Here is a 63,894-nt window from a genome sequence, read left to right as displayed (position 1 = left end):
ACATGTACATCCAAAGGAATCTCAAATGCAATTGAAAATGCCTTCCATAGTCTTAACGGATGGTTGCTGTAAGCCATTTGAAATCCTGACTGTTTAAAAAAAAAAAAATCAGTAAGATTGCCATATGGAGAGAAACAAATCAGAGCACAAAGTGTTCAAGTCCTCATCTTGTTTGGAAGAATGTTTCTATTTAGTGAATCTTAGGGGTCCTTTTACTAAGGCGCTGCGATTTGCATGCACTCTAACCAATTTCTTGCGTGGCTGAAAAATGGCCACGGTTAGTATATATATTTTTAATGGCCACCCACTAGTTTCCCCATTAATGCATGGCCATTACCAGTGGAAGCCCTTACTGTCACCTGTTTAGGAGGCAGCAAGGGCTTCTGAACTACTCCTGCGCTAATTGGGTAGCACATGGTAATGTGCTTGTGCTACCCGATTAGCACAGGCACTCCTACTCTCCGGCCCCAGGCATGCCTTCCATGGCAAAAAAATCTTTTTTAGCGCAGGAGTAGCGCGCACTGTTGTCCGAGCTACTGTGGGACGCCTCTGCGCGTCCTGTGGGTAGTGTCTTTTTACCATGCAGTAGGCCTACCGCACCTTAATGAAAGGGCCCCTTAATAGGGAATCGGGGATTGCTGATTTTTCTTCAGCAGCAAGCTCTCTTTGCCTAAAAGTTCTTATTGTCTCATTCTTCAGCTCAGCTTTGTGACGAGAAAAAGTGGAATTTACTTAGAAGGGAGGAGAGAGAACATATGGTTCAAACAGGGAGGGGGTGGGAGCGCCTTATGAGCAGTTGTGTGAAATTGTTCTGAAATGCAGTATGCTAACTATAGTAGATCTTGGCAGAGCACCATTTGTCTATTGCTCTGCTTGGTTGACCCTACCTATGCTAATAAGTGTTTGTTGCCTTGTTTGGTATCTGTCTTTATATGAATTTTGAGTAGTTACTGTCCCTGCTGTTGAATTTGTTTCTATTGCTTATGTAATTTGCAAGTTAACCGTACAAGCTTGACTACCTGTAGGAAATCACTAAGAAATTGATGCTAAGCCAGCCTATATCCAATGCTGGGAAACTTCCTCAGATTTTATCTATTAAACTACCTATGAATGTGTCACAGCCTGGCTGCTGTCTCATGTTTTTGTACTTTTCTCTGTAAATTGGCTTTGCTGTCTCTTCCCTTTTAAAATGTTACTTTTTATATGTGACAATCCATGGTATCCTTGAAAATGATTTTTCTTGGACTTCTACATTTGTCAGGATTAGGCCTATAGTAAAGATAAGGTTTGTTTGTGTTTTAAAATGTTAATAAGCAAAAGCAATTGTATATTTAAATTGGTGGTATTTACTACTAATCCTTAAGGGTAACAAACTGGTATAGTTCAGATTGTCCACAATGAGTAGTCAAATATTTTTATTATTATTAATTTATAACAATTATTCACAAGTCCAACACTTGCTTAAGAAACATGGCAGAATTAATAAACTTGAAATTAATATTAATGACTACAAATAATCAAACTCTTTCTTAGACCACTATACAAAGGGGGAGTGGATGCAGCACATCAAGAGAATACCCAAGCACAATAATTTCCATTTAATGAAAATGATTAAAGTCTCAAAAGATGATACCGTTCTGTAGTTTAGAAGGAAAACGGCCTCACAGATCCCCTAGATTATAACTATCGGAGCTTAAACGGGTCTAAAAAGATCCTCTGTTCATCGTTGGCCAAAAAACCTTCTATATATTGTGTGATGTTTAATTATATCTATCACACATTAATATATATGTAATGCTAAATTTCACACATGGTTAAGCGTTACTGCTGCGTTAATCTACAGGGTAATGCAAAATATGGTATTGAAAGAACACTTACCTTTCAAATCGCTAGCTGCCAGCACTAGGAGGTTCTTCAATTTGTTTCTCTGTATCGCACCAAGCCAACTATGGCCAGCGTTTCGTCAAGCTGCTTCAGGGTCTTGGTAGCGGGATTGTTTCTGTAAGCACAAAAAGAAGAACTGTATTCATGCAGTCTAAATATCCATAGTGCTTTACTAATATGAGTCTCAAAATCACTGTACTGGAAACGGTCTCTAGTCCTATCGTATCTTGCCGGTGCTCAGCGCTGGAATGCTACAAAACGGCTCTCATTTTATGTAATGGGTGACGTCAGACGCCAGTGTTCAATACAACTAATCAGTAGAAAGAATGACCGGTCTGTTTAAAAGGAATCAAATCTGCTACGTAGACATGTGAATATCAAAAGAAGTGGCACCATTCTATGCGTGAATTAAGGCCATTCGGTTCTAAAGAATGTAATCAAAAAATCCATTTCTGTTCAAACTGTAACAGAGTCCAACGTGCATCCTCTCCTCTAAGAGAACATCGCACCGCTTGCAAAATGACACATCTCAAGTCTTCAAAATTATGTTGCTTCAATTTGCAGTGTGCTACTAACGGTAGTCCAATTTTGTCCAGATGTATGGCACTCTTGTGCTCAGTTAAACGGATTGTTAATTTTCGAGACGTCTGACCTACATCAGTAGAATACATGAGCCAATTAAAATAATAAGTAAAGGCCTTAAACTGAACTAACAGCCCCTAAATAGGTATAAACCATCACTCTGTAGAGTTCTGCTGGAGATCTTAACATCTAGGAATGCCCTCCAGTTGTTCCCAAAGATAGCAAACTAGACATTTACATGGGTATGCCAGCAGGAAGGCACCCAATGTTAGTGTCTCTCCTCGTCACCAGAAAAAGTTTCCTTCTATCTAGTGTGGATTTAGCTACGTCAGGGTAGAACTAAACTTTTCGCCCACAGAAAAAAAACCAATGAGTTACAAACCCCCCCCACACACACATTCTAAGTACAACATTTAGGTCCTGTTCAAAGACAAAAGATACCAAAAGTGTCCCTCAGTCAGTCACTTCAGGTAAAGAAGTTTTCAGAATAGCTGATAAATTGTTTAGATCTTCTCCATCTTGCTGAACCTGACCAGCATCAGCAGGAACTTCCCCTGATAATCTTGAGGCAACAGGTATATAATAAACCTTATTCAAAGGTGGAATAGATGAAGAGGGGTATCAGTATTTCCATAAGACACTAAGAATTCCACAGGGGATAAACCAGTGAACCTGGGAAAATTCAGAACTCAGAAGATTCAATCCTTGTTAATTTTCCACTTAAGCTTCCGATATATAAGGGTGTTATCTTTAACAATTAAACCAACTGATCCATTTAACTCCTTAATAACTGTTTATATGGGACATGCAGGTTATAAACCATAAAATAACTTTGCAGCAGTAACTGAGAATTACGAGCACAGCTATGCCTCTGTGAACAGGCTATGAACAGATTAAGAATCACTGAGAAGCTAAATCATAAGAAATTATACAGAATGTGAGTCTCATGTCAGCTTGCTCCTTCTGTTAGAGGCACAGGCAGATATGGAGTCATAACAAAGATATGTGTGGCAAGAAAATACTGTAATGTAAGAGGGAAATTTTGCTGTTGACCATGGAAGCAGATAATGAAGGAGACATAACTTTAGTTGCTGGGAAGATGGTTTTTGCAAAATAGGATAACCTTACTGACCTTACTTATTATAAACAAATATGTTATGAAGAACTTTGCTTCTGTAAAGATAGAATTTGCTAGAATGGGCTGGAATATGAGAGAAATGCTGACTTTGTACTTCCAATACTAGCCTATGAGAGAAAAGAGTATAAAAGGAGAGTTATGGAGAGAGGCAACCAGAGAGCTAATGTCAGAGGTCACGTTTGTGTCCCGGTTGCTGTCTCATATGAGAATTATATTATGTATTCTAATTGTATGCCTGATTGGTAAGTGTAATAAACAAATTACTGATTATTCTCATATTACAATAGCCTTCTATGTCTTTCTGTCTTTCCACCTGGTGGTGTTAGGACCATATTCCTTGAAGTTACAGGTAACTAGTACCTTTATACCTAGGAGAGGGCAGAAAGATAAACATTTCCCCTTCAGTCTGTTGAATAGATCTTAAATACTCCTGCTTGTTTGACCCTAAAGTAGTAGAAAGCACATCCACCTTGCATACCAACAGTGCTGTATGTTGAGCAGATTTAGCCATGGTGATAGACAGCATCTGTAGAGTCTTCCATATATTATCCAGAGTCACCACCGATTCATCCACAAGAGCCGAATCTTGAAGTGCTCTCAAATCCTGCAGATTGATATTTGCCTCTTTGGGCCTAACACTGCCTTCGGGGTTCTCTTCCTTTTTTGCTGAGAATCTGTTTCGTTTGCATATTGATTATCTTTGAAAAGCAGTCCTGGTTATGGCACTCAAAAGCACTGTAGTGAATACCCTTATCCTAAATGGTTCATAAATAACAAAAAAACAATGGGTAACGTCAGACCTAGAGGATTCTCAAAGTGTAGTCCCAATATTCTTTGGGATTCTTTATGGGATAGTTGATGATTACTCCCTTGAGATGATGACAACTTATTTATTTATATATTTGTTGCATTTTTATCCCACATTTTCCCACCTATTTGCAGGCTCAATGTGGCTTACATAGTACCGTGATGGATGCGTAGGTTGATTTATAATTTAGTCCTTTGCAGCTTGGGTAGTGAAGATTTAGGTATGTGCATGTTGTCCTTTTTGTGTTTCTGGTTGGTAAGTCTATGAGGTCTGCCATGTATACCGGGGTCTCCCCATTAATAATTTTATGGACTAGGGTGCATATTTTGAACGCTATTCATTCTTTGATTGGGAGCCAGTGCAATTTTTCTCGTAGGGTTTGGCGCTTTCGAATCTCATTTTACCAAATATGAGTCTGGCTGCAGTGTCTTGGGCAGTTTGGAATTTCTTTATGATTTGCTCTTTGCAGTCGGCATAGATTGCATTACAGTAGTCAGGTGACTTAGTACCATTGATTGCACCAAGCTGCGGAATATTTGAGTTTCCACATTGATTGGAACATTTTCTTTGTTGTAGTTTTCGCTTGACTTTCTAGCGTGAGGTTTCGGTCGATTGTGACTCCGAGAATTTTCAGGCTTTCTGAAACAGGGTGTAGTCTGGGGTGTTTATATTGGTGGGTTTCTTTGTATTGTATTGGGATGATAGGATGCGGCAGTGTGTTTTTTCGGCGTTGAGTTTTAGTTGAAATGCATCTGCCCATGAGTTCATGATTTGCAAGCTGAGTTTGATTTCATTTATTTCTGTTAGATCATGTTTGAATGGGATGTATATCGTGACATCATCTGCGTAGATGTATGGGTTAAGGCTCTGATTGGATTGGGATTTGGCAGTAGGGTCATCATTAGGTAGGTCATCACAGGGTCGGTGATAACGGTGATCCTTGGGGTGCTCCACATTCTGGTTTCCATGGTGATATGTTCGAATTTGATATCACTTGGTATGTTCTTGTAGTTAGGAATCCGTTGATCCAACTAAGTACACTTCCACCGATCCCGAAGTATTCAAGGATGTTTAGTAGTATTTTATGGTTTACCATGTCGAACACACTAGGCATGTCGAATTGTAGGAGACGTATGCTTTTGCCAGTTGCAATTTCTTGTTTGAATTTAGTTAGGAGGGTAATGAGTACTGTTTTGGTTTTGTGGTTGGAGCTAAATCCTGATTGTGATTCATGTAATATTGAGTATTTGTTTAAGTAGTTGGTAAGTTGTTTGGTTACCATGCTTTCCATCAGTTTGACTACCAGAGGGATAGATGCTACTGGGCGGTAATTGGTGATTTCATTTGCTTTTTTCTTTGTATCTTTGGGTATTGGGGTGAGTAGTATGTTGCCTTTGTCCTTAGGAAAGAGTTCATGTTGTAACATGTAGTTTAGGTGTAGTGTGAGGTCTGCTATAAAGCGTTGAGGGGCAGATTTTATTAGGTAGTTGGGGCATGTGTCCAGTTTACAGTGGGTCTTGGCGAACCTGTTAATTGCTTGAGTGACGATTTCATCGGTAAGTAGAGCGAAGTTTGCCCACATTCGGTCTGCTGGGTATTCACCGAGGGTTGGATCGAGACAGTCAATGAATTTTTCGATGTCAGTGGAGTTCTGTGGTAATGTGTTGCTTAGGTTTATTATTTTCTCGTTGAAGTATTTATCAAGTTTGTCTGCAGATGGGGTGTCTGTGTTGTTTGTGGTAACCAATGTGGTATCTAGTAATTTGTTCACGAGTTGATATAGTTTGTTCGTGTCTTTGTAGTCTGGCCCTATTTTGGTTTTGTAGTAGGACCTTTTGGTTTGTCTTATTGCATATTTGTATTTTCTTTGCATTTGTTTCCATGCATTGAGTGTATGTACATCTTCTATTTTTTTTTTCCATGCTCATTCAAGCCTCCTAGCTTGTGTTTTTAATTCTAACCTGAATGCTGCTGACAGGAATTGGCTGTCATGATTGGAGAAACAGCAGCCCAGTAGAGATTATTTATCATAGAAGCAACCCATATTTCATGACTAGCTCTAGGACAAATTGCACCCTGGGCAAAATTTGTTCTGGCTTGGGTTCTATTGTATTAGCTGCTACTTCTGTCCAACCACCCACCTAGGCCTAGCTGACTTGCTCACTGCTGACCCTATGGCCCTATTGAATATAGACCTTTTGGGTTTTCTATATTGTATTACCCATATTTAAACTCTTGAGGCAGGCATCTTGCCGAAACATAGTACCATGTCGAGTCTTACATGGAATAAAAGTTTTCATTGATTGAACATACTTCGCCCCTCTGTGGTTCTTGGACGTGTCTTGTTGGTCACACTGCTCCCTCCTCCTCCCTGCTAAATTGTGGTCATTATGTCTCCTGCCATACTGTTCCTCCTAGCTCAGCCTGCTTTGCTGGGTGCTATTTCTCCTGCCCTGGTGCTCTTGTTCTTTACCAACAATGAGCAATGTTAGCTCAGAGCTTGCTATGTTAGATGCCACTTGTTCCTTCTCCAGTGTTCCCACTCCTTGGTCACTGAGGAATGTTCTATTCTCTAAGGACACCCTGCTTGAAGGGTTGTGGCACTTAAGACAGCAGCAATTCTAAGATTCTGGGCCAGAAACACCTGCAACGTTAACATAGAAGATGATTGTAAGGATTTGTTTGTTATATGTGTAAGTGAGCTCCCATGCCTTATCCACTGTACATACTTTTTCAACAATAGTGGTTCTGTGTACCCATCCAAAGTTCCTTCCCAGCTACTCAGTGGCTGCCAATCAAGGCTAGACTAATCTTCAAAGCTAGCATTATCATCTACAAAATTCTAATTGGCATGACGCTAGAATTTATGCTAGATATGATCGAACTATCCCCAAGAAACACAGGCCCAGAAACTAGAGGCTACCTACTTCACCTACTCAACTGCAAAAACATAATATACAAATCTATATGTATAGCTGAATTTAGTTAACTTGGTTCTAAATGGTGGAACTCAATACCAAGGATCACAAGTAGCATCACCAAGTATCTCCAGGTCAGAAAAGAACTGAAAACTCACCTCTTCAAAAAATTCTACAACTAAAGAACCAACCATCAAAGAACTTTCCGCTTCCTATCTATAAACCCCCACTTCTAGTTGTCTTTTAATTGTTAATCACTTTCTAACTGTAAAAGTGGAGGAGTGGCCTAGTGGTTAGGGTGGTGGACTTTGGTTCTGGGGAACTGAGGAACTGAGTTCGATTCCCACTTCAGACACAGGCAGCTCCTTGTGACTCTGGGCAAGTCACTTAACCCTCCATTGCCCCATGTAAGCCGCATTGAGCCTGTCATGAGTGGGAAAGCGCAGGGTACAAATGTAACAAAAAAAAAAAACAGTATTTAGTTTTCTACCAGAAGACAATTGTAAACACTTATTGTAATCTAAGATCAGAATGTAAATTGTAAACCACTTTGAACTGAAACTTGTTTTTGGATAATAGTGGGATACAATGATGCATGCCTAAATAAATAAATCTTCACCCAATGCAACTTACATAAAAGTGGAGAAGCTTCCTGAAATTTATCCAACTTAAAAATCAGCCTAGCTGATGTATTCTATAAAAAGGACATTATTTTTTCACATTAATGGTACTATACAAAGAATTGCAGTAATCAAGATGTGGGGTTAAAATCTGCCTGAGCAACAGCCTGAATATTCTCAGGACTCAAAGATGATCTTATAACTCTCAATTTACATAAAGTTAAAAAAGAATTTTCATACAAGCTCATTATGTAACTCAAAAGACAGTCTGGAGTCTAAAATTACCCCCAAATCTTTAGGTCTGTCCTCAAACTCAAGAATCTCTCCAGAGGACAGAGTAATAATAACTGATGCAACCTTCTGTATGCCACCAAGCTAATTTAGTTTTCTGCTTATTTAATTTTTAATTTGCATGAAGTCTTTATTGTCAAATTAAAGAATCAGTACAGAGTGAAATAGGAAAGCATTATACACAAGTACATAATCTAAAGCGCTAAAAGAGAGGCCAGAAAATATTATTCCAAACTGCAAAGAACAGCATAATAGAACTTCATTGTTTTATAAGCTTTTCAGATTTCCCCCAGAATCCCCAACTCCCTCCTCCCATCTTCCCCCCAGCCTATTCAGACCACCCAACCTCCAAGGTTCCAGTCATTGTCCTCAGTTGTACTAAACATGATTTAGGAAAGGCTCCTAGATCGCATGCCACCTGCAAGTTTAGTTACGCCGCTCCGCTAGGAGCCGCTTCATCTCACAAACATACCTTAATTTAGAAAGCCATCTCGCTATTGGAGGAGTCTTAGACACTTTCCAACAGGTGGCAATTACAATCCTAGCTGCATTTGTTGCATACCTCGTCAATATCTGCTGATCATGTGAAAGGCTTGCCTCCTTAACCGAGAACAAGAAAAAGGCAGGGCTCCAAGGGATAGGGCATCCCAGCCATTTCTGTAACCGACTCTGGATGGATTTCCAGAATGCCCGTATCTTTGCATACGCCCACCATATATGCCCCATAGTGCCCTTAACCCCACAGCCCCTCCTGCTTATTTAATTTAAGGAAATTAGACTTTGTCCGATTTTCCACCATATCTATACAATTCCTCACTTTGAGAAGAGTCTCTTGTAAAGTGTTATGTTCGGGGCGTAGAACAACTATATTATCTGAATAAGTGAAAAAAAATATCTATCTCTGCCAGATATTTATTTATTTGTTACATTTGTATCCCACATTTCCCCACCTATTTGCAGACTCATAAAAACATTAAAAAGTTGTGGGGACAGGGGGAGAACCCTGTGGCACCCCACAGGAAGATAACCAACTCTTTGATTCTTTTCCACTTTTAATTGCACTATATGTATGATTTTTTTCAAAAAAGCAGCAAACCAGTCAAAAACCCTGCCCGTAATACCCATTTCATTCAACTGATAAAGCAGCACAGAGTGGTCCATGGCATCAATTGTAATAAAGTGATGCTCCTTGTTGCTAATGATTTCCTTACCTCTTGTCACTAAAGGTTTCTCTATTACAAAACAGACGGAAACCATGTTGAGTTGTATGTAGGCCAAAAGATCAGCCCGCAAATTTCTCAATCTACACTTCCCCGGCTGTAAAGGACTAAAATACAAGCAGACACACGCCACCACCTTCTCCTACATGAGCATGCAGCTGCGGAATGCACTACCTACAGCCCTGAAATCCATTGACGAAATAACTACCTTTCGCAAATCTCTGAAGACACACCTCTTCAACAAGGCCTACAAAAAGAACCCATAACTCTACAAAACTACCTCATCAATCCACCCAGTTATTAAAGGCCACCTTCTACACTATCCTGCTTATCACCTTCCTTCTCTTTTCCCTTACTTTATCTCTTTACATTACTAATTGTAATTGTACAGATACTTCTAATATATGATATCCTGGAATGAGCATGTCATAACAAAACTCTGTAAGCCACATTGAGTCTGCAAATAGGTGGGAAAATGTGGGATACAAATGCAATAAATAAATAAATGTACCTTATATGGAAAATTATTTTATTCATAGTGACAGTTACTTCAGGTCACAGAGTAAGTGAGCTCCCAGGCCTTATCCACTGTACATACTTTTTCCAACAATAGTGGTACTGTGTACCCATCAAAAGTTCCTTCCCAGCTACTCAGTGGTCATGCCACTATTTTTTTTTTTCAGATCTCATACTAACAAAGGTGAAAGTGTGTTGCCTTTTATCTGGAGTGGACCAAAGTCCATAGAAATCCCTGATTTATGGACACATACTATAGTTTGGCCCATTCTGAAGAAGCCCACCCTTGATCCGACAAAATTAGTTTTCTGGTTTTTTGTCAACTTAGGTCTATCCAACATCTCTTTGATACTTCAAACTTTCATGCACTACATAAGTACATAAGTATTGCCATACTGGGAAAGACCAAAGGTCCATCGAGCCCAGCATCCTGTTTCCAACAGTGGCCAATCCAGGTCACAAATACCTGGCAAGATCCCCAAAATGTAACTTTATATTGTTTATCCCAGAAATAGTGGATTTTCCCCAGTCCATTTAATAACGGTCTATGGACTTTTTCACATTGTGCCTTCATTATTGCAGCATTATTTATACTGGTCTTCCAAACCCCACACTGCAGAAATTGCGAACATTACAAAACACAGCTATTAGGTTATTATGTAAGGCTCACCGGTTAGACCATACTTCCCCATTGTTTAAAAAATATCAAAGGCTTCCTGTTGAACAATGGATTACTTATAAAGTTGCATTACTTACTTTCAAGGCTTTTCGTACTGGTGTTTCTATCTTTCCTGCCTTACCATTCCTTACTGTCCCACTAGGTCCCTCCATTCAATAAATGACCATAGGTTGGTATTATCTTTCCAAGATTAGCTTACCTAGAATTTACACTGTGCAAGGCATTTTTTATTTCTTTCTCCACACACTTGGAACAGTTTACCCTTCTCTTTGCCCAGCAACAGTTCTTTTCAGAGCTTTAAAGTGGAATTAAAACTTGGCTTTTCCCACAAGCTTTCGGTGAGAGTAGCTAACTTGAGAATCACCGGCGACACTATCTTTTCTTCCCTACTTTTGCCTGGCCTATGCCCATTTCTACTCCTCCTTTTGTAATGGCCTCTTTTTTTTTTTTTTAAAGGATATTATTATCTCCTCTGTGTTCTATTTGAGTTCTTTCTCTTCATCCGCTGATGTGTCTGTATTGCTTTCCTATATTTTAATGGCATTCTTTTCCGTTCTCTGTTTTTAGCCTGTACACTGTGGGTGGCTAGGCATTTTGTGACATGGCTAAAAAAAAAAGTTTGTCTTCGCTCTTCAGTTTGTCTTGTTACATCTGGGTAAATGTATATCTTTTTCCCAAAAATAAAACTTGGGCATTACGAAAGAATAACTTCATCACAGCATTTAAATCTTAACTCGAAAACAAACAAGACTAACAATGTAGCCTGTTCAGAAGTTTTCTCAAAAGATTATGCCAGGATTTCAGATATACTTAGCCTAGAATGGGTGGCAGAGCTGGTGGTTGGGAGGCGGGGCTAGTGCTGGGCAGACATATATGGTCTGTGCTGGGGCTGGTGGTTGGGAGGTGGGAATAGTGCTGGGCAGACTTACATGGTCTGTGCCGGGGCTGGTGGTTGGGCGGCGGGGATAGGGCTGGGAAAACTTATACGGTCTGTGCTGGGGCTGGTGGTTGGGAGGCGGGAATAGTGCTGGGCAGACTTATACGGTCTGTGCCGGGGCTGGTGGTTGGGCGGCGGGGATAGTGCTGGGAAGACTTATAGGGTCTGTGCCAGAGCTGATGGTTGGGAGGCGGGGATAGGGCTAGCTAGACTTAAACAGTCTGTGCACTGAAGAGGACAGTACAAATAAAAAAGTAGCACATATGAATTTATCTTCTTGGGCAGACTGGATGGACCGTGCAGGTCTTTTTCTGCCATCATCTACTATGTTACTATGTTACTTAATGGATGATTTTTGGCTCTCAAAGCCCTGTACCTAGAATTTCTTCTAACAATTGTTTTAACAGGAATACAATAAGTCTGATTCAAAGGAGGAATTGTCTCAGGGGTTAATTTTAATATTTCAACAAGGTCTTTTTAAAAAGCATCCAAAGGGGATATGCCAAGGGCCTTAGGAAAATTCAGCAGATGAAAGTTAAGAGTGGAGGAGTGGCCTAGTGGTTAAGGTGGTGGACTTTGGTCCTGGGGAACTGAGGAACTGAGTTTGATTCCCACTTCAGGCACAGGCAGCTCCTTGTGACTCTGGGCAAGTCACTTAACCCTCCATTGCCCCATGTAAGCCACATTGAGCCTGCCATGAGTGGGAAAAACGTGGGGTACAAATGTAAAAAAAAAAAAAAAAGCCTGCAATTACAGTTTTCTATTTGCTCTAGCTTTCTATGTAACATTTTGCCTTTAACAATGGTAGTTGTCAAGTTCTGTAATGATTTCACCTCTTCCTTAACTCCAGAGATTTACGTAGTAAATTCCACCTTCATCCATTTGCAGACTTACAAGCATAGATATTTCTTGAGTTGATTTAGCAACTGTTATGTCCAACTTCTGAAGAGCATTCCAAATACCCTCAAGAGAGTCACCACCACAGGCTTGCCACTCTGAACTACAGGAGAATCTCCACTCCTATTACTTGCTGGACCCTGAGAAATGGTAACTTCGCCCCCCCGAGCAAGGCCTCGCTTCCAGTAATTCCTTACCATTGGGGTAGTGATTCTGACCACCGCCTTCCTCTTGGTATGGGGCATTACGGTAGCAGGAAACAGAGACCTCAGCAGGCAAGAGCACAAAAGAAATGCCACTTCAGTTTTTGTCTTCACGTTTCTATTTCTAATTTGTGATCCCTTGTTCTGTATCTATGAACCTAAGAGTTGTCCTAGGTTCCAAGGGTCCATCTAGCCAGATTTCTATTGATAACCCTTCAGTATCTAAAATTGTCTTCAGACATGTGAGCCCCTTTCTTGCCCATTGCCTAAAAACCGGGTTTTCCATCCCGGGCGTGAACATCGGATTCCCTCTTATGGTCAACAGTTCTGACGTACTCGGCGTGCCCCCCCCCCCCCCAATTTCTTCCCCAAAATTCTCATCATAAGTTTTTTAAAGAGACCACGGAAGATCTCAACTATGAACTTTATGTATCCAGTTGGTTGGAAGATCTGGTGGTGCAAGTATCCGGGGCACAGCTAAAGACATGCTTATTGGATACCCAGTCATGGGCACAAGATGTGCAACTATGGGAACTGCAGTTTAAATTTTTATTGCGGTTATACAGGGCACCGACATGGGCATTTAAGGCAAAATGTAGGGCCTCAGATGAATGTGCCAAATGTGGCAGACCCAGGGCGACGCTGGGCCACATGTGCTGGCATTGCCCTATAATCGCTGATTTCTGGCTTCGGGTGTTTGCCCGAGTGTCGTCCATGTGGGCACGCAAGATCATCCCAGCACCATTATTGTTGTTGGATAGTTTTCAAATAACAAAGCCCCTAGCACCAGGCCTAACTGGATTTTTGAAACAAACTGTCCTGATGGGAAAGAAAACAATCCTCCTCAGCTGGTTAGATTCGGCAGTGATTCCCCCATCGCTCTGGAGAGTACAGATGATAACATTCTTGGCAATGGAACAAATGAGAATAAAAAACATAACTTCAGAAAAAGGAATTCGCTTCCAGAGGGTTTGGGAACGGTTTTGGGCCACACTGACTCCGATGGCACGGAGCCGTATCCTGAACCAGTAAACCCAGGTCCTCCAGCTCATTGCTGTTTGTATATGGGAAGGAGGGGAGGGAGGAAGGTAGAAGGTAGGGAGGGTTAGGGGGAGTTAGATAGGATGTTGGGGAGGGGATGGCTGAAAATGTATGATGATGATAAACATTACCATTTGTTTGTATTGCATTTTGAATTTGGTTGTCATCAATAAAAAAGATTTCAACATAAAATTAATATCGCTAAACACTTAGAATACATTGTTCCCTCAAATCCTCTTCCTTCTGCAATGGTCTGGCACAACATATTTGCCTTAGGCTCCCAGAAGTGGCTTCACAGATGCTCTATTGATCATGGTAGCAAGTTAAGTCTCTGCTGCCACCTCTCTGATAGAAGCAAAGAAAAAAAAAAAACAACCCAAAATGTCACTGTCCTGAAAATATCAAATACACATTTCTGAATAATTTTGAATATACAAAGACATTTTGTTTTACTTGGCTGCTAGATGATGCAGGATTTAGAAAGTGTCTTACAAAGATACTGCAAAAGCTGTGGTCAAACTATCTTAATTCAGGATATTGATGGGGGGGGGGGGGGGGAGGGTCCCAGAAGCACCACAACCTGATGTGGTGGTGTTGGGACTTCCAAAGAAAAGAGAAAACAACCCCCTAGTCGAAAAATCAAAATCAAAATACAACCAAAAAGAAGTGGGTAGACCAGTGGTTCCAACAAAGGATATTTATTAAAAGATACAGTAAAATAAGAAAGACAACGCAGTCTGCATTTCAGCACCACAGGGATCCTGCATCAGGAGTCAAAACAATTTCTGTAAAATAACAAAAACATCAAAACATCTTGGTAATAATAAATAATACTTAAACAATAAATAAGTGAGTAAATGAATGAATAAGTAAATAAGATCATTGCAAGAACATAAAACAAATGAGTGTACACACAAACATTAACATGAGAAATAAATGTATAAATTTGTACAAATAAGATATGTAAATATGAACTAATAAAAATAGATGTCGCCCGTGTCGGGTCTTTTTGTCAGCCCGTGTCGAGTCTTTTTGTCAATTCTATGTAGACCCCTGACGCAGGTGCTAGTCACCGAAACACGGCCCGTGTCGGGTCTTTTTATCAAGGCTCATTCATTAAAGAACTGTGTTCCATTTTTAAAGGCCCGTGGTGCTGTTTTTTTTGTTTGGACTTTAGTTTGTACTTTGTTCCCTCTCTTTTGTTATATCCAAGTCACATACGCACTTGCACACACTCTCATTCTCACACACACACTCTCTCTCACAGACACACTTGCACCCACACTCTCTCTCTCTCACACACACACTTGCACATTCACTCTCTCTCTCACACACACAGTCACTCTCACATACACTCTCTCAAACATACACACTCCGAGGAAAACCTTGCTAGCGCCCGTTTCATTTCTGTCAGAAATGGACCTATTTTACTTGTAATAGAATAAGATGCCTATGACTAGTTCTGAGGCTTTTTCCTCCCTGGAATAACGGTTTCCTTTGAGCAGAGTCTTCATTATTTGGAAGTTGAGGATATTTTGACTTTTTGTTTTGTTTTAGTCTTTCTTTTCCTTAATTAGATTGTGGTTTTATAAAATATTTGCATTTACACACCTAAACTTTAGTAGTTAGGCTGGCATAAGTGTTCACGCCTAGAGTTAAGCCCGCAACTTAAGCTAGTATTCTACAAATGGCACTTCCGTGTGGAACTGCTTTTATAGAATTTGCACTTAGCACACAGTATTCCAGCGCTTTATTTTGGGTGCCATTTACTGAATCTATCTCTGGAAATTGCAGATAATACATGGAATTCCTTTTCCAGTGACTGGACAAGAGGTGAGGACTTTGTTGAAGTCAGAATGATTGAATATTTTAACACCCAACAGAAAGGACTTAACAAGGACCTGGGGTTCCTAGCCCATTATAAACCATAAAGCTGTATGTCTCTGTTGATCACCCCACCCCTCACCTATCCACACCCATCCTGTTAGAATATCAATGATATGCTTTGATGTCCCCATGCATACCTCCTACCCACCCCCATCCTCCCACCCTGTCAGACTGTCATAGTAATGCTTGAATGTTTTCACTTATATACACACTGTCAGCTAGCACATTTGCTTATTTCCGATCTGACGAAGAAGGGCAACCTTCGAAAGCTAATCAAGAAATGTATTAAGTTATGTCCAATAAAAAAGGTATCATCTTATTTTCTTTTCCATGTTTTATTTTGTTTGATTTCTATTGATAACCTTAAGAGTGGACTAACACGGCTACCACACTCCTCTACTTTACGTTTATGAAAAGGAATTTTTAGTTTGGATCCCTGTCCTGCTATTTCCCTAACAGAAAAGTCAGAAACCCTCTGTAATTGGGTAACGAGATTTGTGAATCAATCAAGGTGACTACCCAATAGAAATGGGTAGGATAGTCCCTCTAAGCAAAGATGTAAGAACTAGCTTGGATGTCACAGACTGCATTAATTACTGACCACTTGCCAATCTGCCTACACTTCCAAAAATAATTGAAGGAATAACAGCAACACAATTACAAGAATATTTAAATAAATATGATATATTGGATCAAAGACAAGCAAGTTTTAGACATGCATTCAGCACAGAAATAGTTTTGACTGCAATATTAACTGAATTAACAATGTTAATGGGTAGGGGAATACAATCACTTACACATAGTAACATAGTAGATGATGGCAGAAAAAGACCTGCACGGTCCATCCAGTCTGCCCAACAAGACAACTCATGTGTGCTACTTTTGTGTATACCCTACTTTGATTTGTACCTGTGCTCTTCAGGGCACAGACCGTATAAGTCTGCCCAGCACTAGCCCCGCCTCCCAACCACCAGCCCCGCCTCCCAACCACCGGCTCTGGCACAGACCGTATAAGTCTGCCCAGCACTATCCCCGCCTCCCACCACCGGCTCTGGCACAGACCGTATAAGTCTGCCCAGTGCTATCCCTGCCTCCCAACCTCCAGTCCTGCCTCCCACCACTGGCTCTGGCACAGTCCGTATAAGTCTGCCCAGCACTATCCCTGGCTCCCACCACCAGCTCTGGCACAGACCATATAAGTCTGCCCAGCGCTATCCCTACCTCCCAACCTCCAGTCCCACCTCCCACCACTGGCTCTGGCACAGACCGTATAAGTCTGCCCCGCACTATCCCCGCCTCTCAACCTCCAGCCCCGCCTCCCACTACCGGCTCTGCTATCCAATCTCGGTTAAGCTCCTGACGATCCTTTCCTTCTGAACAGGATTCCTTTATGTTTATTCCATGCATGTTTGAATTCCGTTACCGTTTTCATCTCCACCACCTCCCGCGGGAGGGCATTCCAAGCATCCACCACTCTCTCCGTGAAGAAATACTTCCTGACATTTTTCTTGAGTCTGCCCCCCCTTCAATCTCATTTCATGTCCTCGTTCTACCGCCTTAGTATCTCCGGAAAAGGTTCATTTGCGGATTAATACGTTTCAAATATTTGAACGTCTGTATCATATCACCCCTGTTTCTCCTTTCACTTGTCATGCAATCAGCCTTGTCTGAAGTATTTGAATTAGCAGGACACGGAATATTATTGGATTGAATGGGTAATATCGAACAATAGGAGAGATGTTGAATTGGTTTATAGGATTTCAGAATATGCAGCTTCAAATAACAAATCACAAGATTGGCCTATGTAAGTTGGAGTGCCCCAAGGCTCCAAATTATCTTTTATTTTATTCAATCTCTCTCTTAGGCTAGGTCTTAGAATCATATAATCTAATGTATTATTTTTATGCCAATGATATATTGATTAATTTCTTAGTAAGGAAAATACTGGGGGGAGACAAGGTCAAGATGGCAGCTTGAATACAAAAACCAGGATCTGCTGCTAGTAAATGACTGAAACTTCATCCAAAGGAGGCTGTCTGCACAGTTAGCAGGAAAAAAGGCCTCAAAGAGCTTCCAGATCATCAATGGATCAGCTGAAGCTACAGCGGGTCTCACGACCCTACTTTCATCCTTGGCCAAAAAAACCTGCTTAACGTTATTTAATTAATTCATCGTGGATCCTCTATGTATATGCTCCACCTTTATAAACATTTCAGTAGCGTAAATATCTTATCTTTTATAATGAGAGAACCACTTATCTTTTATAGTGAGAACTCTCAAATCAGCGTGTTGTGCTGTTTCCCTCTCTTCTTTTTATTTTTGATGTGTTAAGCCGACGGTGGCCAGCGTTTCGCACGGCTGCTTCAGGGCTTCAATTACACATTTGAAAGAACGGTCAACACTGCTTCTCCACGCTCTTCTATCCTTTTATCCTCTTCTATTCTTTTTTGACCAAGGATGAAAGTAGGGTCGTGAGACCCGCTGTAGCTTCAGCAGATCCATTAATGATCTGGAAGCTCTTTGAGGCCTTTTTTCCTGCTAACTGTGCAGACAGCCTCCTTTGGAGGAAGTTTCAGTCATTTACTAGCAGCAGATCCTGGTTTTTGTATTTGAGGTATATTGCTTGATCTGCATTCGAAGAGCATTTAGTATTTAGTTGATTCCCAAGATGGCAGCTTGTCCAAGTGTTCTTTTCCCACCATATCTGCTTCTGCTTGCTCCAGGGTTTCAAAGGTGCGCCATGCCCCTTCCCTCATAATTTTCAGAGTGGCCAGGTTATTGTAAGACGAACCTCGCTCCCTGCGACACCAGCTTAGTACACAAGGGAGAAAATCTCCGTCTCTTTTCCTGGACAGATGCCGAGTAATCTTGAAAATTTTTTATTTGTATTCCATCATATGTTAGGGATCCTTTTCTCTGCCGGTAGCCTCTCAGGATTTCCAATTTAGGAATATAATTATGAACCTTTATCACCACCATACGTGACTTCTGTTTATTTTCATGTGGCCGTCCCACTCTATGCGCTCTTTCTAGGCGTAGTCGTCCTTTACTGACCGATAGTGCCAATTCTGTGGACAACCAGTGTTCAAATTCCGTTGATAATAAGCTCTCTGCTATTGTCTCCGGAAGTCCTATAAGGCGAAGATTACTGCGCCTTGATCTATTCTCTAGATCCTCCAGCTTCTGGGCTTGATGTCGCAATTGCTGGGTAAGCTTCTCTATGATCGTTGCCGTTCCCGGGGCTGAGTCCTCCAAGGCTGACACTCGATGTTCAAATTCTCCTGCTCTTCTCGTTTCAGCCAACAATGTTTCCATACTGGCCATCTGATTCGAAAGCTGTTGAAACTTCGGTTCTAGTGCTTGCCCTATTGCCTTTGTGAGCTGCGCTAATTGCTGTTCAGTTAACTCCGCAGTCTCTTGCTGCCCGTCCACCATCTTTGTCTCCGCCAGTCGCGCTTTTTCTGGGACTTTCCTGTCATCTCCCCACTTAAAGTTCGAATATATCTGTCCATGCAGGTTATTGTAGCCTTGAAGCTCAAAAAATATCTCCTTGACGGTCTCCTTCGGGCGATAATTTAGGTAGAGAGAGTGGGACCCCCAGAGAGGAGAAACTCACGTCTTCTTCCCCTCACTGCATCACGTGATCTCCACGATATTAATTTTAAAAAAGTGTTACTTTCATACATTTAAAGTTCAGGTTCAAAATATTGCAAATTTCTTCTGTTCGTGTGACTTATGATCAGAACTGTGGATAACATGGTTTTGGTGGCTTCATTCTAGCTGTTCTACATCAAAGTTATTATAGGAGTTGGGTGGTTTTTTTTTTGTATGGGGTTCTATACCTCATTTGTTCATAAAACAAAGGGCCTAGTGTTGTAATGTGAAGTAAGATTGTGGCCTTATTGCCTAAAGGCTACTGGTAATACAGACACATAGGAGACCTGGCTTTTGTTCTTTGTGTTGGCAGGGTCTGAGAATGCTATGCAAGTAGCATTTACAATCCTTACTACTTAGCAGAAGGGAAGGAATTCTAACTATGGCACAATGCTGACCCCTATGGGCGGGATTCCGGATGCAAGTGGCTTTGCAACTAGAAGAACAAAAACAAAAAAATCCCCAAATCACTGGTTATTATTCCAATAATGCTATAAAAAAAAAAAACAACCCAGGACAAATGCTACAAAATACTCCTGAAAGAAAAACAGATTTTGTAGCATTGCTCTTGGGTTTTTTTTATAGCATTGCTTTGCAATAGCACATTTATTTCTGTGAGACTTGAATGTGCATGTTTTTACAAATTAAGATTTAAGATAGCATTTCAGATACTTTTTGAAATGTTAGCATTTCCTTAAAATCACATTAAAAGACCTGAGCAACTTATGAGGCAAATAATTTTTACTGGAAATAAATACACACACATATGTTGCAGACAACTGCCAAATAAATTAAAAATAATTAGCATGACTGTTTTACATGTCTCCGTCATGTTAAGTCAATTCTATGTGTTATAAAAATGTTCATCTCTCTATATATATGTCTGTATCTAGATACATAGGGCCCCCTTTTATGAAGCTGCGGCAAGAGGGGGGGGGTCTGCGATGGCGTCTGTTTGTTTTTGACGTGTGCCGAGGCCCCCTTTTTACCGCAGTGGGTAAAAGGCAGGTCTTTGTTTTTTTTCAGGTAATGGCCGTACGGCAAGTGAAGCACTTGCCACATGGCCATTTTAGGGAGTATCACTTACTGCCACCCATTGAGGCCTTGCCCTGGGCCCGGCCCAGTCTCTCAGCAGCCCTGACTGGCAGTTCTGTGCACTGCCAGGTGAAAAGTCTCTGGTGTGATAAGTTCCAGCTTCTGCTCCCTCAGTCAGCTATCGATGCTGTGGAGATGGATTTCACAGCCCTGGTGGAAGCAGGGAAAAAGTGGTGGGTGATTCTTGGTAAGGGCTCCTGCGCTAATCCAGCAGTAACTGGCAGCACGCAGCACTGCCTGATTACCGCCAGGTACATACCAGTGCTACAACAATAAAAATATTTTTGTAGAGCTGGATATGATGCTCACTGGGGGTGGGAACTATCGCTAGGCTGCTGTGGTAGCCCAGTGATACTTCCTTTTTAGTGAGTGGCAAGCCCCATTGGGCTTACCGCTGCTTTGTAAAAAGACCCCCATAATTTTTTATATTTCATTAAATAATAAAATAGGATGGAGATATTGGCTCACTAGCAGCATAGCCGCCGAGAGGGGGGCAGGGGGGACAAAATTCCCCGGGCCTCCAAGGGGGGCCCGGCGCCGCAGTCCCACCCCCCTCCATCATCAACCGTCTGTCACTGGGCCAGGCCCCCTGCATTGAAATCACAGTGCCTCTCACCTCCATGTGAAAGCGCTGCAGGCAGCAGATCGCCTCCCTTCGGGCCTCCTTCCCTCCCTGTGTCCAGCCCTCGTCTGATGTAACTTCCGCGAGGGCGGGACACAGGGAGGGAAGAGGCCCGAAGGGAGACGATCTGCTGCTGCCTGCAGCGCTTTCACACGGAGGTGAGAGGCGCTGTGATTTCAATGCAGGGGGCACGGCCCGGTGGCGGACAGAGGGGGGCGGGTGGAGGGGGGAGTAGTGGCAGCAACCTTGAGGGGCGGAGGGGGGAGCGATGGCAGCGGCAACCTTGAGGGGGGGGGCGAAGGGGGAGTGAAGGTGGCAGCGGCGACCTCGAGGGGGGGGCAGGGGGGCCCCGGGCCCAGCCCAGTCTCTCAGCGGCCCTGACTGGCAGTTCTGTGCACTGCCAGGTGAAAAGTCTCTGGTGTGATTAAGTTCCAGCTTCTGCTCCCTCAGTCAGCTAGCGATGCTGTGGAGATGGTTTTCACAGCCCTGGTGGAAGCAGGGAAGAAGTTGTGGGTGATTCTTGGTGACCAGCTTCAGCTCCCACGATTGTAAAGCTCAGGGAAGAACCTTAGGCAAGTGTACAAGTTAAAGAATTGTCAAAGCAATGGCTCATTTTCTTTATGTTGGAGATATGGATATAAAATAGGGAAACGTTCATGGAGAGTTGCCAATGAGGGTTCATAGCGTCAGGATCTCAGGTGTGAACTAGAGGCAAAGGAGCACAAGAAAATGTCCTAATAAAAAATGAATCCCAGTGTATAAAGTGCAACCTGCAACCAATGAATACCTAATTTCTGATCCTGATAATAAATTCTGGCCAACACTGATTTTTTTTTTCTTTCTGGATGGAATCCTGGCCCTCCTTACAATCCTACAGAAGAGTGAGCAGTGGATAATACCCTGATACTAAATTCTCAGATAGCTTCCTGCTATTGACACAACTCATCGTGTGTCTTTTCCCCGCTAGATTTTCTAGGGCTATTGCATTTTCTCTGTTTTTTTTTTGTTGTTACATTTGTACCCCACACTTTCCCACTCATGGCAGGCTCAATGTGGCTTACATATTGTATACAGGTACTTATTTGTACCTGGGGCAATGGAGGGTTAAGTGACTTGCCCAGAGTCACAAACCATTTTGCCTTTCTTCTTTTCTACTACATATTGTGCCAGAGTTAGGAAAGGTGCTTTTGCACCCTTATACAAAGCATTGGAATAAAGTCTCTGCGAGGACTTTGGTGCTGTCCCTGAGAATCAGGTGGTAAATGTCATGTTTTCTCTCGACATCATCACTGCCCTCTTCAGCTGTTCATAGGAGACGAACATCACGACATTCCAGGATCCCAGGCGGAGGAAGGAAGGCACAAAGCTGCAAGAAAGAAACGTACAATGCAGTCCTGGTATGGGTGCTGGTGAAGAAAGAGTTCGTCAGTAGCGGCATAGCCATAGGGGGGCTTGGAGGCCTGCCTCTCGTCCCCCCCTACACTTTTGGATCAGGCTCCCTCCACAACTGGTGTACCCATTGAATGTGAAAAATAGCAAAAGGAGGGAAAGCCACCCTGACAAAAATAATGATTATTAATTTTATCTCTAAATGACTTTGAAAAAAAGTGTCCAGTAAATAATAGGCACATAATAATCATGAAAGAATAAGGGTGACAGGAAGGCATCAGGCCATTGGACCTCTTACAGCCCCAGCTGTTCAAAATCCCAGCTTTATGTCCTGTCAATCACCTGCCTCCACTGTACTCGGTTAAAAACAAACCATAACATTTTATTTACAAGTTTATGTTTTGTTCTTCATTTTCTATAATAAATCCTTGACTTAAACTAAGAGCCCTGTTTACTAAGCCGTGCTAGCGTTTATAGTGTACGCTAAAAATTAACATGCGCTAATGCTAGAGACACCCATAGGCCTTTAGGATTCCAACGCATATTTGTTTGAAAGCAAATGAAACATTTATTCTGCACTGTAGGAGATGGCAGTGCTGCTATTGGATTCAGAAATGAGAGACTGGAAGAGGTAAACTGAATGGATTTGTGCTTAACCCAACACCCATCCTGTGGATGCTTACCTTCTTCTGAACCAATACAGTAAGCAGGGTTAATACTGCAGCTGGGCAAACCTTTGGGCCTGAGGATCACAGTGGGAGCAATGATTGAGTTGGGGGCTGTGTGACGGGAAGAGTGAAAGGAGGTAGGTGTCCCAGGACTTTTGAGAAGGCGGGTGGCGGGGAGGGCAAAATTCCCTAGGCCCGGGCTGCCAAGAGGGGCCTGGTGCCGGGGTCTCTCTCTCTTTCCTGCTCCTGACGGGACCCAGGTGATCATGTCCCGACAGGAGCAGGAGAGAGAAAACTCCAGCGCCAGGCTCCCCTTGGAGGCTGGGGAGGACCTGGAGGAACAGACACAGGAGGCTGCTCTTCTTCACAGTCTGCTGCATTGCCTTCCCCATGTGGCTGCTTTTCCTCTCAGGCCATGCATGCGCGACCTGAGAGAAAAAGCAGCCGCAGGGGGAGGCCACACGGCAGAAGGAAGAAGAGCAGCAGCGCTGGAGGACGAACTCCTGCTGGCGGGGCCTTGGGATCTCCACCAGCCAAAGTACTTAACAGTTACGGCAGGCGGGTGGCAGCAGCTATCAGGGAGGGTGGGGTAGCGGCATTAACAGCAGCGATCGGGGGTGCTGGGGCGGAGACAGCAGTAGCAATCAGGAGGGCGGTAGTGGCAACTCCGATGATCCCAGGGGGGCCCAGTGGTGACAGTGACGACAATAATCCTTGGGGGGGGGGGGGGGGGCGGCCTTGCCCTGGGCCCGGCTCAGTCTCTCGGTGGCCCTGAGGTGCCCGATACTGGAGAAGGAATTGGAAGTGTGCAAGCCTGTGAAAAAGGAAGAAGAAAGGTGAGACCAGATGCTAAGGGAGAAGGCAGGAGCATGCAGACTTGGGAAGAGGGAAAGAGAAGCAGGGGGCAGGGGAAGGATGCAGCAGAGTGGGTGCTGGGCAGAAAAAGAAATGGAGAGTTATTAGTAGCAATGAATAAGAACAGGAAAGGAGAAGGAGGAGCAGAGAGAAGATAAAGAAAAGGACTAGAGGAATAGGCAAGAGAGCTATAAGATATGGAAAAAGCTAAAGAGGTGTGAGAAGATACTAAATGGAATCTGAAGAGAGAGGGAGAAAACCATGGAGACAAAAATGGAGTGTGTTATGTGCATAACAGTGGTGCTGGATTTGGCAGAAAATGGAGGGGAAAGGGCAGTGGAAGAAGGGAATTGCTACTGGGCAATGGGCAGAGGGATATTGGGAAGGAGTGGGAGGCTATGCCAGAGCCACCACTGCCGAAGGAAGGAGCACCATGCCAGAGCTGTAGCTGCAGTGGCGTTCCTAAGGGGGGGCGGTGGGTGTGGTCCGCCCCGGGTGCACGCCGCGCGCGCGCCTGTCCTCCGTTCGTTCCATGCTTCTTCTCTGCCCCAGAACAGGTTACTTCCTGTTCTGGGGCAGAGAAGAAGCATGGAACGAATGGAGGACAGGCGCGCGCGGCACCCTCCAGCGGCGTGCACCCGGGGGGTTCTTTCGCGGGGGGTGTCCTTTCGCCAGGGGGGGGGGGTGCTGCACCCGGGGGGCGGGGCACATCGGCGATCCGCCCCGGGTGTCAGCCCCCCTAGGAATGCCACTGTGTAGCTGTTGGTAGGAGGGAACAGTGCTGGGGCCACCAGTGGCAGGTCAGTTAAAGGAGGAGGGGAGGGGCACAAAGATGAAGAGTTGTCTAGAGCACTTAATACCTTTTTTAACTTAATCAAGTGTCCCCTCTGGTGAAGCAAAACTAGAATGCCATGTGTCCTCCTGGGTTTGCGTGGCTCTCTTAAGCAGTGGCGTAGCCAAGGGTGGGCTGGCCCACCCACTTTGAGCTCAGGCCCACCTATGATGTGGCCGGCAGAGATTCCCAAGCTGAAAACTCCCAACAACTGTCCCTCCTGCATACCTTATAAATAGCAGATCTTCGCCTGCAGGAAGCAGCGACTGATACATACGGCTTACAGCGGCCCCACAGCCTTCCCTCTGACGTATTCCCGCCTATGCGGAAACAGGAAGCTGCATCAGTGGGAAGGATGTGGGGCCTACATGAGTAGTGTGTGTTAGTTGCTCCTCACTGAAAATCTGAAATTTAAAAGGTGTGCAGGAGAGGAGGGATATTTGAGAGACCATATGGCATGCAGGCGAGAGGAGAGACCAAATCACCTATGGGATGGGGTGGTGTTCTTCTGCCCACCCATCTTGGGCCCAGGCCCACCCAAAATTGGGTGTCTGGCTACGCCCCTGCTCTTAAGGAGTCAGGTTGCATCTAAAAACTATCCTTACCCTTTGTAAAAAGCAGTTGGTCCTTCCTTGGTCAACATGCTCCATGCACAATTCACGGCACTTCTGTATTGCTCTGGGGGAGAATTCATGTACCTGGTCTTCACTACATCTACAGGAGATGCTACCACCGTGGTGCAGAATCCAGCTCCAAAAGCTGACACGAAGTGGCAGGGCAAGTTATCTACAAATCACAAACAGAACAGCTTCTCAGGGCATGTTGTTTAAGAACGTAATCTTTGAGTTAACATTGGACTCATTCAGTGCTTTCATATTGGAGGAGAATCAGATTACATGAGCCTGACTGTTCCATGAATGACGTCACATGACCTCATACCGGCTGTACTAATCCTATGGATTGGTCTCTTTGTGTGAATTGTAAAATGCCACTCATTTCATTGATACCCACTACTCCATCTTTATTTCGGGATGAGCTTTACCTTTCTTGGGAACTTTAACAAATTAGCCACACCAGATGATACAGAGAGAAATAGTTTTCCCAGTATTCATAAGACTGTACAATAGTGAATAATGTCAATGCATTTCAAAATTGTGGAGTATGAGAATTGGATATTAATATTATTTCTCATCTATCATGACTTAGCATCTGTTCTACACTGCATGATTCATTTGCAGTAATATTTAGTTCTTGCTCAAGTGCTGTACGAATTCTAGCAATTCCCACTTGGAGTTCAGTTTTTCTTTCATATCAACATCGGAGAAAATATTTCTTCACTCAACATGTAATTAAACTCTGGAATTCATTGCCAGATAATGTGGTAAAAAGCAGTTGGCTTAGCAGTGCTTAAAAAAAAGGTTTGGATAATTTCCTAAAAGAAAATTCCATAAGCCATTATTAAGATGGAGTTGGGGAAAATCCACTGCTTATTTTTAGGACAATACCTCACACACTTATCAGTTGAACAAAAGAGACATGCAGTTTCATCAAGGTATATATTTTTTCTAAAGTAGGGAAGTCTCATAAGTCGCTGGGGTTGCCATCTTTGCACTACCCCTATTTTGCGACAATTATAATCATCTGCTTACCCTACCATCCTCCTTAAGTAATTTTTATTAATGCTTTTACTTTTTGTCTTAATTTTAACTTTTTTATAAAAAGGATAGCCCTTGATATGATTCTATTAATACTGCATACTCAAAGGAGCTTTATTCCTGAACGGTTTATCATTTAACCAATACCGTTGTATTTGACAAGTGACGCTACAGTTTTATAAATAGCTCAACTTAGCTTTAAATGTGCTGAATGTGCTGTGCGGAGCTTTCCCCTGCTGTGCGGAGCTTTCCCCCACAGGGGACAAGCAGCATAAAACCTATTTAACTGTTCTGCGATTTTGGCCACAGTTGATGGACCTTTTTTTCTGTCCCAGTATGGCAATGCTTATGTTCTTATGTACTATCCAATGGAGATGCTTGTCCAGTGAGTTCAGACCTTCTTTGTAGCAACATGGTCAAATTAGACGTTTGCATTGAGTCGTTACTTTTATAAAACTATGAATTCATTGATTGGCAGGACATATATTTCATTTATAAATAATTGTTTGTTTTAGTTTGGCGTTGGGTGTCTCTCACCAGGTGTAAAGTAAGAAGGGAGTTTTTTTATTTCATTCGCTTTTCTCACGTAGCGTGAGTTTTTTTTGCGTTTGATTATTTTTTCTTGTTTGCTTCTTACGGGAACCAATGATAGGAATGGACCTGTAAGCTGATAGTGATTTTGTCAAATATAATCGTTTTCTCACTATTTGGAGCTTTGAGGTTCCCATTTATGTAATTGATCAGTACAGATTTCTTTGTTGAAATCGTGAGGAAACCACGGGGAGACACCCACAAACTAATTTTCATATATTTTCAAACTTTTTGGATTGATAGTATTTCTAAATAATTGCGAGCATGTGATTCAAGCATATATCATCCAATGGAAGCCCTAAATCTGCAGCACAGCTTAAGACAAGTTAATTTATTTTAAAGCACATGGATCACCTGTCATTAGCTTGTATTGCAGAAGCGCCTCCTTTATTAGATCATAGGTTACTAGCTCAGCGCAATTGACGATGGCATTTCTTGTCACATTAGGTAGCGTTCCTACAAGAAAAGCAAACACATTTGTGTGCTATTATATTTCAGATAGATTTAATAAGCATTTTAAAAAATATATATTTTATTGCAACTGTCAGTGAAACACAAACATGAAACATTTACATCAAAAGAAAGTAGAACCATAAAAACATGAGTTAATTCACTCCAAAAAGAAAGCAATGAGAAACAGGGAAAAATAACATCTCAAGATACAGGACCTTGTCTGGGAGTAGTGGCATAGGTGCACGAGTATTTCTCTTAACTAGAGTGAATATGTAATAAGCAAAACACGGGCCTTCTTTCATGTCTTAATATAAAGACCCAAAGAAAAACAAATAGGAGGAACTATTTTTTCACTCAAAGAATAGTTAAGCTCTGGAACTCATTGCTGGAGAATGTGGTAACATCGGTTAGCGTATCTGGGTTTAAAAAAATGTTTTGACAAAATCCTGGAGGAAAAGTCCATAGTGTGTTATTCAGACAGACATGGGGGAAGCCAGGGCTGGCCCAAGGCAAGATGCCGTCTGAGGCGGAGCTTACATGCCGCTCCCCCCCCGAGCCAAAAGGCTGCCCCCCCCAGGCATTTTACCTCCTCACAGTAACATTCCAAACCCAGCAGTGGCAGAGATTCCCATACACTGCCCTGCCGCCGCCAGCACCCGCCTCTTCCCTTTACTCCGGCTGCCTGAGCAAAACAGGAAATAACTTCAGGCAGCCGCAGTAAAGGGACGAGGCGGGTGCCGGCGGCAGCAGGGCAGTGTATGGGAATCTCTGCCACTGCTGGGTTTGGAACGGCACCGTGACGAAGTAAAACGCCACGAAGCTGCTCCCCCCCCCCCCCCCCCGAGATGCCACTCTTGAAGAGTGCCGCCTGAGGCCCCTGCCTCAGGTGGCCTAATAGTTGGGCCACCCTGGGGGAAGCCACTGCTTGTCCTAGGATTGGTAGCATGGAATATTGCTACTATTTGGGTTTCTGTCAGATACTGCTGTTTAAGTGAACAAAAGCAATGTTCTTTTTCTAAATTAATGCAGCTAGTGTGTGATCATCTATGTGAAATGCCTAAAAGGTTGTCCATTTTATAAAAATAACATAGATGCCTGCCTATGTGCTTTTATAACTTAGGCTGTCAGAACTATCCCTACCATTGCACAAACGCTCATTCAAATTTACACTTACTATGCAACAGTGTTTCCTCCAAGCTATGTGTGTATGCGCACCAGGGGCATAGCTGCTATGGGGCCACGGGGGCCTGGGCCCCTGTAGATTTGGCCCTGCACCCCCCTGCCGGCGACCCTCTCAATCCCCCCATCCGCCGCCAACCCACCGCCTGCTACCTTTGCTGGCGGGGTCCCCAACCCCCGCCAGCCGAAGTCTTCTTCCTTCATTTGGTTTCTCAGTCTGACGTCCTACACATTGTACGTGCAGGACGCCAGACTGAGAAACCAAACGAAGGAAGAAGACTTCGGCTGGCGGGGGTTGGGGTGCCCCGCCAGCAAAGGTAGGCAACGGCGGGCGGGGGGTTGAGAGAGTCATCGGCAGGGGGAGGTCAAAGTTGTTGGAGGTGTCAGCAATGGCGGTGGGGGGGGGGGGGGCTAAAATGTGTCGGTACATCAAGCTCCATCTCTGGCCGTCTTCAAATCTAAGCTAAAAGCCCACCTTTTTGATGCTGCTTTCAACTCCTAACTCTTATTCACTTGTTCAGAACCCTTATTTTATCATCCTCTCTTTAATATTCCCTTATCTCTTGTTTGTCCTGTTTGTCTGTCCTAATTAGATTGTAAGCTCTGTCGAGCAGGGACTGTCTCTTCATGTTCAAGTGTACAGCGCTGCGTACGTCTAGTAGCGCTTTAGAAATGATAAGTAGTAAGTAGTAGTAAATTTGCACAGTTAGCTATGCGGGTGCCAGCACTGAATATTGCCAGCACCCGCATATCTGTGGGCTCCTCCCAACCTCCACCCCCTGTACCGCCCTTTACCCACTCACTTTAAATATTCACTGGCACCGCCTGGTTAAAGTACCACCGAATATTGGCGGTTGGCTGGCCCCAAATAATTTCCTGCCTGTTTAGGCCCCGATGCTCTAAGCTCCGGCGCATGCCAGCCCCATACCACGAGAACAGCGTAGAAACATAACCCTCCAATGCTCAAGGCTACGGCATTCATACGTTACGGCATTGTAAGAGCAAAAGCAAGGGGGAGCAATGTGCTTGGTGCATGCGCAGAGGAATTTTGCAGTAAGTGCAGGCTCTTGTGCGCATGTACCAGGCAAACCCGAAAGGGAAGCACATATTGGGGCTGCTCTTCTATGCCTTTAAATATAAGATTCTCAAATTATTCTCACTTGAAAGACTTTTATTTAAGCGCAGAAAAAAAGGTGCCACCCTTTCGCTTTTGCTTGGACTCCCTAACATTTGTTTTCAGTACTGGTGCTTACAGGCTTGCATGTGCTTCCTTCCACTTCCAAAACCGGCAGATTTTTAAAGAGAAAAATCCTCTCTCTTTAAACCCCCCAATACCAGCTCCGAGCTGGTATTATTTTTTTCAGTGGTAAGAGCAGGGTTTGCTTGTGCGCTATTCTCTGATCATTGGGAGAGAATAACAAATGACCTCATTTACATGCATTTGATTACATTTAAATACAATTTGAGGCCATCTCTGGCGCACATGCTGTTCCCTGTGCTAGAGCTGGTGTTAGGTTTTGAGCATTGGGCCCTTCAATTGCTTTGAATATTGGGCTCTAAGTGTATGGAATAGCGCTTAAGTGCAGTTACACGAATAACTACAGATTAGCGCCAATTAACGCTAGTTAAGGGCTATTATTGGTAAGGCCAGTTAGCACCTAATTTAAGTTAGAAAACAAAAAAGGCAGGCGATCCGCCCAATACGATGTGGAGATAAAACCAAGAGGCAGATCTTGTAAAACAACATAGTCCTTTATTCAATAAAAAGCTCCCAGTTTATCAATCATCTGTGCCCGACGTGGCCATGTTTCGCCAGAAATATTGACTGTGTCAGATGCAGAACGACTAAAAACAAACATACAACAATTCATACATTTACAAACATGAAGATCATCTTAGATATGTAGATAAAAAGGTAGATAAAACATGGAGAAACTCAATCATAAACCAACTATACAAAACTTTACCAAGGCATAAAAAAGGGCAAATAAATAACATCAACATAAAAACAACCATGTAAAAAACACTTATCTCAGACCTCATTGCACTAAAGTCCCGTTAAAGCACTGATCGCTATTTCCAAGTTGGTAAAAATTACCGAGTTGGAAATGGCCAACGATGCTCAGAAGAAACGGATGCAAAGGAGCTGCTCCCAAAAAGAGCAAGCAGCTCAGTAGTGGGGGAGCAATCGGTCTGCTGAGCATGCGCAGAACAGCCAATCGCTGAGGGTGGCTTCTCTGTGCACGCTACAGACGTCTTTCATACACACAGACAAGGTTTCATACACACGGAATTGTTTTCCACAATTTCTGACTCATAGGTCCAGAAACAGCTCATCTGTCTTCCACTAGTTTTAGAGGGGAGAATCAAACTCCCTTTCCTTAAACCCAAGATCTCCGGTTGCAAATGTAAATGGATGGACAGAGCACTCGCAAAGGGTTTTAAAGGAAAGAATGGGGGACGAATGTTCTTGCTTGAAACCCTAAATAACCCAGATGCAAAGTCAAATTGAGGAGAATTCGGGCCAGTTTTGGACCTGAGGATTCTGCCGCGACAGTGGAAAGGCATTTTAAATAACAGATGCAGCTGAGATGCTGTTTTCGAGTTGCAGCAAGCAGTATCTGTGCTTGAGCTCCGTGGCTCTGCCTGTCTGATCCCTGCGGAAATGGAAAAGGAGACCTTCTCTATAGAGCGCTCTTAGCTAAATGGTAGAAAGTTACCACGGTTAGCTGCAAAAACAGAGGACAGGCAGGCTTTGCAACTTCACCACTGCTGGACGGTTCGCAGCTCTCCACAGCCAGCCAGGCAGTACCGACAGCTCCTGACCACACGTTAAAAATTCATCGTTAGGGGAGGCAGTCCTTTCTGTGCATCATTAGGAAAACGGCTATGCATTACTCAGAATGCACATTTGAATGGTAAGTAGCTCATTTAAATAGCTTAGCATGCAATTATCGTTAGCTGCTACTGTGACAGGAAAAGAGTCCGCAGTAAAAAAACGCACTTAGCTGGATCGTTAATTTTTGTGCATCTGGGCCTCAGTATAATACCAACTAAAAGTGAATGGGGGAGAGGAGACAGAGAGGCTTACCCAACTGATGTAAAATAGCAAACTTCACCTAGTCTGGTACAGAGAGCAAAACGAGATAGACACTGTCTAGTAAAAAAGGAAATGTGTTTAAAAACACATAACTGCTAAAGGAACATCTGAAAAATAGAAAAGTTGTTTTTATTTTGCTGTTATTTATTTGCCCTTTTTAATGCCTTGGTAAAGTTTTGTATAGTTGGTTTATGATTGAGTTCCTTCATGTTTTATCTACCTTTTTATCCACATATCTAAGATGATCTTCAAGTTTGTAAATGTATGAATTTTTGTGTGTTTGTTTTTAGTTGTTCTGCCCCTAGTGCAGCCAATATTTCTGGTGAAACATGGCCATGTCGGGCACAGATGATTGATACACTGGGAGCTTTTTACTAAATAAAAGACTGTCAACTGGATGCACTAACTCCACGGAAAAAGCCTTTCCCTTCCCGATCCCTTAGCGATTCAGAAAAAAACAGGAATGCATGAAGGAAATCGCATGCAAATGAGCTGCTCGCTGTTAGCTCATTTGCACGCGATTTCCTTCCTAGGGAGGGGAAGCCAGTCAGCCAGCTGAGCATGCGCAGCGCAGCCATGCATTATGCGTGGCTGCTCTGCGCATGCCAAAGACGGCTTCATACACGCAGACAAGCTGCGTGTATAATAGCCGTCTACAACCTCCAATAAATTGCCGTCTTTGGCATTGTGCAGCAGAGGGAGAGAGCAGGAAAGAGAGAGAACTAAACGATCCAATGGAGACCCAGGTCTCTCTCTCAGCCAATCACTGTGCATTTAGAAGACACCAGTGACAGCTAAACACGCTGTGATTGGCAGGCACTTCTACTTTTTTTTATGCAAGAAGCATAACACTAAAAAGAAGTGCTTGCCAATCACAGTGCGTTTAGCTGTCACTGCTGTTAACTAGACACGCTGTGATTGGCTGAGAGAGACCTGGATCTCCCTCGATCTTTGCAGTTCTCCTAAACGCGCTGTGATTGACTGACTGAGATTGGCTAAAATCTTCCTCGATCTTTGCAGTTCTCTCTTTCCAGGGTCCCGCTGTCTCTCCTGTTGCACAATGCCAAAGACGGCTTCATACACACAGACAAGCTGCCTGTATAATAGCTGTCTGCATCCTCCAATAAATTGCCACAGAAGTGCTTCTTGCACCCACAACAGCTCACAGTAGCCACAGCCAGGCATTAACGAGAGGTGCAGACCTCCCGTTAGGTTGTCCACGGTAAAGGTCGGGACTGCTTTTGTGCATGGGGTTGGAAAACGGCTGTGCATCTGCTTTGCATGCACATTATAATACTAATTAGCTCATTATAGTAACATAACATAGTAGATGACGGCAGAAAAAGACCTGCATGATCCATCTAGTCTGCCCAACGCATTCTGTTTTCGTTAGCTGCTACCATGACAGGAAAATGGCTTGGAGGACCCTTTTGTACATGTCTCGTTTTACTACTTGCTCGCTAGACTGGCTAGAACTGGTTTAAAAACCATGTTGCTGGCTCGTTAGGTTTAGTGCATCTGGCCCTGTGTTTTGTTTTTTTACAAGATCTGCCTCTTGGTTTTATCTTCCTAATTTAAGTTAGGCACACAACTGATACTATTCTTTAAATTTGTGTGCCCCAATTTGTGCACTAGTTGCAAATTTGGATGCACAACTTTTTAGGATCTGGCCCTATGTGACTTAAATTTGTGTATTCTGTGCTCCAAGCAAGTACACGATTCTACACACCTTTCCAGAGCCCCCTTACGCCTTCTTCAGTGGCGATGGTTTTGTAAGCATGGAGCGTCCCGTCATATCTCTTTTTCATCCCTTGAAGATTAGTCTGTGCTTGCAATCTGACTTTCACCACATCTGTCGGCTGTGCCACAGTTACTGCCAGCGCTCCTGTGGTGCACCCAGCTAGGATCCTGCTTCCAATGCCAGCATCTGTCCAGAAAAAGTGCAAATACTTATTTTTAAAATTGCATTTCTGTGCATTGCATTTCTTTAGCTAAAATAAAGGTTCTCAAACTAGTCCTCAGGACACATCCAACCAGTCAGGTTTTCAGTATTGCCACAAGCAATATGCAGGCATAAGATAGACATAAACCCAACTGATTGGGTGTGTTCTAAGGACGAGTTTAGAACCACTAGTGTAAGATGATGCTATCTTTAAAAAAAAAAAAAAAAGATCTTTTTAAGATTATGAAAGAAGGTAAATAAAATAATGAGTGGAGTGGAACAGGTGGATGTGAAGCGTCTTTTCACGCTTTCCAAAAATACTAGGACTAGGGGGCATGCGATGAAACTACAGTGTAGTAAATTTAAAACAAATTGGAGAAAACTTTTCTTCACCCAACGCGTAATTAAACTCTGGAATTCGTTGCCGGAGAATGTGGTGAAGGCGGTTAGCTTAGCAGAGTTTTAAAAGGGGTTAGACGGTTTTCTAAAGGACAAGTCCATAAACCACTACTAAATGGACTTGGGAAAATCCACAATTCCAGGAATAACATGTATAGAATGTTTGTACGTTTGGGAAGCTCGCCAGGTGCCCTTGGCCTGGATTGGCCGCTGTCGTGGACAGGATGCTGGGCTCGATGGACCCTTGGTCTTTTCCCAGTGTGGCATTACTTATGTACAAAATTGTCAACAACATAATCGTTACAAAATAAAGTAATTAGTTACATATGTCCAAAACTTCACGGAGTCCTCGTTTGCATTCTACCAAATTCTAGAAATGGTGCCTTAAGTTATGCGTGCTAACTAGTGGCACTAATTGGCTTTAATTAGAATTTATATGTACTACTTTCTAGGTGTATTCTACAACATGATGTATATACACTTTAATGCACACAGCTGAAAAGAGGACATGGCCATGGCATGAAATGGGTGGGTCATGGGCATTTCAAAAAACCTGTGTTCACTATTATGGAATACACCTGATCTGTGCCTAACTTAGGTGCAGGTATTTAGGCCTGGTTTTAGGTGGACTAAATGGGTGCACCTAAATTGTAATCGTAAGAACAGCCACTAAGCATATTCTATAAACAATGCCTAACTTTAGGCATAGTTCATAGAATTGCGCTAAGCATGTGATTTTTCAGCACTGATTTTTAAGGCACCATTTGTAGAATTTGGCCCACTGTGTGTCAATTTAACATTAAACAGCTTTTTGTTTCAGTTTTGTTAAAAAGAATAAACCTTAGATGATATACTTTTCACAATCACATTTGTATTTTAAGTCTAAGAACTGTTCCAAGTTAATTGTATCTTTATTAAAAATATCTATACCACTTATGCCAATAACCAATTATGTGTTCAAAGTGGTTTACACACACACACACACACACACACACACACATACACACACACACACACAAAATTCAAGCAATAATCACATACAATACAATAAATTAAATCAATCATCAATAATGATAGCACAAGTCTTTACCTCAACAAATTATTTAAATAATCCAGTGCCCCACTGCTAAGCTATTTAGCATCAAAAAGACATTTTTTTTAAACTTCTTTTTAAATTGTTGTAGATTTTCAACTTGAAATCTTTAGGGAGAGCATTCCACCAGGTGGGTGCCATTATTGAAAACATTTTAGATCTCAACTGCACTCCTTTTATCTCAAAAGGGTTTTCTAACAAGAAATTTTGACTTGATCTCAAATCACTTCCTGGACCATATTTACGCAACCTGTTAACGGTAACCTTGAGTAACATAATTTAAGGCCTTGAAAGTCAATACTGGGAGCTAAAGAATTTCTCTTAAAGGGGGGATACACTATCATGCTTTGAGTGACCCTAAAGAAATCAAGCTACTGCATTCTGTACTAATTGTACCTGTTTAGCCAACATATTGGGCAAGCCTAACACAACAGCATTACAGTAATCCAATGCTGATAAGTATAAGAGAAACAACACTAGTCACAACAGTTCATAATAATTTTTAATTTGTTTCTGTGTACCAGAGCCAGCGCAAAGAGTATAAGTATCCTTAACAAACATTCGTCATTCAATTAGCATTCATGGTCCTGCTACCTCCCCCCCCCCCCCCCAATGAACCTGATCACCCAACACCACTTTCCCCCCCCCTTCATGTCTTTGAAGACGTAAATAAACATGTTAATAAAGGTGAGCTGGTTGACATAGAGGGGCATAATTGAAAGGGGCGCCCAAGCTTTCCTGAGGATGTCCTTGCAGGATGTCCTGGCAAAGGGGCGGGAAAACCTGTATTATCGAAACAAGATGGGTGTCCATCTTTTGTTTCGATAATATGGTCGGGGACCCCCAAATCGCGAAATTTAGGTCGACCTTAGAGATGGTCGTCCTTAGAGATGGTTGTCCTCGATTTTCGGTGATAATGGAAACCGAGGACGCCCATCTCAGAAACAACCAAATCCAAGCCATTTGGTCATGGGAGGAGCCAGCATTTGTAGTGCACTGGTCCACCTGACATGCCAAGACACCAACCGGGCACCCTAGGGGGCACTGCAGTGGACTTCAGAAATTGCTCCCAGGTGCATAGCTCCCTTACCTTGTATGCTGAGCCCCCCAAAACCCACTCCCCACTACCATAGCCCTAAGGGGTGAAGGGGGGCACCTATATGTGGGTACAATGGGTTTCTGGTGGGTTTTGAAGGGCTCACAGTTACCACCACAAGTGTAACAGGTAGGGGGAGATAGGCCTCGGTCCGCCTGCCTGAAGTGCACTGCACCCACTAAAACTGCTCCAGGGACCTGCATACTGCTGTAATGGAGCTGGGTATGATATTTGAGGCTGGAAAAAATATTATGTTAGTGACCACTGGGGGAGTAAGGGGAGGTCATCCCCGATTCCCTCCGGTGGTCATCTGATCATCTAGGGTACATTTTTGTGGCTTGGTCATAAGAGAAAAAGGACCAGGTAAAGTCGTCCAAGTGTTCATCAGGGATGCCCTTCTTTTTCCATTATCAGTTGAGAATGCCCATGTGTTAGGCACGCCCCAGTCCCGCCTTCGCTACGCCTCCGACACGCCTCCGTGAACTTTGGTCATCCCCGCAACGGAAATCAGTTGAGGACGCCCAAAATCGGCTTTCGATTATGCTGCTTTGGGCGACCCTGTGAGAAGGACGCCCATCTTCCGATTTGTGTCAAAAGATGGGCGTCCTTTTCTTTTGAAAATAAACCTGATAGTGTGTCTAGAAAGATCTTCAGAAAGCTTTTGACAAAGTTCCTCAAGAAAGACTCCTGGAAAATTAAAGAGTCATGGGATAGGAAACAATGTTCTGTCGTGGATTAGGAATTGGTTATTGGGCAGAAAAAAAAGAGAGTAGGGTTAAATGCCCATTTTTGTCAACGGAGGAGGGTTAATAGTGGAGTTGCTGCAGAGATCTGTACTGGGACCAGTGCTATTTAACATATTTATAAATGGTCTGAAAATCAGAATGACAAGTGAGGTGATTAAGGGGCCGTTTTACTAAGCCATGGCAGGGGTGTAGCTAGACAGCAGGTTTTGGGTGGGCCTAGACAAGACATGGGTGGGCACCAAGTGTTCTACCCCCTCCCCCACCAACTTAAAAATATATCTTAGCTGGCGGAAAAATACTGCTCTCCACCTTGGCAGCCTGCAGCAGGCATGCGCCGAAAACTGAGCACGCGCAGGTGCCAGCTTAGGAAGCTCAGACTGCTGAAGTGGAGAGCAATGTTTTCAGCACCATCAGGGGGAGGTCTTCAACTGGCAGAGCTTGGGATCCCCACCAGCTACCACTAAATGAGTGCTGCTGTTAGGTGGGCCTGAGTCCAGGCCCACCTGTGGCTACGCCACTGAGCCATGGTAGAGCTACCATGCTGGGATAGTGCAGGAGCCCAGGGGTAGTTCTGAATTTGGCCTGTGCAGTTTCCCGTGGTAGAAAATAAATTTCTATTTTCTACTGCAGGGGCGTTCCCAGCAGTAACTGGCCGCATGACCACATCGTCGCACACTGCCCAATTACTGCACGAGTGATGCATCAGCCTTTACAGCCAAAGTTGCCAGGTCTGCAGGTTTCCCGCCCAATTGGGCGGCTTTCCGCGACCGGTTGCGGGCAATTTTTGCCGGCTGTGGGCTGCGGGAAATTGGGCAGCTTTTAAAAAGCCGCGGTGCGGATTTTGGGCGCTTTTCTGGGGCTTCTATTGGTCCAATTTGGTCCAATAGAAGCCCCGCAGAGGCTGGGTTAATGACATTGGGGGCAGGGTTAGTGACGTCGGCGGCTACGTCAGAGGCGGGGTTGATTATGTCGGGGACGGGATTTAAATTTGTGCGGGTTTTGGGCGGGGAAAATTTTTTCAATCTGGCAACCCTGCTTACAGCCTACTCAGGCTCAGCTCAGGCAGTAAATAGCCACACACTGATTTTAATATTAGCGCAAGGCCATTTACTGCTCCATTTTGTAAAAGGCCTTTTCCACACCGTGTCAAAAAGTGACCCAGGGTGCCTCAAAACTAACGCAGGCCACTTTTCACCGTGGCTTAGTAAAAGAGTCCCTAAAGTTGCAGATGATACAAAATGATTCAAAGTTGTTAAAAGCACATGCAGACTGTGAAAAATTGCAGGAAGACCTTAGGAAACTGGAAGACTGGGCATCCAAATGGCAGATGAAATTTAACATGAACAAATGCAAAATGATGCACATTGAGAAGAATAATCCAAATCATAATTACCTGATGCCAGGGTGCACCTTGGAAGTCAGCACCCAAAAGAAAAATAAAGATCTAGGTGCCATTGTAGACAATATGCTGAAATCTTCTGCTCAGTGTGCAGTGGCGGCCAAAGAAAGCAAACAGGATGCTAGGAATTATTAGGAAAGGGATGCAAAATAAGAGCAAGAATATTATAATGCCTCTGTATCACTCCATGGTGCAACCTCACCTTGAATTCCGGTCGCCATATCTCAAAAATGATATAGCAGAATTAGAAAAGGTTCAAAGAAGAGCGACCAATATGATAAAGGAGATGGAACTCCTCCCATATGAACAAAGGCTAAAGAGATGGCTTGGAAAACAGATGGCTGAGGGGGGGATATGATTGAAGTCTACAAAATCCTTAGTGCTGTAGAATGAGTAAAAGTGAATGAATATTTTACTCTTTCGAAAAGTACAAAGACTAGGGGATACTCAATGAAGTTACATGGAAATTCTTTTAAAACAAATAGGAGGAAGTATTTTTTTCACTCAATGAGTAGTTAAGCTCTGGAACTCATTCCCAGAGGATGTGGTAACAGTGGTTAGCATATCTGGGTTTAAAAAAGGGTTGGACAAGATTCTGGAGGAAATGTCCATAGTCTTCTATTGAGATAGACATGGGGGAAGCCACTGCTTGCCCTGGGATTGGTAGCTTGGAATGTTGCTAATCTTTGGGATTCCGGAATGTTGCCACTCTGAGATTCTACATGGAATGTTGCTACTATTTGGGTTTCTGCCAGGTACTTGTGACCTGGATTGGCCACTGTTGGAAACAGAATACTGAGCTAGATGGACCATTGGTCTGACCCATTATGGCTATTCTTATGTTCTCCCTGCAAGCATTCTTGGACATCATATTTTAAAATATTTGTACATAAAGAGGGCATCTCTAAAAGATTTATATCCAGATAAATGGCTACTTGAAAAATTCCCAACATCCCAGTTCCTAAAATTATACATTGATGCTTCTTTGGGTATTTGTACCTATTGGAACCTATTCTTTTGCTTTGACTGCAATTGTTCTTTGCCACCCCTTAGAAACTGTCACCTTAGATGACCATCTAATCTACCCATTGATTCAGCCAGCCCTGCTGCAAGCTATTATCACTATATATAGCTATGACAGGATTTAAAACAGGGAGTCTAGGGGCTCGTTTTCAAAGCACTTAGACTTACAAAATTTTAGAGGTTACTACGTAACTTCATAAGTCTAAGTGCTTTGAAAATATGCCTCAAATTGTTTGTGCTAGAGGGTTTTCTTATTGACTTACTCTCTTTCCCACGGGTGTAAAATAGTTTGACTGTGTCGTAAAGTCCAATGCGGATGGAGGCAAAGCTCATTTGTCTCTGAAGTCCAGCCACCAGCCCGTTGTACAGGCTCTTGGGTCCTTCTGTCTGTATGATGGTGGTAATGGTCCCAAAGACCCCCTTGTACTTGATGGTTTTTAGAGCTCCGTGCACTGTCGATTCACCTTGAACCTAAGATTCACCCAGCAAGAGAGAGATAGGAATTCAAACAAACCCTCACAAAGAACAACCATATCTCAAACAATTATCACCTAAATTGGTTATTACTCTGTTTACCATTAACTTTCTCTTTGCTTCATGTACAATTTCTCATTCACAATAGATTTTCTAAATGTTAAACATCCATAGCCATCCCAGTATGTTTATGATACTGTATTGTAAAATTGGATTCTTACAACAAATTACTTTCTTAAGCATTCATTATTCTGTGTTATGTATCTTATACTGTTTATTGTAAGCCACATTGAACTCAAACTTGTTTGGGATAATGTGGGATATAAATGTCACAAGTAAATAAATAAATGTGCGATTTAGTGTCAATAAAAGCAGAAACTGACAGAAGAACCTTATGCCACGTGCTACCTTAGTTGTTGCTTATTTATGTATTTTTAGAGGATTTTAGATTATTTATGAATATGACAAAACCAGACGAATCGCCTCTTAACATACAGTTCTGTGGGCAAAGGAAAACTTCTCAACTAAATTGGTTCTGATTTTCTGGGGCCCTTTTACCAAGCCACAGTAGGGCTACTGTGTGGATAGTGTGTGGCAAAACAGCTCTACTGCTCAGGCACCCAGCGATAGTTCTGAGTTTGCTTTGTGCTGTCTCCCGTGCTAGAAAATAATTTTTACTTTCTAGCAGGGAGGCGGGAATTAGGCATTCCCGGTGGTAATCAGGAGCGTGGGCACATTGCCATCCACTGCCCAAATACCATTGGGCTAGCTAGCGCATGAGCCCTTACCACCTCTTAAATAGGTGGCATTAAGGGCTCAGGAAGTAAATGGCCGCAAGCTAATTTTGATATTTGCACATGGCCATTAACAACGCCAAAACAAAAAATGTCTTTTTCCCGCTGCAGTAAAAAGTGGCCTCGGATCATAGCAATTCCATGCGTCAACACCATTGGTCAAAGCACAAAACATATTTATTTCTTTTACAACATCTGTATCAATCCAAATGTAAGGGTCTGAAATACAAATCAATGCATGCATCTACCTTTTCCTATACGAGCACGCAGCTCTGGAACGCGCTGCCACGTAACCTGAAAACGGTCTATGAATTGACCAACTTCCGCAAACTATTGAAAACTTATCTCTTCGACAAGATATATCACAAAGATCAACATGTGTAACTGTATAATCTTTAAAACTTCTAGAACTGTCTTATAATGTCTTTTTGCTTTAACACTATCATGTATTTTGCCACCATGTAACACAAAATCCTCTGTAAACTAATTGTATATTTACTTCTATTTCCAGTATGCATGATGAATTGTAAGCCACATTGAGCCTGCAAAGAGGTGGGATAATGTGGGATACAAATGCAATAAATCAATCAATCAATCAATTAATCATATATTAACTAATTTTTTATGTTTTAAGCAGCAGTACTTAGTAATCATTATTACATGTCTTCTGTTCAATTTGATTTTATTCATTATTTATTCAATTAATATTGTTTTATTTGACCATTGGATTTAGGTTACTCATATTTGCTTTTATACTTTCATATATTTGTAATTTTTGTTTCTCTAGAATTATTGATTTGACCCCTGATGCAGGCATTGTGATGCGCCGAAACACGGACCGTGTCGGGTCCCTGAATATCTGCATCAATAAAGTAGTTTTTGATTACATCTCCACAGTTGGATTCATCTTTTGACAGTCTCTACTTTCTCCTGTTTGGCCAACACTACAATTGGCCACTTTGTACCACCACTTGGTAAAAGAGCTCCTCTATGTTCAAAGACAGGACCAGGCTTTCCTGCACATGGGGTAGATATTCAGAATTAAACCTCCACCCCACCTTGACTTTTTTTTTCAATTTGAGCTTGATTTAGTAATGAGGGTGGGGGGAAGGACTGCTTGGAACAGAGGTTCTCCTTAGGACCTGCTGAGGCCAGGTGATATGTCATCTAAATCATGAATAAGCCCAATGCAATCCTATGTGAACAGTAAAATAATTTTGATTTTAAACACGAAGATTGCTCAATCCATGAACGAAGGACACGTGAACACTTGCGGGAGGTGGTGGAGATGAAAATGGTAATGGAATTCAAACATGCGTGGGATAAACACAAAGGAATCCTGTTTAGAAGGAATGGTTCCGTGGAATCTTAGTGGAGATTGGGTGGCAACGCCGGTAATTGGAAACAAAATGGGAGCTGGGCAGACTTCTACGGTCTACGCCCTGATCGTAACTGAATAGATAGGGATGGGCTGGAGTGTAAATTTTAAGGGGCTTCGATGTTAGCCCCACCATACTGTATGATGTTAACCACACCATACTGCTCTCTTCCCATCGCACAAAATCTAAAAATTCTTGGAGTGACTATCGATCGAAACCTCACACTTGATACTCATGTGAAGAATACAACGAAGAGAATGTTCCACTCGATGTGGAAACTCAAAAGAGTAAAACCTTTCTTCCCGAGACATATCTTCCGCACCCTGGTACAGTCAATGGTAATAAGTCACCTGGACTACTGTAATGTACTATATGCCGGCTGCAAAGAACAAACTAGCAAAAAACTCTAAACAGCCCAGAACACAGCTGCCAGACTCATATTTGGAAAAAATAAATATGAAAGTGCTAAACCCTTAAGAGAGAAACTCCATTGGCTCCCACTCAAAGAATGTGTCGAGTTCAAGATCTGCACGATAGTATACAAAATTATACACACAGACGCCCCATGCTAAACCTTGTGGACCTGCCTCCCAGAAACGCGGTAAGATCATCCCGCAAATATCTCAATCTGCACTTCCCCAGCTGCAAAGGACTGAAATACAAACTGACACACGCCACCACCTTTTCCTACTTGAGCACGCAGATGTGGAATGATCTACCTACAGACCTGAAAGCTATTAACGAAGTAACTAACTTCCGCAAATCTCTGAAAACTCATCTCTTCCAAAAGGCCTACAAGGAAAATACATAGCCTACAAAAAACTACTTCAACAAATCACACAATTACCACAGCTCACCTCTAACTTACCTAACACTTCCCTGTCTATCCTCCCCTACCCAATCTTTAAACAGCAAGAATTGTACTTGTCATCATGAAACGACTATGCTTATCTTCTCTTACCAACATTCAAACTATAAGAAATGTTCCTGTTAACACGAATTGATTATGTCATAACCAAACTCTGTAAGCCACTTTGAGCCTACAAATAGGTGGAAAAAGGTGGGATACAAATGCAATAAATAAATAAATAAATAAACTTAGTACAAGAACAGTACTGGGCAGACTTCTACGGTCTGTGTCCTGAGAATAGCAAGGGCAAATCAAACTCGGGTAAATATAAAGTATCACATACCATGTAAAATAGGTTTATCTTGTTGGGCAGACTGGATGGACTGTACAGATCTTTATCTGCAAAAGTGGAGAGGAGGAGTAGCCTAGTGGTTACTGCAGTGGACTTTGATCCTGGGGAACTGAGTTCAATTCCCAGAGTTCAATGCCCATTGCAGCTCCTTGTGACTCTGGACAAGTCACTTAACCCTCCATTGCCCCTGGTACAAAATAAGTACCTGAATATATGTAAACCACTTTAAATGTAGTTGCAAAACTGAAAGGCAGTATATCAAGTCCCATTTCCCTTTCAAAAAGGAAAACACTTGTAAAATCCTGGCAGCAAGATAAAGGGATGTGCAGAGACAAAATATCTTTTTGTTCATTTACAGATTTTTAAAGTTTTTTTCTCCAATTATTGGTTAATTTTATAGTTCCTTCCAGACCCTTATTTTAATAAGAATAAAAATAATAATAAATTAACATGATAGCTTTTAACGAGCACAAATCAAATGTATACACTTTAATTTTCGGTTAATGAGCCTTAAATCCATTTTTACATGCGCTACATTTTTTTAAGGCGTGCTAACCAATACACATTCCTAGTTTGTAAAGCCCTTCAGTGTAACAGCATGCACACCTGTAATCGGACTTTTGCTGTGTCCAGTGGGAACGTGATGAGATCGGCAATACAGGCAGCAGTCCCAGCACTGAGAAATTTTACTCCTGGAGTGGGAGGGATGTCGGAGGGCTTCAGTCCTACCATCTCTGTAGTAAAGATCAGTTCAGACAGATCCCCAAGTAGCTCTAAAAGACGGGGTGGGAGATGTGATAAAGATGATAAAGGATGAGAACTGCATATGCAAACAGCATGCATGACTACAATAAAAGGACAGAGACATGCCAGTATTATAATGAAAAGTAAAGTATTCTACCTGCACACAACCCTCACCTTCCCCAGATCTCTGGAGAAAGATACTGTGCAAACAAAGATAACAATAGAATATTGGAGATTGCCTTTAACTATGAAAGAACTTCTGTTCTGAACGAACAGCCCTGCTAGTTTTAAAAACTATACACTTACACTTCCAGGATTCAAATCACAGCACTATGTAGTTCATCAGGGCTGTTCCTTATCCGCTTCACTCCATTCTCCCTTTAAGCTAAGAGAACAGCTGATCTACTGTCCTGTCATATTATAGAGCACAGGTTAGCTGTGACGTCACAAGGTCTGGCTCGCTCCAAAAGTCAAGCCGCAGCCTGGGGCTACCGCACAAATCCAGAGGCCCCGCCCCCGCTAAAGGACTCCGCCTCTTTTAAAGGGCACGCCCCAGCGTGAAACCTCAGGATGCCGTAGCTTTTTCCCGTCTCCCTCCTTTCAGTAGACTCTACCTGAGTTTTCAGTTGCTGTATATGATACCCGCAGGCTCAGCCGCTTGCCATAGAGCCCCGCCCTTTATTATAAACGCAGAGGAACGGTTCTGGGTCCTTGTGGATCTCTTTTCTGGATAGCTAAGTTAGCATCCCTTACCCTAGCGCACAAGGGGTATTGAGAAAGCTTAGGCGCTTGCCTGGGGTACGTAGAGTGGGAGCTGTGAATAACATATTTTCCCGAGTCTGAAAAGTGATCTAGAAACTTGCAGGGATGTAGCCAGTTAACATGGGAGGAACGTTAGGCATAGAGGCTGAGTAGTGTTTGGTATACTCCTAACTAATGCCTTAGATTGCACTTGATAAGGGATTTCTAAAAGTAAAACAGTCTGTCCTGCACCCTTAGGGGAAACCTTGGAAGCACTGACATTTTTATGTCTCATCATTTTTTATTGAAGGTATATTCATATGGTCACAATATAAGTAAACAACATATATCATTGTGAGATTAAATCCAAACAGATGTTTCCATAGAAAGAGCCAATTAAACAATTTTCTCCCCATACACCCCAACTTTACTCCTCCTCTCCCCCTACTTTAGTTCCCCTCCCCCCTGCAGCAAGTTCCTTTTAAATAACGTAATAACAACTCCCCTCTCCCTCCCATACCCTCTCAATCCCCTCCCAGTCCCCACCTTCCAATTCCCCCCTCCACCTCCCCCCCTGCCTCCCCAACAACTCCCCTCTTCTTCCCATACCCTCTCAATCCCCTCCCAGTCCCCACCTTCCAATTTCCCCCTCCACCTCCCCATGATCCCCAAGGGTTTATCTGACAGTCCAAGTCCCCCTCCCGATGAGATGAGGAATCCAAGTTACAGGTGCCCCTTCTCACTAGGGCTGGATCAGGTTAAGGACTTCGACCTCGAGGACATAAATGTTGTAGGTAGGAGTTCCAAATTTGTATACATCGATGTTTACGTTTAGGAGACCCCTGTACGTCCTGTGCTTCCCATGTTACTAATAAATATACACGGTTTCTCCAATGCCAAAAGGATGGCGCCTCCCATGATGTCCAGTATTGTAAAATGCATTTCCGTGCTACCAGGCCACCTTACGACATAAAAGGCTATCAGGTTTCAACAGCGGATAGAAAGCCTGCGGTTTATCCAAAACAAGTTGTTCTGACGAGCCTTGTATTATTTCCCCCAACAATTTGATCAAAAACAACTTTATTTGTTTCCAAAAATCCCGTATAGGTGGGCATAACCAAAAAGCGTGACCAAAAGAATGTGGAACCTGTCCACATTTAGTGCGTACATTGCATTCCCTTCAGTCCCATGTGCCAACTGCCCCCTCGTCATATAAGCCCAGAGTACCACCCTGTACCCGCACTCTCAGATTTTCATCTGATGTTAATGTCAGAATATTCCGCAAGGTGGCTCCTACATCCCAGTTCACCAAAGAGATTCCTAACTCCCTTCCCAGCGCGCCTTCAGAGCGGAATAGTCTCTGGGTGATTCTCTCTTAGAGATTTATGGAGTCCTTGAACCAACAGGACTCCCTCTAATATCTCTTGAAAAAAACTGATGAACCCGACCTCCCATTTTAAGACATAGTTGCAATTTATCCAAGGATGCTACATAATGCTTTATCTGTGCATAAGCGAAGCGACTCCCTCATGTGACTCCTATCCGAGTTTGTAACTCCACATAGGAGAGCAACTCTCCCTCATCATTCAGCAGATGCTCCAATAGCACAATTCCTTTTTGTTCCCAGATTCTAAACACTGAGTTCTCCAGTCCTGGCTCAAATGCCACATTTCCCCTAATGGACAGATCGGACACCAGAGGACAGCCCCCCCCCCCCCAACTTTGTCACTAGTATTCTCCACATCTCATGCCTGGGTTTAAGCAACACGCAAGAGCGCAAGTGCTTAGGCAACTGATTAGAAGGATGGTGTAATAATGAAAAAAAATTATAATGAGCAAAAAAGGCATGTTCTAATTCTATTGGTGTGAATTTTTGTGATCTACTAAACCATTCCCCCAAGTGACGCATGAGACACGCCTGATTACAATAAGGCCAAGCTGGGCAAACCCAACCCCCCCCCCCCCCCCTGCCTACCCCCTAACATGACCCTAAACCGCAACTTTGGTTTCTTGCCTGCCCAACAAAAATGACTAAACAGCGTATAAAGAACACCCAGATCTTTACGAAGCACCCGTAAGGGCAATGTTTGCAAAACATAAAGCCATTGCGGGAATAGAACCATTCTCAGTAGGCAAATCCTACCCGTTAAGGATATCGGTAACTCCTTCCAGTTATTTAACTGATTTTTAGTTGTCCGCATAAGCTCTGCTATGTTAAGTGGATACAAGCGTTGGACTTCCATAGATAGTCTTATGCCCAAATATTTAAATGAGTCATTCGCCCACCATAAAGGAAAAGTCCGACCCCATCCCTGTTTTACTTGCGGAGAGGAGGCCAACGCCTCTGATTTTATCAAATTTAATCTAAAACCTGCATAGTCTCCATATTCTCCAAATGTATCCACCTGACCCTATCAAAAGCTTTTTCTGCATCAAAACTGATGAGTATTGACGGGAACCATAACCTTTAACGCCTCCCCATTCTCCCTCCTATTACAACAAAAGTGCCTTATACCAGCTCCCCATCCCCCAACTCCCCTTAACAGAGAAAATGTTAGAAATAATAATAATAATAATAAAACGAAGAAAAATAAAATACATTCCAACCTCTCTACATTCATGCCTTACAATAGCCTTGCAGATTACTCCTCCCTTGTTTCTATAATACTTTCCTCTGCTTTGTGGTAGCGTTGCACCTTCTCTTTGTGCTCTCTGTAGTCCAGCGAGACCGCTATTCTTAATTTTCAACACAGTTCACCTCGCTTATTTCCTCACATTGGTGTATTGTATCAAACGATATAGTCAGTCATCTTGGCCCGTCTTGTGATGGTTCAACTACAGTCCTCTTTTTTCAAGTTGCGCCATTAGTTCCCACGCCATTTCCACTGACTCATATATCTTTGTCGCCCCCTTGTAGGTAACTTTAAGAGTGGCCGGGTACATCAGTGCGAAACGAACCTTCATAGAAAACAATTTTGAGCAAATAGGAGCAAAAGTCTTACGCTTCGCTGCTACAATGGAAGAGTAATCCTAGAAACACAGGACTTTTTTATTGTCATAGTTCAAAGTCTTACCCGATCTAATACGCTGCAAGATAGCTTGCTTATGGGCAAAGTTCAGCACCCGCAAAATTACTGCTCTTGGTCTGGGTGCGTTAGTGTATTGTGCTCTCACTCGATGTGCTCGCTCCACGCGTAACGGCCCAGGGCCATCTTGCATTTGTAGTTCTCTAGTGAGCCAGCCCTCCAGAAAACTTCCCAGTTCTCTGTCTGTGATTGACTCAGGTAATCCCACTAGTCGTAGGTTATTTCTTCTCGATCTGTTTTCTAAGTCATCTAGTTTTTCTTCCAGTGACTCCACACAGCCCTTAGTCTGTCCTGCGATCCCTCAACTGTCGAGACCCGATCTTCCAGGGCGCTCGTGCGCGATTGAAAGGCCATGCATTCTCTAGCCAATTCTTCCAATTGAGTATGCATCCTCTCCAACTTAGTGTCAATCGGAGTCAGGCGTCTTTCTAATAAGTCCTCTAGCACAGTAGCCATTTCCAATGTTATTTCAGCAATCCAGGTTGAAGATACAGAGGGGCCTGCCATCTTGTCTTCCATTTGTCTTCCCCTACTCTTCTTTTTACTCATGTTTCTTGCTGTCATTCTGCCGTCCAATACCTCAGCTCGGGTGCAACTATGTCCCACTGAGTTTTTAATCAAAAATTAGTGCAACTGAGGAAGCCGATCCACTGTACAGTCTCAGAGGGAGAATTCAGGGGTCAGAGAAGCTCTCACCAGCGGCTTCTCACGAACATGGCGTCACATGACCGACCGCACTGACATTTTTAAAAGAAGTTGCATTATCCCATAACGTAAACTTTACCATTATAGTACACTTGAGTCTGGTCAATCTCTCAACAGACGTCACAGTATCCTGGAAAATAATTACTGCAGAAGGACATATACCTCAACTTTACTTTATAAGAAATATAAACATTTAACAAAATTGAGATTAACATATATACCCAACTGGGCATTTAAAAGTCTGTCCTTTAATGATGCCGCATGTTCAGGAATCATAGCCATATAAATATGCACACACCAGAACAGGCATCTATACACACAATGCAAAAGTAAACAACAGAGTACATCCAAATCTTAATTTTTATTTTCTCATTTCCACCTTCCAAAATTCTAGACAGCAAATGTACAGATTAGCAGGACCCAAAGCAGTCTTAAACAAGTAGTCAGAAACAACACAGTTTATACCTAATTGTTCAATCACCCTTAAGGTTCACCTTTGGGTTTAAAAGCAAAACGCGTGCATGTAAGGACTGGATAAACGAATTAAAACAAAGTTTAAAGCAAATACCCTTAATATGTAATACTTGCTAGCAATAATGAAACAGTGATGGAATATTCTCATAGCAAGCAGTCTGAGCCAACAGATTTATTTTTCACTGAACGTAATTAACTTTGTATGAACTTGGTGGCCAACAGTGTGCTGAACTGGACAATGTTGCCACATTCAGACTGACTCTGGACAGAACTTCTGCATGAAGGAAGCCCTTCCCTCATTATTCAATACCTCTCTGTGAAATAGTAGTAATAAAAAGGCAAGTGCATTTTCATAATATATCTCTGCAATCCACAAATCAAAAGGAGCAAGTTCCCACATGCCATCTTTTTCTTTTGATGTAGGCAGAGGAAATAAAGATGTTAAATGCTCCCAGGTCTCAACCTAATTAATGTTTTTTTTTAAATTGTACTTATAAACAGTAAGTCTGATTGTTAATCACCTGATACTCATAACATGATGTCTGTTTTGGTGGTCCTTCACTAGGTGAAAACACCCCTGCACGAATACAAGTGGTCCCTATAACCAGCCCCTGTGTACAAATGACACAATGATTTACAATTTAGAACTAATTACTCTATACTTCCCCTGTGTAAATCCGCATGCTACAAAGTTGGCACATTTGAAAATATAAGCAAAATCAAATAAAAATGTTACCAACAATAAAGGAAAACAACATGGATAGAGCAGCTCATAGGTTTGCTTGCTTTGTTTTGGGTGAACTGGGATAACCGACAGCTGTGCAGAGGAGAGGGAAAGGGAGATCAACCTACTTGGCTTCAGCTTTTTGACGTCTCCTGTTCTTGCTCCGTGCACCAATGTTCTTCTTCAGTTTTCTGGGTCACTGGCAGCGTCAGTGAGGTGGCCCTGGAAGCTCTCCCTCTGTTGCAGCGTCCCACCTAGGAGGGACAGGAAATTGTTGCAGAGGGTAAGTTTCCAGGCCACCGAAGGCAGCCCGGAAAATTGAAGGAAAGTGGTGCAGAGAGCAGGACAGAGATGCAGGGAGCAGAAGAGCAGCCAGTAGTGTCTAAAACATAGGCACTTGACTGGCCATCAGGGTTGGGGGGGCCTGAGGCTGGAATGGGGGGGGGGGCTGGGCCCCCAAAGCTACCTGTAGCTATACCACTGCCAAGGAGATGAAAGGAGAGGAGACTGTCCAGCAGTGTAACAAACAGAGACAAAGAAATCAGATACTAGGGTGTCTGAGAGTCAATCCATTTAGGAGATCCTACCAGTGAGGAGCAAGGGGATCATGAGAGAGTGTAGCTTGTGAATGCAAGATGAAGGATATATTTTCATCTCCTGAGAAATCTACATTAATTCACTTTGTTTTTATCTATTGAAGAAATTGAGCCAGTTTGAGGCTGAGTCCAATTGAAGGAGTGGCCAGTTCAAATCCCACGGCTGCTCCTTGTGATCTTGGGTAAGTCACTTAACCCTCCATCGCCTCACATACAAGCCCTCCAGGAACAGAGAAATACCCAGTGTACCTGAATGTAACTCACCTTGAGCTAATACTGAAAAGGTGTGAGCAAAATCCCAAATAAATAAACAAACCCCTGTGCTGCAGAATGGACTCACTTCCAGAGTAGCTCCAAAATTCGGGAGGCCATAGGAGAGGAACTGCATATGTAAAAGTGAATTCTAAGTCGTCTTATATTAAGTTGCAAATAAAACTTGGATTCTGTAGGTCATCTGGCATCAACAGAACAGTAAGTTGGTAGGTAGATAATAACATACGACAGATTTTGTATTAATGTTGCCTGATGTATATCTCAGGTACACAATGATGCATGAGATCAAAGGCCAAGTACAGTTCCATCCACTCAGAAGGTGGGGCTAACTGCAGGAATTCTGGAACTATAGGGCTGGCTGATGATAAAAAAATGTTGGCCCAGATTTTTATTACAAGCCAGCTGGAATAAGTTATAGAGCAACTGCAAGAACCCATGTTTGGTTATAGTTTAGCTGGGAAATTTTTGCAGGTTTTCTCAATTCAGTCCTCAGGAATCCCAAGCCAGTCTGGCTTTGAAGATATTCAGGATGGATACATATAAGATAGATTTGCATACAATCAGTGCAGGAAAATTTACCTCATGCATATTTTCTGTGACTATCTTGAAAACCAGACTGGCTGGGAGTTCCCCCGAGGACTGGGTTGAGAAACGTTGCCCTAGGGTATTCTCATTTCTTAAACAGTCAGTGCTGTAAGCTCATTCAAATCCATTAACATACTGTTAAACTTATAATATATAAAAAACAACAAGGCAAACGATCTGCAAAATCCAATATGGAAAAAGAAGCCAGCAGATAAATATAACATCAGAAAGATTTTATTGAAGATACCGTATGTAAACAAATTGCCCAACACAGGCCGTGTTTCGCCCACCAAGGGCTGCGTCAGGGGCTAATTTGAAACCTTCTGAAAGGAGCAACTCTAAAAACGGAGGTGGTGGAAATGAAAACGGTAACGGAATTCAAACATGCGTGGGATAAGCATAAAGGAATCCTGTGCTGAAGGAATGGATCCTCAGGAGCTTAGTCAAGATCGGGAGGCGGGGCTGGAGGTTGAGAGGCGGGGATAGGGCTGGGCAGACTTATACGGTCTGTGCCAGAGCCAGTGGTGGGAAGCGGGACTGGTGGTTGGGAGGCGGGGATAGTGCTGGACAGACTTGTACGGTCTGTGCCAGAGCCGGTGGTTGGGAGGCAGGGCTGGTGGTGGGGAGGTGAGGATAGTGCTGGGCAGACTTATATGGTCTGTGCCTGTGCCAGAGCCGGTGGTTGGGAGGTGGGGCTGGTGATTGGGAGGCGGGGATAGTGCGGGGCAGACTTATACGGTCTGTGCCCTGAAGAGCACAGGTACAAATCAAAGTAGGGTATACACAAAAAGCAGCAAATATGAGTTATCTTGTTGGGCAGACTGGATGGACCGTGCAGGTCTTTTTCTGCTGTCATCTACTATGTTACTATGTTACTATGGAAAACTTGTGGTGTATAATAGATTGGAAAAAACCAGCTCATATAGCAGATGCTTAAAATGATGTGACTCTTAACACAACGCAAGCAGATGCACTGCTGTCAAACCTGGAAACACGGCCTGTGTCGGGCAATTTGTTTACATACGGTATCTTCAATAAAATCTTTCTGATGTTATATTGATCTGCTGGCTTCTTTTTTCCAAACTTATAATCTCTTCCAGCATTTTCTCTCCTGAGCCCCATTCCCAAAATGACCTAAACATGTCAGCCCCTTGGCGGCTCAGGTGACCCTTGGCTAGAAGGGAAACTTTTTTGTGAAGCTGACCTCTTCTGAACCAGGAGTACCTTCCTTACAAAACATGAGTCAAAGCAACTAGTCATACCACAGAATGACAGTAAAAGCCAAAACAAAAAAAAGGGGTAATTTCATCTTTTGAACTGCCAAGTGAATCTGAAAGGTTTTAACCTGGAGCTGCTGTTTCAGTATGACTGCTACATATGTTTGTTCCAACCAATACAGAGAGAGAATCTTCTCTAGGTGCGGAGCAGTCCCTCCTCCCTTCCTCCCATGTTCCTCCTCTTCTCCCTGGTATTCTACCTCTAAGCTATCACAGGTCCTTAACAGTATCAGTCCCCCTTGTCCTTCTCCAGCTTTGCGGCCTTGGAGGCACGTCTGGCTGACAACCAATCACAGGGGAGGCTGGTACCAGGTCCATGGTGCTATGGGGAGGAGCTCCAGGAAGAGACTGGGAGGCTGGACTGGGGTGTGTATGAGGTACACAAGATAAACAAGTCTTAATAAGTTACTCATCTTATCTTAACCCAGGATTTGCTCTTGGAAATAGAGTGCAGAATGATTGGGAAACGAATAGCTGTTTCAACCTTATTTATATTGTCTACCCCTTTACATATTTTTTATGACCAGTAGGTACAGTAGAAACTTATTACTCCGAGATCCATGATACAAATATATTGAGTAAAAGTTCTACATAATACAATATTTGTATTTGTATAATGTGAACGGTGAGTTTTCTGATTTAGGGACTGACATTATCCAAAACACTCAAACAATCCACAAAAAATGACAAATGACTAGGTTTACAGGGAAAAAGCCTCAAAGAGCTTCGAGATCAAACATCAATCCCACGGAGCTTAAGCAGAAACAATGGTCTTCTCTTCATCATAGGCAAAAAAAAACCCTGATGCCACAGATCTGAAAAAACTTTATTTTCTGTGGTCAGAAGACAAATTTAAGAAAAATTTGTGCTATTTTAAAGAAGTAATATGTCTTCTGTACGTAGATCACCACTGGAGCATACCACGCTATCCAATATACACTTATTACACTTATCTTTGTTGAGTAATGTTCATTGGATGCTGCTCTCTGCTCTCCGCTGTGCGGTCCTTCACTTGCTGCCCTGAGCAGACAGTGGCCAGCGTTTCGCTGCTTCTTCAGGGTTTCAGGCTGCAAATAGGACACTCGCACAGCTCTCCACGGCAGCGTACTACCTGGCATCAGGGTTTTTTGCCTATGATGAAGAGAAGACCATTGTGACTGCTTAAGCTCCGTGGGATTGATGTTTGATCTCAGAGCTCTTTAAGGCTTTTTCCATGTAAGCATAGTCATTTGTCATGGGATTGTTTTGGATATTATTGAGCTTCCACACCACATGCTTAGTTCTTTAGTTGGCACTGACATTATGCCATGCATCACTTTTATTTTCTAACTAGAATGGTCAATTTGACTTTGTACAATGAATAAAATGAAGTGGCTCTCTGGTGAATATTTTTTTGTTACATTTGTACCCCATGCTTTCCCACTCATGGCAGGCTCAATGCGGCTTACATGGGGCAATGGAGGGTTAAGTGACTTGCCCAGAATCACAAGGAGCTGCCTGTGCCTGAAGTGGGAATCAAACTCAGTTCCCCAGGACCAAAGTCCACCACCCTAACCACTAGGCCACTCCTCCGCTCTGTTGCAGAGTCATGCGTTTAGGGTGCTGAAATCTAAGGAAGCAAAAACTGATGGGGAAAGGAGGATGAGGTACAGATGTACATCAGACAGACAAGGAGGTATGCAACGTTACCAAAAGTAACTGATTCTCTTGTTGCTTGTGGCCTTCTTTCCTTGGCTTGTTGATTTATTGGATGGTTGGGTGACATCCTTGGGAGGGAGGAAAGTTTATGCAGAGATTGTTGACAGCACATCATTTTATAGTTATTGGGTTTGCGGTGGGGGTGGGTGGGGGGGAGGAGGATTTATTTTCATTTGGAGCTTTTGTGTATTTTCATTAGCTTGTGTTTTTCATTATGTCTTCAATAAAGTTTTCCAACTGTAAAAAAAAAAGTTCAATAAGCCAGTGGAGATAGCCAAAAGAAATGCCAATGCCCCTGGGCACCTGCAGCAGGGGCTCACCATAAGCTTTAGTTTGATATAGCATTGGACAGGAGGACCTTAGAGGGCAAATATGTGGAAGAACGAACTGCTGTGTCACCGTATTTTTGAATGGTCTTCAACGTGTTGAGGTGGAAGGAGGTTGGGGAAGAGGAGGCTGGAGAGGTTAAGGGAGAGTCCATAGCGAGATGCTTTACAACCTGGAGAAAGAGGCTAATTCGGTGCCCTCACCCAATCATGCAATCGTTTAATATTCTTCATAAAATTAAACAATATTACAAATGCACTTCAGCAAATCAGCAGGAGACTATCAAAAACATTTTGGGCTAAATTCTATACATGGCATTTGAAAAATCCACCCGGGAAAAAAATACACCTAGGCGTATTCTGTAAAGTACGCCTAAGTTGTATAGAATAGGCTTAAATTTCCATGCAGTATATAGAATACGCCGAGTGCATCTCCATGTGACCAAATTTGGTTGTGTTCATTTAGATTATGTTTTACTTGGTGTAAATCCCAACGCCTACATTAGGGGCAGAGCAGGTGTATTCTATAATAATGCACATAGATTTTAGAAACACCCATTCCAAACCCTAACTATGCAACTTGGACTTAACACGCACCATGCCACAGAATATGCTTAGCGAATTCTGCGCATAAATCGTAATTAATGCCAATTAGTGCTGATAATGCTTATTATGCATCCAATTTCTCCGTTATGGGCAGCAAGCTCTGGAACGCCTTACCAAGACCGATTCGAATAGTCAATGACCACTTACCCTTCCGGAAGCTGCTAAAAACTTACCTCTTCAAGCGAGCCTACACAAATGACTTGACTTAAATCAGAAATCCACCTGCGCTACCCGGATTTGACTATATGACTGAACCTGAAATATGCTTCCTCATTTACCCTTTTTGTACTCATCCCTCTTCCAATCATCATTATGCATTCTTCCTTAATTAACAACACACTATCCAATTTACACCCTCTTCCCACTCCCTACCTCTATCACCTTCCTCCCTTACCCATCTTACTTACCCACTTTTTATTGTCCTCCTCTTTATATACTACTAGTAAAAAAGGCCCGTTTCTTAATGCAATGAAACGGGCGCTAGCAATGTAATGAGTTCCTGCCATTAATGTTTCCACGGTTGTATTCTGAATATAATTGTTGTTTACATGTGTAAGATTTTTTTATTTTTTTTATTTTTTATTTATAAATTAAATACATTTACATTTATGCAATATAACATAAATCCAGATAACAGAAAAAATATATCAAAATAGGAAATAGGTAACCAGGAAAATTTCCAATTATTTAGTCCACAATAATAGATCCAAGATCTAGGTAATATTTATGCTCAATATAAAGAAAGAAAACATGAGCTGAAGGAGCTGTTGAGATCACAGCCGGGTATAAGCACTTGCAATCCTAAACTATTGCAGCATTATTCTTTAGAGGTAATAAATTCAGTCAATTTCCCTGGATCAAAGAAACTATAATTCGTGGAATTAAAAGAAACATAACATTTACAAGGAAATCTTAACATAAAAGTCCCTCCAACTCGAAGAACTCTCTCTTTTAACAAAAGAAAATGTTTTCTTCTTCTTTGAGTGTCTCTAGAAAGATCTGGAAAAATCTGCACTTTTGATCCAAGGAAGGGAGAATTCATGTGGCGGAAGTAAAGCTTGAATATATTATTGCGGTCAAGTTGCAGAGCAAATGTGACCAACAGTGTTGTTCTCTCTGTAATAACCTCCATGGAGTTCTCTAAAAAGTCAGTTAGATTTAAAGCAACTTGTGATTCATTTGGTAATTCTCTCCCCCCCCCCCCCGGTACCAGAGATATATTGTAACCTGGTAATAGGTGGGAAACCCTCAACAGGGACTCCCAATATTTCTCTAACATACTTTTTTAACATCTCTAGAGCTGGAATGAGAGGAGATTTGGGAAAATTTAGAAAACACAGATTATTACCTCTAATCTGGTTCTCTAGATATTCTATCTTGCGCTGTTGGAGGTTACTATCTTTAATTAACATTAAGGTTGAGGAATTAACTGATTTCAAGTCCTTATCAAAAACTTTCATCTTGTTTGTTTGCTCTGCAAGTTTGTTTGTCACCCCTACTTGGGCCTGTTTTAGTTCAGCCACTTCTCCCCTTAAAGTACCTGAGATTTGCTGCAAGGTGTTGTTCACAGCTTGAATTGCTTCCCATACTGTTTCCAGTGTAACAGACGTTGGATTTCTCAAAACCTAAGGAAGGCACGCCTGAGCTTCTCTCCGACAGAAAACCTGCCTGGCTTGGTGTTCCCTCTGGCGTCGACGAGGCTGCGGGGTCTCCACATTCAGCCGCAGGGGTCCGACTTCCGGGTTCTGCGCGCTGTTCACTCGCTGCCGGTCTTTCCATTCCTGGTCTTGGGGGCGCTGTTAATGAAGGAGGGCTCAACGAGACTCCTTCGGTGCTTTGGTCAGAAAGATCTTCCGGACCACCCGAAGTGACCGCTCCAGTTCCCCGCGTTCGCAGTCCCGATTCCTCGAGTGTCATCTGGCGCGGGAGTGGGATTCACCCTGCCTGTGGAGGTAGACGAATTGGGTTTCCCTTTCCTCTTCCCCATTACGGGTCCATGGAACTCGAATGTGCAGCGTTTCACCGGGGAAAGGAGCCTGCTTCACGCACATCAGCTCAAGACGCCATCTTGGATCAGTCACGCAGAATGTGTAAGATTTCTTTGTATACTTTTTTTTTTTTTTTTTTTGTGTAAACTGTGCTACAATGTGGTAAAAGTTTTCCTTGCTCAGGCCCTTCGATCAGTTTAACAATCACATCACAAGAGGTCCTTACTCGTGAGAATGCAACATACAGTTGCCTATGTGAGAGACAGAGTGACAGTGTGTTTTACAGACAGTGTAAGAGAGAGATACACAGAGTGACTGAGTGTGTGTGTGTGTGATGTCTGTGTGGGTGTGTGTGTGTGTGTTTGAGTGACAAAGTGATTAAATGTTTGTCTTCCCTTCCGTTCTGTGCACTTGCCTCCACTGATGTTCCTACCTCCCTGTATATGATTGTTTGTTAGAGATTCAATCCACTCCACTTCCCTCCTCCAAGTTCCGTTCTGTCTGATTGGTTCTTCGTTGACAGTGAGAGCCAATGAAATGCTGAACTACAGACTTACGAACCCTACACTGCCACAGTGCCACAGAGTCAGCTTCAGAATGTTGGAGGTGCTATTTATTATATAGGATATTCAGCTGTTTTCCATTTTATGTTATCTTGTAAACCTGTACACTCCCGGGGGGGGGGTGCGCAGTGGCGATCCACCCCAAGTTGCAGCCGACCTAGGAACGCCACTGCGAAGGTGCGCTAGCATTTTTTGGCGCATGCTAAAATTTAGTATGCGCTAACCTCGTAGACACCCACAGGAATATTATAGGCGTCTACAAGGTTAGCATGCTAATCCTTAGCATGCACTAAAAATGCTAACGTGCCTCTAGCATGGCTTAGTAAACAGGTTTCAGCAGGTGTAAGTCAAAAGTCAAATTCGGGAACTGGCACTAAGTGCGATTCTATAAAGAATTCGTTGCCGGAGAACGTAGTGAAGGCGGTTAGCTTGGCAGAGTTTAAAAGGGGGTTGGATGGTTTCCTAAAGGACAAGTCCATAGACCGCTACTAAATGGACTTGGGAAAAATCCACAATTTCGGGAATAACATGTATAAAATGTTTGTACGTTTGGGAAGCTTGCCAGGTGCCCTTGGCCTGGATTGGCCGCTGTCGGGGACAGGATGCTGGGCTCGATGGACCTTTGGTCTTTTCCCAGTATGGCATTACTTATGTACTTATATGCACTGATTTTTTTCTGGTGCCAATTTTAGAGTAGAATTTAGAGAATTCCACCCCTTAGAGGCCATTTTATAAGCCATGGTAGGCTCTGTGTGTGCGCAACGTGCACCCAAATGAGACTAGCGCCAGGTCAGCGCGCCCTCCTGGCGGTAATTTCAGATTTGGCACATGCCCATAATGCATGGATGAAATATTTATATTTCCTCCAACACAGGCCAGTTCAGGTTCTAATTGGCACTTGGCGTGCGCCGACTGGTCACTGCATGTGTAGCACATGAGTCTTTACCGCTAGATCGATGGGTGGCATTTAAGGGATCAGGCCGGTTTTGGGCATGGCCTGGTTTCATTTTTACCGCAGGCCCTTTTCCTGTCCTATTAAAAAAAAAAGTCACTTTTTTTGTAGATGTGGTAAAAACTGGCCTGGCGCACACCCAATACACGCGCCTACACTACCGCAAGCCACTTTTTACCGTGACTCAGTAAAAGGATCTCTTAGTCTTTTTCTGCCATCGTCTAGTTTGTTTCTGTGTAACCAACTACAAGTCAGCTGCAATGAAATACTAAAGTCTGAGGTAAAAGTTGTTCGTAGAAAGCTCATTTCCAGAAGAGTATTCCTAAGATAAATATATGGCCTGAATGCATTTCCTTCTCTCGTAACATAGTAACATAGTAGATGACGGCAGAAAAAGACCTGCATGGTCCATCCAGTCTGCCCAAGATAAACTCATATGTGTATACCTTACCTTGAATTTGTACCTTACCTTGAATTTGTACCTGTCTTTTTCAGGGCACAGACCATATAAGTCTGCCCAGCAGTATTTCCCGCCTCCCAACCACCAGTCCCGCCTCCCATCACCGGCTCTGGTACAGACCGTATAAGTCTGCCCTCCCCTATCCTAGCCTCCCAACCAACAACCCCTCTTCCCCCCACCTGCTCCGCCACCCAATTTCAGCTAAGCTTCTGAGGATCCATTCCTTCTGCATAGGATTCCTTTATGCATATCCCACGCATGTTTGAATTCCGTTACCGTTTTCATCTCCACCACCTCCCACGGGAGGGCATTCCAAGCGTCCACCACCCTCTCTGTGAAAAAATACTTCCTGACATCTTTCCTGAGTCTGCCCCCCTTCAATCTCATTTCATGTCCTCTCGTTCTACCGCCTTCCCATCTCCGGAAAAGATTCGTTTGCGGATTAATACCTTTCAAATAGTTGAACGTCTGTATCATAATCATGGTTCTATAATCTTAGAACAGGGCTGCTGAGAGACTGGACTGGGCCCAGCCCCCCCCCCCCCCCCCCCCGAGGTCATCATCATCGTCGCTCCCCTCCATCCACCACCGGGCCGGGCCCCCCTGAATTCAAATCATAGCGCCTCACCTCGACCTCACTCTGTGTGAAAGAAGCGCAGCAGAGACAGTCTGCAGATCACCTCCCTTTGGGCCTTCCCTCCCTGTGTCCCGCCCTTGCGCAAGTTACGTCAGACTAGGGCGGGACACAGGGAGGGAAGGCCTGAAGGGAGGCGATCTGCAGACTGCCGCTGGTGTGCTTCTTTCAAATGGAGCAAGGTCGAGGTGAGGCGCTATGATTTGAATTCAGGGGGGGCCCCGCCCGGTGGTGGACGGAGGGGGACGGGTGGAGGGGACTGCGGCGCCGGACCCCCCTTGGAGGCCTGGGCCTGGGGAATTTTGCCCCCCCCCCGCCTCCCCCCTCTTGGCGGCCCTGTCTTAGAATCTGAGGACAGACAGACAGTACCCTTATGCCTTACTTGAATCTTAGAATAACACAGTAACTTTCTTAAAATTATAAAACCTACGTCCATTTCTTGAATATTGGGCAACAATATTTCTGTACAGTACATAAAAACAGAACAAATCTTAAACACAATTCTGCTTCAAATATCTTAAGATGTGTGCCATTACCTTAATAGTAAAAATTGTCAGTGTGAATACAGTTACCTTGTTTTCTTTTGTCTGTATTAGTTTTGCAGTATTGAAAGAGTTAAAACTTTTCACCTTCCGTTGTGCTAAATCAGATGCCATGATTGGCAAGGCCTAATGGTAACTGTATGCATCTAATCAATTCCGTTTTCACTTATTAGAAGCTATAAAGATATGGAAGAGGTGTGTCATGGACTGTACAGTGTTTTGCTTGCACCTCTGACCACATCAGCAGATAATTCTGCTGTTCTGATGTTCCCGTTCTCTCATGATTTAAACCCTGAACTCTGGTTTATGATGAGCTTGGTGGATTATATCAGAAGCATGCCCTGCTGGTTCTTACCTTTCCCCCTGTTTCTTGGAGAAGTGATTGCTCTGTATCAGTTCAAGGATCTCAGGGTTTATCAGATGTGGAGCCTGGCTGCTCCCGTCTATGGTGTGTGTGTGAAGGGCAGAGACTAAAACAGAACAGTCTCTCTTAATACATAAGGATGACTTCTTTTTAGGTTGATTTCCAATTAACATAAGCAAGCCTACTAGTTTTGGTTCATCTCCAGATGAAAAAGAAAAAAGGAACTTTAAAGTTCTATAGTTTCTTCTGCCAAGGTTAGCAATTGCAGGGCCCTGTGCAGACCAGTTCAGTGGGGTCCCCCCACCTGCACCCGCCCCCTCACCTGCGCCCGTGCCCCCACCCACACCTGCACCCCCTGCCCGTGCCTCCACACCCCCTGCCTGCACTCCCCAGCCCGCGCCTCCTCGCCCCCTGCCTGCCACCATAAGCCATAATTTATCAGAGTTTAAAAGGAGGTTTAGAGTTCTCTGAACCCCACCTTGATGTGCATGTTTCAGTAGAGAGCGGCAGACAACGGCAGCGATTTTCATATCCCTTCAGCTGCCGAGCCCAGAGCCTCCTCGCTGCTAAATCCCGCCCTTGTGGAAGCAGGAAGTGACATCAAAAGGGGGCGGGATGCAGCAGCAGCAAGGAGACTGAGTTCGGCAGCTGACGGGATATGAAAATTGCTGCCTCTGCCTGATGCTCTCTACTGAAATGTGGATGAATATTAAGGTACAGAGCAGGGAGGAGTTCCGAGGCAGGAGGATAGATGTGCTAGAGATGCAGGGACCCTAGGAGTGTGGGCTCCTGTGCGACTGCCCCTGTCACCCCTGCCACGATAGGAATGATATATTACGTCTCTACTTCCGCCATTTACAAGAGCAATGTTTTGGATCTACTATTCGTATATTTCCTGATCTATCTATCTATAGGTTTCTATGGAACTTTGGAAGGCTAAGTGCTTTGAAAATATGCCCAACAGAGGCACAGGAAAGAGTTCTTGGCTTTTAAGACAAGAATCCTGTCCCTGGGTGCTACCTTCTGAAATTTCCTGCTAAATGTTGTTTAACGTTTTTGGTAAAAATGATGTCTTCCTTGATCCAAAACAGTTGCAAGACTTTTTTTTTTGGGGGGGGGGGGGCATGGGGAATTGGAAAGGGTGGGGACTGCTCCTCCTAGTTAGCACGAACTGGCTGTAGAATCTGTAGTCTTATTTATTTATTTATTTGCTGCATTTCTATCCCACATTTTCCCACCTATTTGCAGGCTCAATGTGGCTTACATTAAGTACATAAGTAGTGCCATACTGGGAAAGACCAAAGGTCCATCTAGCCCAGCATCCTGTCACCGACAGTGGCCAATCCAGGTCAAGGGCACCTGGCACGCTCCCCAAACGTAAAAACATTCCAGACAAGTTATACCTAAAAATGCGGAATTTTTCCAAGTCCATTTAATAGCGGTCTATGGACTTGTCCTTTAGGAATCTATCTAACCCCTTTTTAAACTCCGTCAAGCTAACCGCCCGTACCACGTTCTCCGGCAATGAATTCCAGAGTCTAATTACACGTTGGGTGAAGAAAAATTTTCTCCGATTCGTTTTAAATTTACCACACTGTAGCTTCAACTCATGCCCTCTAGTCCTAGTATTTTTGGATAGCGTGAACAGTCGCTTCACATCCACCCGATCCATTCCACTCATTATTTTATACACTTCTATCATATCTCCCCTCAGCCGTCTCTTCTCCAAGCTGAAAAGCCCTAGCCTTCTCAGCCTCTCTTCATAGGAAAGTCGTCCCATCCCCACTATCATTTTCGTCGCCCTTCGCTGTACCTTTTCCAATTCTACTATATCTTTTTTGAGATACGGAGACCAGTACTGAACACAATACTCGAGGTGCGGTCGCACCATGGAGCGATACAACGGCATTATAACATCCGCACACCTGGACTCCATACCCTTCCTAATAACACCCAACATTCTATTCGCTTTCCTAGCCGCAGCAGCACACTATGCCGCAATTGCGCAATGCCGCAATGGCGATCACCATTAATGGAATGAGAAATTCAGAGTATTGTTACAATTAAGGTGCATTAAAAATATCAGGTAGAGCAGAAGTAAATAAATAAATAATTCATATTGGTAAATGAGATCAAGGTCAAGGTATAACATCTAATAATAATAATGTGATTAAAGTAACCAAATTATATTATATATGCTCTATCCTTTAGCAGTTTCTTACTTTTTCCTTTCTTTGTATTTCTTGTTTGGCCCTGCCTTTATATTGTGGACTAAGAAGCTTGAGCTGTTTTCCTAATATGTTATTTGAAATGATTATTTTGTGTTTCCAATTTTCAAGTAAGATTACTTGGGGGCATGTAAGGGCCTACGCGTGTCCAGCATGCGCCAAATTGGCATTACCGCCCAGCTATCAAGTGTCCCGGGTGGTAATTCTGAATTTGGCGTGTGTGCCAAAAATACGCGGTAGAAAATATTTTCTATTTTCTACTGTGTGGCGCTGACCCGGCGGTAAATGGCAGTGGGCAGGCGCTGCATACCTACCACCCGGGTAGTAAGTGAGACCTTACTGCTAAGTCAATGGGTGGCAGTAAGGTCTCAGGCCCAAAATGGATGCACACTGGTTTTTATTTTAGAAACATGACGGCAGATAAAGGCCATATGACCCATCCAGTCTGCCCATCCTCTGTAACCCCTAATTCTTCCTGTTCCTAAGCGATCCCACACGTTTACCCCATGCCTTTTTAAATTCTGGAACAGACCTCGAATCCACCACCTCCACCGGGAGGCCATTCCACGCCTCCACCACCCTTTCTGTGAAATAATACTTCCTTAGGTTACTCCTAAGCCTATTCCCTCTTAACTTTGTCATATGCCCCCTCATTCCAGAGCTCTCCTTCATTTGAAAAAGGCTCTCTTCCTGTACATAAATGCCCTTGAGATATTTAAATGTTTCTATCATGTCTCCTCTCTCCCTCCTCTCTTCCAGCGTATACATGTTGAGGTTCATAAGCCTGTCCCTATAATTTTTGCATTCAAGACCGGTTACTAATTTTGTAGCCGCCCTCTGGACCGACTCCATCCTGTTTATATCTTTCCATAGGTGCAGTACTCCAAATGAGGCCTCACCAGAGACTTATACAATGGCACTATCACCTCCTTTTTCCTGCAGGTCATGCCTCTCTCTTTATGCACCCAAGTATTCTTCTGGCTTTGGCCGTCGCTTTTTCTACCTGTTTGAAAGCTTTAAGGTCATCAGACACAATCACTACTACTACTACTATTTACTACTATTTA

At 43.2% G+C, this 63,894-nt stretch overlaps 1 protein-coding gene across 1 annotated transcript; it reads right to left on the bottom strand.

Annotated features, from left to right (window-relative positions):
• Positions 1–22,188: 22,188 nt before the first annotated feature.
• Positions 22,189–44,010, bottom strand: LOC115459573 (mitochondrial uncoupling protein 2-like). The gene is made up of 6 exons (XM_030189384.1): positions 43,868–44,010; positions 39,676–39,883; positions 33,444–33,641; positions 27,337–27,438; positions 25,342–25,522; positions 22,189–22,358 (listed from the first exon to the last, which is right to left on the bottom strand). The coding sequence occupies exons 1-6, from the start codon at positions 43,991–43,993 to the stop codon at positions 22,244–22,246; spliced, it is 930 nt and encodes a 309-aa protein (XP_030045244.1). The 5' UTR covers positions 43,994–44,010; the 3' UTR covers positions 22,189–22,243.
• Between the last annotated feature and the right edge of the window lie 19,884 nt (positions 44,011–63,894).

Source organism: Microcaecilia unicolor, unplaced genomic scaffold (assembly GCF_901765095.1).
Source record: "Microcaecilia unicolor unplaced genomic scaffold, aMicUni1.1, whole genome shotgun sequence".
NCBI classification, from domain to species: domain Eukaryota; kingdom Metazoa; phylum Chordata; class Amphibia; order Gymnophiona; family Siphonopidae; genus Microcaecilia; species Microcaecilia unicolor.
This window is presented reverse-complemented; position numbering and strand designations above follow the sequence as displayed.

Excerpts from the sequence above, each read along its gene's own strand:
- LOC115459573 (XM_030189384.1), bottom strand. The coding sequence starts at position 43,993 with ATGGTAGGACTGAAGCCCTCCGACATCCCTCCCACTCCAGGAGTAAAA. Across the intron at positions 33,642-39,675 it reads TTACACCCGTGGGAAAGAGA|ATGCTGGCATTGGAAGCAGG; the intron begins GTAAGTCAATAA and ends TTTTCTGGACAG. Across the intron at positions 27,439-33,443 it reads CGTAAGGGGGCTCTGGAAAG|GAACGCTACCTAATGTGACA; the intron begins GTGTGTAGAATC and ends CTTTTCTTGTAG.